Source organism: Physeter macrocephalus, chromosome 11, assembly GCF_002837175.3.
Source record: "Physeter macrocephalus isolate SW-GA chromosome 11, ASM283717v5, whole genome shotgun sequence".
Lineage (NCBI taxonomy): Eukaryota > Metazoa > Chordata > Mammalia > Artiodactyla > Physeteridae > Physeter > Physeter macrocephalus.
This window is the reverse complement of record NC_041224.1, coordinates 79331969-79404057: the sequence shown is the minus strand read 5'-3', so window position 1 is coordinate 79404057 and position 72089 is coordinate 79331969.

Here is a 72089-nt window from a genome sequence, read left to right as displayed (position 1 = left end):
TTTTTTCCATTATGGTTCATCACAGGATATTGAATATAGTTCCCTGTGCTATACCATAGGACCTTGTTGTTTATCCCTTCTATATATAATAGTCTGCATCTGCTAATCCCAAACTCCCAATTCATCCCTCCCCCTTGGCAAGCACAAATCTGTTCTCTATGTCTGTGAGTCTGTTTCTGTTTTGTAGAAAAGATCATTTGTGTCATATTTTAGATTCCACATATAAGTGATAGCATATGGTATTTGTCTTTGTCTGACTTACTTTGCTTAGTATGATAATCTCTAGGTCCATCCATATTGCTACAAATGGCATTATTTCATTCTTTTTATGGCTGAGTAGTATTCCATTGTATATATGTACCACATCTTCATTACCCATTCATCTGTCAATGGACACTTAGATTGTTTCCATGTCTTGGCTATTGTGAATAGTGCTGCTATGAACATAGAGGACCATGTATCTTTTTGAATTATAGTTTTGTCTGGATACATGAAGAGGGCTATCTTTCACTCCTCAAAACGTCCAGATTTTAATGAAAAAGTCTGCAGTCACCTTAACTCAGGGTTTCTCAACCTGCGCACTATTAACATTCTAAGCTGAATAATTCTTTGTTGTGAGGGCTGTCCTATACATTGCAGACGTGGCAATATCTCTGGCCTCTATTCACTAGATGCCAATTGCAATGCCCTCACCCAGTTTGATAACTAAAAATGTCTCCAGACATTGCTAAATGCCCCCGGGGGCAAAAGAACCACTGTTCTAACCCAAGATTACATAAAGGTGAGGAGAGGGTATGGTACAGGAATGAGGATTAAGCCAGGAAAAACTATCTCAAGAAGGTTAGATTTCAACATCCGTAGATAAGGAAACTGAATTGGTTGAAGAAGGGGGACATTCTGCATATAAAAGGAGGAAAATGGAAAAGAGTAGGTTGAGAGTCAGAAGTACAAGAGAAGGCAAAGATTGGGACATTAAACAGGTTAACCAACCTGTTTACCAAGCTACACCTATATCTATGTACCCCTCGACAACGTTTAAAAAATAATAAGTTCAGGCTTCCCTAGTGGAGCAGTGGTTGAGAGTCCGCCTGCCGATGCAGGGGACACGGGTTCGTGCCCCGGTCCGGGAGGATCCCACATGCCGCGGAGCGGCTGGGCCCGTGAGCCATGGCCGCTGAGCCTGCGCGTCCGGAGCCTGTGCTCCGCAACGGGAGAGGCCACAACAGTGAGAGGCCCGCATACCGCAAAAAATAATAATAATAAATAAAAATAATAATAATAAGTTGCTAAAATCTCTTAATTCTTGGGGGTCCACAGTCCTTGACTTAGTGCACCAGAATTAGTCTAGTTGCATTTCTTAGCTTCTTTAATATAAATAGAGGAGCAGAGGGTGATAACCCTCCCCTCCCCCGATTTTTTCGCGAGAGAAGAACAATTGAGAGCATGAAAACAATAATACTAGCAGCTGCTGTTTATTTGTGCCTTCTGTATCCCAGACCTTTTTCAGACATTATCTGATTTAATCCCCTCAAGACCTTGGCAAAGGCAGTGTTCACTTCCCCGGGGCTCAGTTTCCTAAACTACAGAGTGAAGGTGGGTGGCATCACACATAAGTGTCTCGGCCATGACTTGAATCCAGATCCAGTGACACGAAGCCCGTGTGTGTTGACCTTGTCGCACAGCACGGGCTGGCAAGACAGGAAGCAGAGGAAGCCCCAGTTGAGAGGAACTCAGCCCGCTTAAAGACTAGAACAAAATGATCATTCTTTATACAGAAGCTCGAAAAAATGTGAGAGGGTAGTAAGGCTGGCTCTTCTTTACATCACATTAACCTTTAATGATCGCAAGTGTCCTAATTCCTCAAAATGAAGTGATCATCCTCTGGTTTATTTCACTGAGTTGTTAGACAATCATTTTGGATTAGGAGTTTCTAGACTGGCTGATGTTTAATAGAAGTATAACAATATGATTCTGAATCCTGGTTGTGGTGAAATCCCTCAAAATGAAGACTTAAGCTTTAAATTTTTGTTTAAGACTCTCCCAGGTAAGGATATTCAATATCCAGAGGCAGGCTCTCTTCCCAGCTCATTTCATTCTTAGTTCTTCACTTAGTAAATTTAGCTTACACTTGCAGCTGGGAGGAAGTCATCCGGTTGAGGAAAGACAAAGTCCTCACAGCTCCAGTCTTGCAAAAAGAACTTTCATTTAAATGTAGTCACATGTGATTTGGACAAAGGAGAAATTATTAATACCCTCCACAGAGTGAAGTAGGGTGTCAGCTGGGTCAGAAAGTATGCTTTTTGTCTGTCCGAGTTGAACCAGCATGATGTCTTACGATAGCTATCTCAACTTGCTTGAGGTCACATGGTTGGGAAATAACGTGGCCACAGTTCAGACCCAGGTCTACCTGACCACAGAGCCTCTGTTCTTTCCACTAACACAAGTAATTCTAGGAAAATGTAACTATTTAGCTTAAGAAAATGAGGAGATCACATTTCCAGCAGACCCCAGAGAAGACAAGGTGAACCTTGGGTCAAAGGAGAGGTACTGAGATTTTCAGGTTCCCAGGCTGCGGCTCCAGTCAGCACCCTGCCTGCGCCTAAATGCCACACCCTCTGAGAAGAGTAGTCATTGAGCCTTACCTTCTTGTCTCAAGACTTAATGACTCTCTATTTCCAACCCTCAGGATGTCAACCCCATGCTAGACTGTGGCTTTCAATGATCATTTCCAGCATACATGATATTGCAGAATGTTCAATGAGAAGCAGACGAGTTCCCTGGGATCTGAGCACAGGCTTTTTCTCTTGCCCATGTTCCCCTGCGTGCCATCAGCCAGGACCCTCGGGCTGGACACAGTCTTTTTCCTGGATGGGTCACCTGTCCACATGCTCTGCAGCCATGTAGAAGGACCCAGCAGCGTAAGCTATGAGGGAGCAAAGAAGGTGGAGGGTTTCACGGGCTGCCCTCTTGCCCCTCATTCCTCTGTTCGTTCAGTGCTCTGGGAGAGGATTTGCAGTAGGAAGGAAGACCCCCTGGGTCTGTTGCTACAGAAAAATATGAGAGTGAGGGTGGATGGGGAACACATGAAGGAGCTCATAAACTTCCAAATCACTTCAACAAATACTTATCTGCCATCACCTGAGTGACAGATGCCCTTCTAGGAACTGGGGTCGCAGTTGTGAACAAAGCAAAGTGCCCCCGTGCAGCTTATATTCCTGCAGGTCAAAGAGAAGATCCAGGAGCAAATATAGGAGGTCAGAGGATGTTATGGGTCGGGGAGGTGCAATGGTCTATAGTGTCTTCACACAAGACCTTTCCAAGGAGGAGACTTGAGAGCAGAAAACCAAATAAAGCACAGGAATGAGCCACAAGCATATCTGGGGGAAAGAATGTTCCAGAAAGAGGGAACCACTAATATAAATCCCCTGAAGGAAGCCAGTGTGGAGGAGAGAAAGGAGGGTATAACAGGCAGTTGAACTACTGGGAGATCTACATCATCAATTTTAATTCTATACAGTATTCCTTGTAGAAATAAACCATATTTATTAATTCCTCTGTTGACATACATTCAGGTCATTTCCAGTTATTCACAATCACAAGCTATGATGCCCACACTAAGGTTTCTCTTTTGTATATCTAGGGAAGTGGAATTGCTGATCACAATGAACACACACCTTCAGCTTTGTCACATGTTGTCAAATTATTCTCCACCGGGATTGTTCTAATTTACAGCCCCTACAATGGTATATGAAAACTCCCTTTTCCTCACATTTTCTCTAATATTTGGTGATACCAGATTCTTCTTTTTTTTTCATTTTTGCCAATCCAATGAGTTTGAAACAATCTGTCTTTGTCATTTTAATTTGTGCTTCCCTGATTACCAAGCAAAGGCGAGGAGTACTTTTTTTTTCAAATGTTTCTTGTTGATTCAGGTTTCCTCTGTCATGATTGACCTTTCATATCCTTTGTTCATTTTGCTATGGACTATTTCTCTTTGATTAACTTGTAGAACTTTTTACTATTTTCTTGATATGAATTATTTAAATTATTTTATTATTATTATTATTTAAAATAACACTTATTAAAAATGTTATCTTTGAATGTAGGATTTCAAAAATATTTGGGGTATCTGTAAACAAAGAGAAGAGTTATCATAGAAGGGTTTTAATTTAATTTAATCAGATTCATTAACCTTTTTTAAATTTGCACTTTTTGTATTGAAAAAAAATTATTGCCTCTCATAATGTCATAAATATATTCTCTTCCATCTTTGTCTAAGAATTTTAAAGCTCTGCTTCCTGATTTTAGTATCTGAAGTTTTTTATATATGTATATGTATAAGATATCTGTATTTATTTTCTTTCGTATGGAAAGCCCATTCTTTCCCATTGGTGTGTAAGACCACCTCTTATCCACTGCCCATGTCTATGTGGGTTTGTTTCTAGGATTTTTTATTCTACTACCTGTGTATCACCAGAACATGATTTTGAATGTGATAGCTTTAAAATAACTCCATATCTAATGGATATGTGCTGCTTCTTTACTCTTACTCTTCAAGATCACCTGAGCTACTTTGGGCCCTGATTTTTCAAGATGCATGAGCTAGTTCCATATGCATTGAGTAGCTCAGTGGGAAAAGAAAAGACTTTTGAGGTTTTATTAAAAAATTTTGATTAGTTTTGGGAAAATTTATATCTTTAGGAAAATAAATTTTCCCATCTATGAAATATATATCCATCATTTAAGTCTTTGTGTGGGTCCTTTCAATATTATTGTATAATGGTCTCCATTACAGGCCATCTATTTATTTTCTTGAATTTATTCTTAGACACCTGGTGGATATTGGGCATGGAACCCTTTAAAGATTCCATTTTCTGATTGGTCATTGCTAATAGTTAGGGACACAATTACATATGTTGACATTTAAATATTGACCTTGTATCTGTCAACTGTCTACGATCCTGATAATTTTTTCATTCCAATAATTAAAGTTCATATTTCCTTTCCCGGTGGTCTAGGCAAGTCATGTGCTGCCTAGGACCTAGAGTAACAGGGGAGCTCATTGTCTTATTCCTCACGTTGAAGGGAATATTCCTCATATTTTACATCAAACATGATTTTTCCTTTAAATGTTTGTAGGTTTCTTTATCAAAATAAGAAAGTTCCTTTTGTTTCCAAGAAACGCAAGGAATTCTGATACACTTGTGGAAATTTAATTGCCATTCCTGGACTGGAAGTACTCAGGTAATGAATGTGGTCCTTTCTCCACCAATACAATGATGAATACTAACAATATAAACGTCTACGTGTTCATACTATTTATAGAGGATATACTTGCTAATTGCTCTTCTGTGGGCTAATATTTGAGGTTTAGCGGTGGAAGACTGTAGCATTTTCTATAAAAACAGTCTCTTTGGGTTTAAAATAGTCTCTTCTGAGCAGCATCACTACTATTTAGCTTGAGATTCCTAGAGTGATGGGACTCTGTCTCTTGTCTCACAAAAATAATGTTGAGAGCTCAAAACGCAGAAAATTATCTACAGAAAATTACCAGAAAATTCTTACAAAAAGTATGAAACTAGTAGACCCTACTAAACTCAGTTTTCAAATCTTTTATTCTTACCAGCACTTCATAAATAACTTGGGGTTTCAAATGGCCTGTCAAAGTGATATGCACATTTCTAGATTAATTTATTTGAAATGAGTGTATTTTTTGAGAACTTTCTTGATAGGTCCAAAAATACTCTCAAGGCTTTATTTTGTTTCCCGTTTTACTATTGTGTGTGTGTGTGTGTGGTACACGGGCCTCTCATTGTTGTGGCCTCTCTCGTTGCGGAGCACAGGCTCCAGACGCACAGGCTCAGCGGCCATGGCTCACGAGCCCAGCCGCTCTGCGGCACGCGGGATCCTCCCGGACCGGGGCACGAACCCGTGTCCCCTGCATCGGCAGGCAGACTCTCAACCACTGCGCCACCAGGGAATCCCCCACACTTACTTTTTTAATGGTAAGAAATATGCTTTTAACTATATATAACTGAAATTGAAAAATGATATAATAATTTAAAACCTTTCAGAAATGCAATACAAACTATTTGAAGGGGTCGGAGGGGGTGGGTTGAATTATAGGAATATACCAGGATAATCCACAGAGTCTTAGTTATCCAAAGAAATAACTAAGGAAATAACGTACCTTCAAGGGTCTCAAGGATTAGAACCAGACACAGGATGCTATTTTCTCTCTCTCTCTCTCTCATGTCTTCCATTCATCCATCATATCTCTCATCTCCGCTTCTCTCTCTGAGCCTTCCTCCGGTAGTGGAGAACACGGATGCCCTGTATAATATTTGAGAGGTCCGTAACACCACCCTCGAATTCAATAATTTCAATAATTTACTAGTAAGTCTCTGAGAAAAGCCGTTATACTCAGAGTTATGGTTTACCACAGTGAAAGGATACAGAATAGAAACAGCAAAAGGAAAAGGCACATTGGGCAGGGTTCAAGACATGCCAGACATGGAATCATGTGTATGGCACATATTACCCCAATGACCATGTGCATCAACATGCACAGAATACTCCCAACCTGGGAAGCTCACCCAAGCTTTGTTGTCCAGAGTTTTGATTAGGAGTTGGCTATCTGTAGACAGGGTGATCATCCACATAAATAATCTTAGTCTCCAGCCCCTCTAGAACTTGAAGTGGCACCACATGACCCAAGACCATCCACCAAAAATTATACTGTTAGCATAGACTATCTGGCCTGGCTGAAGACTCCTAGGTAAAGAAAGATGCTCGTACCAGGCAGGACATTGCAAGGGTTTAGAGACTACCTCCCTGGAGCTGGGGGCAAAGAGCCAAACTTTTCTTTGGCCAAGGTTAGTCCTTTACTGTACATCCTGAGTCATGGAGAAGAGCTTTAACAAACCAGGAAGGAAAAATTTTATTCCCTGTTAGTTGCAGGGAATAAAAAAAACAAAAACAAGGAAGAATTCTGATAAGCCCAGCTTGGAACACCATTGTTTATAAACTGAGGAATATGACCAGCCCAATTTGTGCCATGTGTTCAGCTTTGAAGTCAGAAAACTGGACCATTTACCAGAAAAATTTCATGTTTGTCAAGGAAAATAACCACAACAATTATTACAACAACAAACCTAGACATTAAAAAGGAAAAGAAAAAGGCAATAATGTATTATCTTGTTCTTCTTATTTTGGATTAAGTTCTGTTTGCTGAATCCAGGGGTCCATTGATCTAAGGCAAGTAGGTCTTCTCTTATGTTAACTAATTGTATGATACCAGAAATATCCAGTCAATTCCTTCATATTTATATTATCAGTGGGAAAAATAGATATAAGTCAAAACAGCTGAGTGAGATTTTAATATTTTTTAATTTTTGCCACTCTGACTAAAACTCAGACTGTTTTCAAAGTTTTTATTTTGCATGCTATGATTCCTATTGGAGATATCATTACTTCTGCTGAGAACCAAAATTCCAGTTTTATTATTATAAACCAAAAATATGATGAGTTTTAAGAAAACAGGAAATTATTAGAAATTTGGATTTAAAAAAATGTTATCACAAATATCCTTTCATAGCAATTACTTAAATTATTACACTAAGATTTAATTCTGTACTTATTCATGCTTTTATAGAGAATAAATCTTAATATGGAAAAAGCTGGATATTGGCAAGTTGTAGCAAACTGAAAAGAAATATGTCCTTAAAAGCATTCTATTAAACCCATTTCCTGTAAACAAAACAACTCCAGATATTCCTTGAAGTGATTACCCAATTAAACTCTGGAAATAGATGTTCCTGAGATTTCTTTTTATTCCTGACTTGGAAAAAATATCTTAGATTCAATAGGGAATCATAGGACATAGATCTGTGACACCTATGATTTTAGCTGAATTCACTGATAAACTAGATGCAAAGTAAATTACAACATAAACAAAACTATCTCCCAGGGCAATGTACTTGGCATACTGCAAACTTAAAAAAATAATAACAATAACTATTATAAATCATCTAGCATCACAACAATGCAATTTTGACATGCTTTTTTTTTACAAATGTAAAAGATGCCTCTCAAAGAGCACCATACACATGACCCAGGGCCATAGGTAAAAGGTGACAATGGAGAAATCTGAATTCAAGGCTCACTCCAGAGTGTATGCCTTAATCAAGTAACCTGAGAAAGACAAGGTCACCTCATGGAATCATCATCAGTCTCAGACTCTCCCTCAATACTGGTTTTATACTATTCACTCTCATGTCAATGCTTTCAGCCATCAAACTGACTTTTCCTATGCTCACCTGTCTCCCATGATTTTCCATGGTTTCCTAACTTCATGCCTTGAAGCATGTGGAAACTGGTGCCATGGGGAAGGTGGAGAGAAAGAAGGAAGGAAAATTTTTGCAGCTGGAGGGGAGAGTATAATCCCATCCAGCCATTCTTTAAGACTGAGGTCAAATTTTAACCTTCTACACAAGGCTATGATTAGGGAGTGCATGCTGTTGACCACATTGCCAAAGACCTGCCACGCTCTGGTTGGCAGACAGCTGGGATCTCACCATCCATGGTTCCCAAGTGTCGCCAATGCTAAGCCTCATCTACTCCAAGACTGGACAGCCCCCTGTCAGGACAGCCATACACCAGAAACAAACATCATCTATGGTCACTGTTTAATTTAGAACTTGTTAGCAGTAAAGACATTTCTGATAACATTTTTTAAACCATCTAGTTATTTGTACATTTTCAAGAAGTTGTATGTTTATTTTTCTTAGCTGCTTAAGTTCAATTGTTGCTATTTATCTTGAAGTAAGACTAAATATTTTAGAGTTGGGAATGACAAGCTGATATGGTCCGAATTCTTTTACCTTGCCAAATTCTCATTTTTTATAAGGATAGTGTTTGCAAATTTATTTTGGAAAGGCCAGTTGCCTCAGAAAGTCATTCTAGAGCTAAGTGGATTTCTAAAGTCTATGTTATTGTTAGGCTGTCTAATCCTTTTTCCAATTCCCTGATGGTCAGGGAATGTATAAAAAAAACAGAAAAAATAAGCAGGTCTAAGACATGCCAAAAATAAAAACTTAAGTTTTCAAGTCTTTATAGATTGTCTCTCTTCTTGATGTTTTGAAAAAGTTTTAATTTGAGAAAGAAAAATAATTCTATCGCCAGTGATATTTTAGGTTCATGAAGGGACTTTTTTATACAGTGCTCAAATGACTTTTCATTTAGTCTCAAGACACTTAAGTAAAAATAAACAGATGACAATAATATATTAGCATGTTTCTCAAATACTCACTATGCCTCAGACACCTGACACGTACCATTTCATTGAATCCCCACTGAAAGGCAATTTTAATCACCTTCTTACAAATAAAGGAACTGAAACACAGAGTGGTGGAGGAATTGGTTAAAGCTGCACGGAGATGGTCAGGATTTGAACCTGGGTTGTGTGTCTCTAACTTTAAACGCTGTACTGTGGTGATTATGCCAAGAGGGCTTATGATCAGGGCAGCTGTGGGAGTGCAGTCTAGAGCGAAGCTCCAGGCTCCCTCTCCACCTGACCTCACACTATCAAAGGTCACCAGACTGTTCTCACCCATCTGGTTCCTGTCCATTCAGGATAGGATTAGAGACGTACTGCTATTTATGTTAATCTTGCTTCAAATACAAGATACACCTGTAATTGCAATAAAACTGTCCTCATTATTTCATTTTAGGTAGTTAGAATCAGAACTTCTTTTTTGAGACATGAATTGAACATGAAACATTGTATCTGCAGGCCATAACTGATTCACTAGTAACAAGGATTACACCGCTCATCTATTTCCAGTTTAACATTTTCTTAATTTGGTCTACATAGGATCACAGAATTTGGAGTTTTGAAAAAGAGCTCTTAGATTCACTCTGTTGATTCCAGTAAAAGTCATCCAAATGGTTAGGAATTTACTAGTCCCTTTAGGAGATATTTTATCACTAGCTATAAGTTGTGTTATTTTTAACATGATCTATATAACCAAGGTTATTCTTAAAGTATACACAGACTTACCATCTGCGATCAGATTTTCCCATATACGTATCCACTCAGTAGTTGTTTATTTCTATCCCAGATAAAAATGGCACCGTGCGTTAGGTATATGGTACACATGTCACAAAGTTTTCCAGGTCTGTGCATTTCTCTGGCTTCTGGCATGAGACAGGCTCAGGTGAAATCTCTCCCCTAAGTGCAATCTTGTAAACAGGTGGGAGAATTATCAGATTCATCTCTAAACACCAGTTTTATAGTTTAGGCTTGCAGACCCCAGCTGTTCCCTCAGTACAAGTCTGTTGAAATTATAGAAAGCACCAGTAAATCTCAAAATCTACTGTTTCCAAAATATCTTTGGAATGTAACGTGTTTTGAGTTTAATAATAATGAAGTAGACTCTTAGATTCAATACTATGTTGGAAGAAATACTTAAGTAATGACAACAGGTATCATAGACCCACAACACAACCCTGCATCCTGATTTGTTTGTCTTTGATGTAGTCATTTTAAAAGCCATTAAATCATTAAGAGCTCTACTAGGCAGAAATGTGAGTTGCTGGATTAATGCTTCCCAAGGAGAAGATCTCATTTCTGGCCCTAGGTTCCCTCCTACACATCTCCAGGATCTCCTTCAGGATTTCCCAGGGCTTTTGCACTGGTCTGTACACATAGGATGGTCTTCAGGTCAGAAACAGGGAGCTAGAAAAGGCCACAAGTTAGATAGATATCAGCCCACCTGTCTCCCAGGGCTCAGATCCAGGAGAGGCAAAACCATGGGTCCAGAAGGAGCCTCGGACTGCAACCGCTCTGTACTTTGCTTTACAGAAGAGGAAATAAAGGCTCTGGGAATAGATCCCTGGCTGTGGCTCCACTAGAGTCCAAATCTCTGGGTTTCTTGTCCAGTACACTCATTTATAACAGTGGCCCCCAAACTGGGGTCCTCATAGCTCTTAAGAATTCTCAAAGGTAGCGATGGAAGCCCTACCATTATTTCCTACATTTTGTAAAGCCCAAGAAACTCCACGTTTATCTTCAATTAAGCCACACAGTGTACTTAATAAATGCAGTGGGATATTTTTCGATTAATGATATTCATGAGGAGTCAGAAGCAGATAATTAAAGGGGTCCTTGATTAAAAAGAAAAGTCAGGAACACTTGCACTACAGCATAAAACATGATCTGAAGAGCTATGGGGGAACATGTGTTTGCACGCACATATTTTACGTGGTCACATGAGTGGATGTACGTGTGTATGTGCCAACTTTGCAGGGTGTCTATAAACATTCAACCTGCGGTTGATATGCCGGCAGCTACTCCCTTTAGGAGCATGCATTTGTTTGACTGAGGTGACAATGACCTCAGCAGAAATAAAAGGAAAGGGATGGGGAGAAAAAGAACAGACAAAGAAAGAAAAACAAAAGAAGGTCTAAGAATTATTCAGGCACATACTTTCTTCTCTTTAGCTTTATGATAAGACCTGACCTAACCTAAGACGTGGAGATTCAGTGGCAGAGTAAGGAGATTTGGGATAGGGCTGGAAGAAATGGTTTCCCTACCTTGCAAATGGAGAAAGAAAATAAACCAGTTGTTCTTTTTCAAAAAGGATATATGCAAACAAGGAAATCTCGGGCATCTCCTACTCAGCCAGATCTATGCATTCAGTTTGCCGATGCCTAGAAGGGAGATGGATTGAGAAAGGGGGCACATGATCTGGATGTTTGCTGATTGTTCTTTATCTACAGTATCAACAAATGTGATCTCTTGTACTCAACATGTGCTGCTTCAGGGACTGCTGCACGGAAGGGACCCCAGTGCCACTGGCTCTCCTGTGAGGCCCGCGTTTGGTTGGCATGGTGCTCCCGAGCAGATGAGCCCAAACCATCCTGCCAGGAAAACAGTATGTGCATTGTGTCAGTAGTTTAGGGGGTGGCTTAGCATCCCAGAATTCCAGCTGAGAAGTTTGGATCCTATAGTTCTATGACTGGAAAATAAATAAATAAATAAATAAAACAAAAACATGGTTACTCCAATCATTTACATCTTTTTATTTTTCTAGGATTTATTCATGAATAGCAAAAAAACACAACTTTTGCAGGAAATTGAGATTTAAAAGAATTAATGCTTAGAATTTTAGTGTTAGAATTTAATTTTTCCAGATAACTTTTCTCAGTACCAAAGAACCCCTTTTTCAAAGGAAACCTTAGTCAGAGCCTCAGTATACGGCAAAAACAAAGAGCCAGGGCGGCTTATGGAGGGATGGTACATCCTCACCATCCCTCTCCCAGCCTTCCGAGGCTCAGAAGAACAGGCTTTAAAAGCAGCTAAAATTGGGATTAACATACATACACTACTATATATAAAATAGATAACTAACAAGGACCTACTGTATAGCACAGGGAACTAACTATGCTCAGTATTTTGTAATAACCTATAAGGGAAAAGAATATGAAAAAAGAATATATGTATGTGTAAAACTGAATCACTGTGCTAACACAACATTTTAAATCAACTCTACTTCCATAAAAAAATAAATACAAATAAAAATAAAAGCTGCTGAAAGACACTGATCCCTGTCAAACAGAAAATATACCCTTTAAAGATACCCATTTATATTTTTATCAAGCATTTACACCTAATGTGAATAAAGGCATAATTAGGGAAGCTTGCGGATATTACATAAATAATTACTTCTGGGTCAGGTGCTCCCATGATGGTTGGAAGTAGGAAGAGGCTGTGTGGTCCCTGTTTCTCTGTGAGGAGTCCCAGCTTACTGTTCAGTTTTAACAGCATTGATTGAGCCCCTAATATTGCAATAAATCCTAGGGATGTGTAGCTGAAGCCCAGAAGAATCTTGTTTAGCTAGCAGTATAGCACTAGCTTCTAGGTCAACCCCGGACCTCATGGGACAAGGAAATAAAAAGCCACATGCCCTGTCATATAACAGTTCCCCCAACTCTAGGCTGTTCTTACCACCCGTGAACAGACTCTAGACATTATTCCCCAGAGGTTGCCCACTAAGCCCAAAGGTTGCCACCAGCCCACAGATGTGCCTTGTTTGGTTTTCACAGTGTATGATATGATATATGAAATAAAATGCACATATAAGATAAAATGTATTTATAAAATAATATGTGTATATATAAAATACTATGTATATATAAAATAATATGCATGTATAATATATGTGATTTTTTTAAATCTAGGGATTTAATATTTTAAAATTGTAAAGTTCCAAGTCAAGGCCCCCATTTTCACATGAAAACAGCAGACTGAAGCACAACTTCTCCTGCAGATGTTCAAACACTGTCATGTTTGCCTCCCCAAGGCAGTTTCACTCATTGCTTTTGTGAGGATTAAACGAAGTAATATACGTAAATGACATTAAAATGTCCCTGGCACATAGTAGGTGTGCAATAAATGGTAACTACAATATTATCATTTATTTATTTGCCTTGCCAGGCAAGGTATTTTGAGTTTTAACCCGTGTTTTTCACCCAGAGTCCTTTAGAAACCACTTGTGAATTTACATTTCCCACATCTTAAACACCATATATTGTCTGGGGTCTGTTTAGTTCAGTCGATTTCCAATACAGGAAAGTAGAACATATGTGACCTTTTAGAGGATAATGAATGACTGCATTGTGTTTCTTTTAATAGTCACTTCCTGAGGTTTTATGAAAGAAAAATATGGATGGTAGAAATGGTGTGGAAGCCACTTACATTCTCTTAGAATTTGTGCTCCTGAGAGAGGTAAGTGCAGGGACTGTCCAACTGCCAGAACTTTCAAGTACTTGGCCCAGGCCTGGGTCGAATGGAGATGCTAAACAAGATGCTGAATTTATTAAGGGCTTGTTCTAATCCTGAAAATGGTGCCAAGGGAGCCATGAGAGGTGTGGCCACAGTAGAAGTGTGCAATCAAGTGGAAAATTCTGGCAGTCCAATGGCCAAATGATTAAGGCCAAAGATATTTCCAACCCATCCAATAATCCAAACAGTAACCAAAAACGTTGCCTCTGCTATGGAGAAAATATAGTAAAACAGTGCAAAGAAGGGTGTATCAGTCTGCTTGAATGTGATCAGCCAACTCAAATACTTTTTGGATTTAAGCAAGGAGAGAACAAAAAAATAAGTCTAAACTTATAACTAGTAAAATTATCTCTGCATGTAGCTATCTTTTTAAAACTTCCCAAGACAAGCTGTAAAATGAACATATAAATTAATGTAGGTGTGTACACCCTGTGTACTCAGATATGAGTATTGTTTCTATATATATATAAATATATCTATACATATAAATATATTCAGTATTTTTTAAATGTATAGGTGTCAGGAATTAAAAACACAAATTATGTGATAATTCTGTAAATCCTCAAAGGCTGTTCCTACAAAAAGTAGATTCAGTAGTGGGGCTGCCTGATTGAGGACCAAATGTAATGTGAATGTTCCTCATATTCTCCCAAAGAGTGGTAAATTCCCCAAACCAATCCTACTGGAAAATGTGAGGGGGAGGGGAGAAATTGGAGCTGGTGGAGGTGACAAAATGGCAAGGAAGTTGGAAGGAGTTGTAAGTTCTCTTAGGAAACGGGGAAGAAAACTCAAGTTGGACTCAACTTGAACTCCTTTCCCACCATCACCTTCCCAGCCCCAGAGGATGGATCTGCTGTAACATCTTTCCTTCTAGCCCTAAGCACATTAGGACTCTGCATGGTCTCTTGATGGTTTCCAAGTTACTTGCCCCACATGTCTTTAGCTGAATGGAGACTCAGCGTGGTGAAACGTAGGGGAAGAGGGTCAGCAAGACCAGGAAATCAATCAACGCATCTGAGTTGTCTCTGCTGAGACATCAGGCAATCAGGTCTAGAGAAGAAAAGGAAAGCAAGCTACTAAGTTGCACTCCCAGCACTCATGTTCCTATTTTTCTTTCCCAAAAGATGGTGAGCCTTAATTATTTATATATCCTCAAATCGAAGTCCATAGTATACTACCCCATAGTATTTGCTCAATTAGATGTTTGAGTGATTGTGCAAACTTAACTTGGGGGCCCTCTGGGGCCTTACTTTAGAAAGCACAATGGCATACCACTCATGCCATTCCTTCTCAGCTCCTTTTGCTGGATCCTCTTCCCCTATTTTATCTCCAATTGTTGGAATCACCCTGACTCTCTTCTCTTCTCTGACTATATTTTTATTCACCCAAAGTTCTATCTCTACATTTTGCTTCTCTACTGAGCTCCAGACTCATGTATACAACTGCCTACAGGACATCTTTGCTTAGATCTTAACATAACAGGGCCAAATCATATCTCACAATTTCCCACACACCAAACTTCTATTCTCATCTTAGTACTCCGTGTACTTACTATATGGCTCTAGCCAAAAACCCACGTGTCCTTGATCCTTCTCCTTCCCACACTGCCTACATTAAATCCATCCAAAAATCCTTCTATATCCATTAGCACACTGCTCTGACTCTATGGCTACAATCCTAGTGTACAGCACTCTCATTTCTTGCCTTCAGTCCTGAAATAGCCTCTTCACTGGTCTCCCTGCTGCTACTTCTGTTATTCTAGAATCCATTCCCCACATGGCAGTCATTGATCTCTAAACAAAATAAATCAGACCATATCACTCCCCAGCTTCAAAATCTCCCTTGACTTCCTAATGCATTTACCATGAAATCCAAACTCTTTAACTTGACTTACCAGGTCCTACAAGGTGCTTTACCTTGCGCTAAACATTCCCCCCACCCCCGTGCTCACTACATGCCAGCTTCCAGAGTTGTTTTTATGTTTTTTAAAGAAGGAAATTTTATTTCCATCTTAGGGTTTTTAACTTCCATCTTAGGTTCCCCCTGAGGGTCCTACCTCTGCTTGGAATTATCTGTCCCAATACTTTCACACCAGCTCTTTTCAGTTTTCAGTTCAAATGCCATATACTCAGAGCTATTTTCCTGATCACCTAAATAATTCTCTGTCTCCTTCTTGCAAAGATATCACTTTCTAGCCTATCATCCAAGGTTTTTCTTTTTAGTTGCCAAACTCCTACCACTGTCTGAGATTACTTTCTCTTCCATTTGTAGGCACGCTTATTTCACATCATTTCCCTTTAGAATATGAGCTTTCTATTCTATGAGAGTCTAGCCCATCTTATTTAACAATGTGCCACCACAGCCCAGCACAATACCTGTCTCAGAAGAGGTGACCTGTTAAATGAATACTCTGCACATCACCACTGCATTGGTCCTAATATGAAGACAATGCCAATGGTAGAGACAACATAAGTTCTTGCCCTGCTCATCACAGCCTTGCTTGACCTTGGGCAAGTTACTTAACTTTTCCAGACTGTGAACTAGGAATTAAGGAAGAAGGCTGAATCCAACACCTTTCATGCAGTTGAAGAGCAAAGTCTTCAAATGGAAGAAATGGCAGAGATAGCAGACAGGGGATTGGGATCTTGGCAAGGAGAAAGGTGGGAAAGACTAGGGTCCAATATCTTGGGAGTAAAACTGTCTGGTATGTAGGTGATGGGAAAGACCTGTGAAGACGAAAGTCACCACTGTTTAAGGAATGGCAGAACCCTGTAGTTATGGTGTGAGAAGGGATTTACCCTCTGATATTTGGAAACATTTTCTGTGTCCTTCCCTCTTTTATTGGGATGGAATGCCCTTTTGCCCATCACATTTATTAAGTGGAACACACTGACCTAACTTAACAAACAAGCACCAAAAACATGTACTATCTGTATCAGTTCTCTTGAAAGTGGGCAAATGGCCCCACTGGGTGGGTGGAGAAAGAATATCAGAATACCTATGACTATTGATGTTGATTGATCTCATTCTTCTTATTACTATTTTTGTCTATATTTAATGTGCATAATATTTTATTACAGTAGTACATGTAAAATGCATATAAATCCATATACAAAAGCAAGACTACATGCAGCTGTAGGTTTTTTTTCCTTCCTAATCAGTCTTTGGTCAGTTTTAGATATGACTGGTTTTGATGACACATGTAACTCCATATTCCACTTTATATTTCAATCATCTTTTTAAACTGTATATATAGGTTAAGTTTCTACAATCAGATTATGCATTTATTAAAGGTAGGGCCTTTGTCTCACACATGGGCATATTCTCCATAGAGACCATCAGAACATCTTAAAGTATGACCTCTAGCACTCCATAAAATCATCATCCTTATCACCATCATAGGTATACGTAAGTGTGTATATATATTGTATATGTATGTGTGACATCATATGTATATATATCCTTTGCACAATGTACACCCCATATGTCATATATATATACATACATATATATAGGGTATCTCCAACATACAATATAGGATATATATGTATATTATACACACACACAAAAGACTGAAAATTTGGTTATCTTTTTAGAGTCACAATGATACATAATTTTCTAAGAAGTCAACATAAAAGGCATATGTGATGTTACTATAGCTTTGGCATTAGAAAAGACTCTATGAAAATTCTTTGATCTACATTCATCTGTGCTCCAGATATTGCTAACTTAATTGCCAGAAATGTAAATATATATTAATGAATAGTTTTTTCAATTGTCATTTTATGGATTGAAGAAATGGTAAGCATTACTTTTGAACATCCATAATTATTTAATGATATCTACATAAAGGCTTTTAATTATATGGGAACAGTGATAATAATTATAAAGGCCCACCCTCAACTGATAAAACATACATTTCTCCAGAAAAAATTATTATGTCTCTTAAAAGTGAATTATTTCTGCCAGTAAATGGCTCACATGACATTTTTCAACAATTAAAGCATAAGCAGCCTGCAGTTTTTACACTTATTGGGGAAAAATTGCTGGTTTGTGGAATCAGAAAGGTTTTTTTTTGTTCTTTTTTTAACACTCCACCCTCTAAGATTTTATGTATTTTTTTATTCTTTTAGTGCCAAGCATATGCCTACCAAATCTAAAAACACTAGTAAAAAGGAAAATCGGAGTTGATTTTGTATGTCAAAACTTAGTTTAAATTTGATATTGTGGCATAATGGAATTAAGTGTTTATATCCTCGTGTTTGTCAATGAACTGTGTGCTTACCAGCAACTAAATAGCATCTGTCTGTGGAAGTGTCTTGTCACATCTTTTCATTTCTTAACTATAATGTCAACATCCAGAGTTCTATAATTTTTATATATATATTCACCAATATTTGTAAAATTAAGATGAAACAAAAATCTAGTATTTGTGTGTGTGATAACTTTTAAAATAGTGTTTCCTTCTGCTATATAACTTACACTAAGATTACCATAAATAATGTGACAGAGAAGATCATTGTCATTTAAAAATTACTGAAAATTGATAATTCAGTGTCCTTAGGTGACGCTGGCAGCTAACTAAACTGAATTAGAGACATTATTGCAATGTCAATAAGTAGTTTTACTACAATTTCTTTTTTCTGAAAACTTAAAAAGGGAGCTTTTATTGTTGCAAAACTGTTTACCTTTTTTTGGCTTCATACCAAAAAATAATGCTGAAATGACCACCTGAAGTTAGAATATTTCTATACTGCATTTCAAGATTTGGGTTCAGGGAGTGGGGGATGGAGAAATTAAGGCTGGTCAATGAGATTAATGTTTTAAAAATAAAAGAGAGAGAGAGAGAGTCCAATTAGAATACCCTGGGGTTATTAGCGATAACGGTGCTCATATCCAATTAAGATGAAAACCATTTTACCAGCTTAATGTGCCACCTCTGGCAGTGTGGGTTTATTAGTTTTATCAGACTTGAGAACTGAAACTTGAAATGATACGTATGCTGGATACCAAAGAGACACTGTTAAGACTTAGAGATAATTGGTATAAAATGAGAAGCCTCAAAAGTTGTTGATTAACAAGCATTGTGGATTTTGGACACAGGAAGAAATTAGTCATTTCAGACAGTGTTTGAAATGAAAAAACTCACTGAGCTCTGCAGTGACATTCTGAAGTCAGGAAGGAACCATGATCTTCCTTAATGTCCAAAAATTCAGTAATATGGCATATTCATATGGGACAAGACAACCTTCAAATCCATGACACACCATCTCTATAAAAACTCAAATGAACAAAAGCGATTGTTTGTGATGAATGTCAGGTTTCTTGTTTTCCTTTCCAGATTAAAGGATATAATAACTAATGATTAGTATTAATAATTAATAAGAAAATCTCATATTATCCTCAAGCTTTTCAAGATAGGCTACATAACCAATAATACTTATTTTCATTAAGTTATATTCCTTTATGCTTTTAGACAGTCATTTGAACTTTTCTAAAAAAATCTTTACATTTCTATACCATCCATCTGGGTATCACAGAATGATTAAAAGCAGACAAATACATACACAATAAAGCTTCCCACTTAGGCAGCAATAAAATCACTGTTGCGTTGCTTCAATAGACATTTCCTTGACTAATAAAATTCTCGTCACTCATTTCTGAAGCTGGCAGGGGAAAGCCTTTATTGTGCTGGTGTAGTGTTCTGGATGCTTGTCTTTGGTAAAATATTCAGTGCACGGCCAGGAATGTGTAATGGATATTGTCAGGGGGGAGATGGCCCTGCGGCAAGCCTGCACTGGTGCCCGGTGGTCTGATACAAGTGGTTCTTCTACGAAGTACTCTGGCACCTCCTCTGCTAAAGTGTTTGAGCCCTCATATGAAAACACCCTTTCATGATACTAAGGAATGAACATGAGAGGTTGAGGAAAGTGTCTATTTGGGGGTTGACAGGACGGCGTGATCGAGTAAAAAAACACAGGCCATCTAGCCAGATCACAGGATAAATGGAATAGTCCCTTTCAGAGAAATATATTAGGCTCTAAGGTGAACCTTGTTTGGATAGATACCTTATGATGAAATTTCAAATCATGTTGGTTTCATGTGAGTCTTTCAGCTTCGTAAAGGAATGAACATATTACTGTGTTGGCAACACGTAGAGTTGTTTCTGCCAAGTAGAAAATCAAGGGCTCTGAATAAACCTTATGCTGGCACAGGTAACACATAATTCTTCTAGACAACAAAGTAAAAATTAAGATTTTTTTTTTAAAGTCATGAAGTTATTTCAGGTGTGTGTGTGTGTGTGTGTATTTCCCAGACTTTTCTGAACAATGCATCTTAGAGCCAAAAGCAGTAATTACCAGTTGGGATTTCTCAAAGGCACTATTTATGTGGTTTGTTGGATAGCATGTGTTTTAAATGCTTTTAAAGGTATATGTATCCCTTGGGTGTCAGCAGCCAACTTGCTTAACTAGTATAGGTCAACTTCTAGACAAACATCATGATCAAGATGGCTTGAGCATTACTGAAAATGGGTCTTAATGAATCAATAGATTAACCATACATATATATTTTTTAATGTATATAAAAGAATCATATATATTTGGGTATTCCATTGTTTAACTGTTAAACTGTTATCCAGAAAAATACCAGGAGCTCCAGATGACAGAAGAATTGACCATAAACATAGGACAGAGAAGGCACAGGAGATAATGCTCATTAATGGTCAAAATCATTTGATGCCATCAGTAAATTTAAACTTTATTTTAATTTAGCTTTAGCTAAAGTGAATCCCTAAGAAGTTTTGTAAGACCTAGGTCTGAGGTGTGAGGGTATGGTATGATATTTCTTTCTTTTCCTCTTCTCAAATGGGATGAAGGGAGGTAAAAAAATACAACTGGAATTATTCACTATGAAAAAAAATATTGGCACCATACTGAGAAGTATTTCACAAAACCATACTTCAAGCAAGGCAATGAGCACAGGCCTGGAAGTTGGTATTGGAATATATTTTAAGGAAACAATTTCAATTCACCTCAAGCTAGGAACATAATAAAAGCCTTGAAACATTTATTCAGGGACATAGTCATTGTAAAAAATATAGAAAATCTGGAGAGTTTATTTTTGCTTATCTGATTTTAGTCCATCCAAGGAAAAAAACAACTTTAATAAATATTCTTCCAGAAATTTTTCTACTGAAAAAAATTAGAACCCAAAGCAAAGGCAACAAAAGCAAAGATAAAAAGTGGGACTACATCAAATTAAAAAGGTTCTGCACATCAAAAAAAAATCAACAAAATAAAAAGACAACCTATGGATGGGAAAAAATAATTGTAAACCATATATCTGGTGAGGGGTTAATATGCAAAATATATAAAGAACTCAGACAACTCAATAGTAAAAAAACTCCAAACAATCTATTTTAAAAATGCACAGAGGGTCTTCCCTGGTGGCACAGTGGTTAAGAATCCGCCTGCCAATGCAGGGGATACAGGTTTGAGCCCTGGTATGGGAAGATCTCACATGCCATGGAGAAACTATAAGCCCGTGTGCCACAACTACTGAGCCGGTGCTCTAGAGCGTGCGAGCCACAACTACAGAGCCTGTGTGCCTAGACTTTGTGCTCCACAACAAGAGAAGCCACCACAATAGGAAACCATGCACCGCAACAAAGAGTAGTCCCCGATCACCGCAACTAGAAGCCCACGCACAGCAACAAAGGCCAAATGCAGCCAAAATTAAATACATAAATAAATAAATTTATTTTGTAAAAATGCACAGAGCAACTGAATAGACATTTTTTCCAAAGGAGACATTCAAATGGCCAACAAGTACATGAAAAGGTGCTGATCGCAAATCGCAATTCATCAGGGAAATGCAAATTAAAACCACGAGATATCACCTCACACCTGTTAGAACGGCAATCATCAAAAAGACAAGAGATGGGACGTCCCTGGTGGTGCAGTGGTTAAGAATCCACCTTCCAATGCAGGGCGCACGGGTTCAAGCCCTGGTCTGGGAAGATCCCACATGCTGCAGAGCAACTAAGCCCATGTGCCACGACTACTGAAGCCCGCGCACCTAGACCCTGTGCTCTGCAACAAGAGAAGTCACCACAGTGAAAAGCCCACACACCACAATGAAGAGTAGCCCCCACTCGCCACAATTAGAGAAAGCCTGTGTGCAGCAACAAAGACCCAACACAGCCAAAAATAAATAAATAAATATTAAAAAAAAAAAAAAGCCAAGAGATAAGTGTTGCTGAGGATGTGGAGAAAATGGAACCCTTGGGCAGTGTTGGTGGGAATGTAAATTGATTCATCCACCATGGAAATCAGTATAGAGTTTCCTCAAAAAATTAAAAATAGAACTGCCATATGATCCAGCAATACCACTTTTGAGTATATATCCAAAGTAAATGAAAACAGGATCTCAAAGAAATGAACCTCCATGTTCATTGCAGCATTATTCACAATAGCCAAGATATGGAAACAACCTAAGTGTCCATCAATGTATGAATGGATAAAGAAGATGTGATACACACACACACACACACACACACACACACACACACACACAAAATGGAATATTATTCAGCCATGAGAAAGAAGGAAATCTTGCCATTTTGACAATATGGATGAATCTTTAGGGTATTATGCTCAATGAAATAAGTCAGACAGAGGAAGACAACTACTATATGATATCACTTACGTATGCAATCAAAAAAAAGCTGAATTCAAAGTAACAGAGACTATAATGATGGTGGTTGCCAGGGGATTGGAGGTGTGGGAAGAGGCAGATATAGGTCAAAGAGTACAAATGTCTAGCTATAAGATGAATGAGTTCTGGGGATCTACTGTACAGCATAATGATTATAGTTAATGATACTATATTACATACTTGAAAGTTGCTAAGAGAGTAGATCTTAAATGGTCTCACCACAAAAAAGGAATATAGTTGGCTCCCTGTATCTGCAGGTTCTGCATCTTCAGATTCAACCAAGTGCAGATCAAATATACTTTTTAAAAAATTCCCGGGGCTTCCCTGGTGACTCAGTGGTTGAGAATCTGCCTGCCAATGCAGGGGACATGGGTTCGAGCCCTGGTCTGGGAAGATCCCACATGCCGCAGAGCAACTAGGCCCGTGAGCCACAACTACTGAGCCTGTGCATCTGGAGCTTGTGCTCCGCAACAAGAGAGGCCGCAACAGTGAGAGGCCCATGCACTGCGATGAAGAGTAGCCCCCACTCGCCGCAACTAGAGAAAGCCCTCGCACAGAAACGAAGACCCAACACAGCCAAAAATAAATAAATAAAAATTTAAAAAAAATTCCAGACATTTCTAAAAAATAAAACTTGAATTTGCTGCACACCCACAAATATTTACATAGCATTCACATTGGATTAGGTATTATAAGTAATCTAGAGACAATTTAAAGTATATGGGAGGATGTGCTAGGTTATATGCAAATAAACACCATTTTATATAAGGGACTTGAGCATCCTCAGATTTTTGTATCTGAGAGAGTTCCTGGAACAAATCCCCTGTGGGTACTGCCAGACACGACTGTATTAATTATGTGATGCAGTGCTGGTGTTAGTTAACATCATGGTGGTAATCAGTTTTGCAATATATAATTGTACCAAATCAACACATTGTATACCTTAAACTTACATATTATTTTATGTCAATTATATCTCAATAAAGCTGGTGAAAATGTTTCTGTAAAAACCCTAGACATATATAGTATGGGATAAGAGGAGTTTTTAACAAGTTTTTTAAATTTTAAAAAAACTTAATAATATACATGAAACATCTTTCCATATCTAAAAACTTATTTTATTTTGTTTAGTGGCTTTTGTATTTTTTGCACAGGGATACCAATATTATCAAATTACTTTTTTAAGGGGGTGATATTCAGGTTGTTACCAGTTTTACAATGATAAACAACATTGCAAAGGATATTCTCTTGTTTTGTTAGATTATTTCCTTAAGATAAATTCTAGAATTACTTTTAAATCAAGAGATATAAATATGCAGTAATGTCCATATAGCATGATGACATTCTGACTCCTCCTCACATACTCAGAGTAAAGACTTGAAAAGAACCTGAAGAACACAAAGGAGGTCACAGACAAAGAAAGAAAACTGGGCTACTCTAGGGGCAGGAAGGGAATAAAGATGCAGATGTAGAAAATTGACTTGAGGACATGGGGAGGGGGAAGGGTAAGCTGGGACGAAGTGAGAGAGTGGCACGGACATATATACACTACCAAATGTAAAATAGATAGCTAGTGGTGAGCAGCCACATAGCAACAGGGAGATCAGCTCGGTGCTTTGTGACCACCTAGAGGGGTGGGATAGGGAGGGTGGGAGGGAGATGCAAGAGGTAGGGGTTATGGGGATATGTGTATACGTAGAGCTGATTCACTTTGTTATACAGCAGAAACTAACACAACACTGTAAAGCAGTTACACTCCAATAAAGATATTAGAAAACAAAAGCCATATGAATGGGCTTACACAGGGTCCTCTCCTCAGAGTTAAAACAGAATAGTGTGCATTTGAGTGTGCATGACGGCATTAGTTATCTATTGCTGCATAAAAAAATTACAACAAATTTAGCAGCTTAAACAACACATATTTATTATCCCACAGTCTGTGGGTTAGTTATCAGGATGCAACTTAGCTGAGTTCTCTGCCTCAGGATCTCTTTCAAAACTGCAGTCAAGATGTTAGCTAGGGTTGGGATCTCCTCTGAAGGTTCACCTGGGGAAGGAGTTACTTCCAGGATCACTTACATGGTTATCAGTTGGAATCATTCATTTTCTTTTGGGTTTTTGGACTGAAAGACTTAGTTCCTATCTGGCTATTGGCCAAAGTCTGCCCTCAGCTCTTTGCCACATAGGTCTCTCCAGTATGGCACCTTGCTTCACCAATGCCAGCAAGGAAGAGAGTTACCTTGCAAAACAAAGGTTACAATCTTATGTAATGTAATTATGTAAGTAATATCTGTCACTTTTGCTGTATTCTTATTGTTTGGAAGTAAGTCATAGATCCAAACTCAAGGAAAGGAGATTATCTAAGAGTGTGTATACCAGGAGGCAACAATCACTGGAGGGTCATCTTACAGTTCGCCTGACATAGTGGGTCTATGGTTGGAGGTGTTAAAATAACTTGAGATATGCTGGTTGGGTGTATGTACATAGGAAAGCTATTTCTGGACATGATAGAAAATATTTTCTCCAGCTGTGCAAAATTGTAGAAAAAACAGTTTATTTTTTAATAACCCTCAGTTTTAATCATTTAATTTTCTTAGTTACAAAAATTAATCTGATTTGGACACTTTATAATTATCAAAAAACATTTAAATTTCTTAGATGTCAAAAATAATCCTCGAACTGCCCCTTGTGGCTTTCATAATTTAACATATAATTGAATTTAAAACATCTTAATTGGTAGACAGCTGGTGTGTACATACTTTAACCACACTATTTCTTTTAGAAAAAAATATAACTATTAAAATATGGCTTTTACTTCATTTCAACTTTGCTTGCCTCACAACATAGATGTGAGCAATAGTAATTATGGGATATAAATGTTCTATTATTGGTATAAATGGCACTTTGAAAAATATTTCTATTAATCTCTTTCATGATTGTATTTAAAATGCATGTGTACAAACATGAAATCACAACAAAGAGGAACAGATGACAAAAGATATATTAGGTGGTAAATTTTCTGATGACTGTCAATATCTCATTTTGCTAATATCCATACAATATTTTTCTTGTTTCACCAATTATTTTGTGTTCCTGAAGCTGAAAGTCCATCTATACAAGGCCATAATCTGTGATTGGATAGCAGATGGAGCCCAGGGTTACCACCTTCCCCGAAACTGGCCTATAATTGCAATAATCAGCAGCTTGAATTATTGGTTCAACCAATGCAAATGTGCTCTGTTTTCTGACAAATAAGAACTTCTTCCCGTTGTACTGTCCCTTTCTTTTTTTTTAGAAGATAGGAAAAAAGGGCCATTAAATTCCATTTTATTCACAAATATTTCAGTTTCTGGGCTAACCAGAAACTGAAATATTTGTGAATAAAATGGAATTTAATGACAAAGCACAGACTGCCCAGCTTCATTCTCATTAAACAGAAAAGTATTTATGTACCTAGTAAATGTTTAAAAATAACTAAGCAGCCAGTAGCCGGACTTAGACCTGGGGTATAATGAATCTGCAAATCATTATTGATTAAGCTGTGAATTCAAGATCACTTCTTAACCTAAGAACATTTCTTCACCCATACTTTCTTTTATTTTGTCAAACGAATTCAATTCAATTAGTAGTTATTGAACACTTTTCCAATACATGGTACCTTAGAAAGGAAAAAAATACTCAGATTCAATCTTTAGCCTGCTTGTCAGGGAACACAGTTTTCCTAACCAATGTCAAGGCACTCTTCCAACCAACCCACATGATCTCCCTAAGGCAGAAGTCTAGGTCATTTACTTATAGAACATTTTGTCCTCTTGCATGTTCACATACAGGATGTTTAGGCCTTTAGCAGAATTCCTTGGCTCCACCAGGAGAATAACCTTCCTCCCGACAGTGAAGTAATAAGGGTACTGTATGCATAGAGTCAGTCAAATAGAACAGCAGTGGAAGCCAGGTGTCTCCATACATAAAGCAGCTAAGGTTAGCAGAGGGTCCAAGACCACAAGCATCTCCTAGCACCTCCTAGATGTCAGGCCTTGGAAGAACCATGTGGAAGAAGACCACAATGCTTTCTCAATGCTTCATGGAGAAGACATCCACGACAGGAACCTTGAGGTTTCAATTCTGGCTCTGCTACTTACTCACCAGCTCTATGGCCTTGGACAGAGGATACATTTTAAATCTGTTTCTCCATCTATTAAAATAAAACTTGGAACTAGTATGTTACATAAATGTCTAGAGCATTACATAAGATAACAATACATAAAAAAGCAAATTGGACCTAAATCCTGCTTCATTGTTCATGATAAATGGCAGCTCAGTAAATATATAATGAGGAGACAGTGAGTTCATATTAATTAATTTTTAAAATCTTTTTAAGAAAATTCAATTGCAGGTATATGGGCTAGGAAAAATACTTTGGCTATAAGAGCAAAATCTTCAGTAATGATGTTATCCCTTGACTCAACCTTATATACATTAAGTTCCTTTGGAAGCAACCTAATTGTCCATCAACAGATGAATGGATAAAGAAGATGTGGTATATATACACAGACACAATGGAATACTACTCAACCATAAAAAAGAATGAAATTTTGTCATTGTAGCAACATGGATGGACTTGGAGAACATTATGCTAAGCGAAATAAGTCAGATAAAGAAAGACAAATACTGTATGATATCACTTATATGTGGAATCTAAAAAATACAACAAACTAGTGACTAAAACAAAAACGATGCAGACTCACAGATATAGAGAACAAGCTAGTGGTTGCCAGTGGGAAGAGGGGAGGGGGGAGTGGAAACATAGGGGTAGGGGGAAAAAAGGTTACTATGGGATTATATGAAATAGTGTGTGTGAAACTTTTGAAAATTGTAAAGCATTACAGAATTTAAAGATTCTTTCATTTGATTAAAAAAAAGAGAGATTAAAAGCCTTGGTGATAAGAGGAAAATGAAGAAGACCAAAAGATTTTCCTAAGTGACAAAATAAAATTTAAAAAAAAAGAAGGAAGCAGATATTTACAAGGAAGAGAGTCTAAGTTTTCTTGTGCATTTTCTATATGTCTGACACTTTGCAACATATGTATATTTTTTGTGTTTTTTTTCTAAACTTAACTGAGGGTTTATTACAGGTCAGGCACTGGGTCATTTACGGGCCATATTATTTTTATTTTCCTGGCAAACCTGTGAACTGGTGTCATTCTCACTTCACAGATAAACAAACTCTGGTTTAGGAAGACGAGGGGTCTTACCCAAACTCAAATAGAAAATACATAACAGCATCTGCCAAATTTCAGGCCTCTGTTCTTTACAGTGTATCTTGATAACATAGCTGTTGATGTGCCATCTCTGAGAATCTTCATAATTAACCTACACTTCAGGTGTAGTTATTGTCAGAGAATATAAATAAGGAAACAGAAGCAAGTCATATCATTGATAAGTGCTAAAATTCTGACCTCAGAGGTTCTTCTCTTTCCATGATGCGTCTCAGGGAAATGAAATATTAATAAAATTCTATTTAAAATACTCGCTCTGGAATATTACTCAGCCATAAAGAATGAAATAATGCCATTTGCAGCAGCAGGGATGGACCAAGAGATTATCATACTAAGTGAAGTAAGTCAGACAAAGACAAATATCATATGATATCACTTACATGTGGAATCTTAAAAAAATGATACAGATGAACTTATGTACAAAACAGAAATAGACCCACAGACATAGAAAACAAACCTATGGTTACCAAAGGGGAAAGGAGGGGAGGGGATAAATTAGGAGTTTGGGATTAACATATACGTACTACTATATATAAAATAGATAACCAATAAGGACCCGAGGACCTACTGTATAGCATAGGGAACTATACTCAATATTTTGTAACAACGTATAGGGAAAAGAACCTGAAAAAGAACATATATATGAAAGTGAATCACTTTGTTGTACACCAGAAACTAACACAACATTGTAAATCAACTATACTTCAATAAAAATAAAATAAAATAAAATGGTAACTTCTGATATTTCTCCATATAATATTAGGTCTTTGACCATGTTTCCAGGGCTTCTATTTATGTATCATATATGCCTTCTCCTCTTCAAATTCTTTGTCTTACCAATGTTTCTTTTCGCCCATCCAAATCCAAATCACAGCAGCCTTTGCCTCTTTCTTTTCTAAAAAGCCATTCTAGTTCCAGTGATTTAATACCACCCCATGACATGCCCAACTGTACCCCCCAGAACTATGCTTGTTCACCTTCAGCTCCTTGAGGATGCAACCACAGCTCAGGGTCTTCAGAGCCCAAATGTCTGGGACCCCATGGGAGCACAAAAGAGATTGTGTCAGGCAAAGCATACAAACACACATTCATGAATGCTGTTGATTCCACTTGAAATATGCTTTAAAAAATATCTTTCCCTGTCTTGTTTCAATTTTGGTAAGATGACGTTCCTTAAAAAGAAATACGCCTTTAAAAAATGTACTTACACTTTTAACGAGAAGAAAAAAAAGAGAATAAAACATTCCCTATATCTTGGAATGGCCAACTTTTGCCATTCTGATTTACCTAAGATATGTGTTTGTATTAAAGAATTTCATAGGAATTTTTTTAATTTTTAAAACTACCTTCGTAAACAATATTTTGAAAGTAATAACAAACAGTAAATTGTATTACCAATACTATAAAATGTACTAAAGTGTAGTAAAAACAAGATTTTAAATCAGGATTTTAGAGTCATTTGTTTATAAACACTAAATACTTTGTCTTCTGACTCACGGAAAATGATTAAGAGCCTTTGAGAAATCAAATATGACTATAAATTTAAAACATAATACCTCACAGGATCAAATTTTGACCAAATAACAACTTTAGCATGCAGCTTTTAATACAAGTTGATAGTGAGTTTTGTGTTTGTTGAACATATTATGGTCGGGGGGGACATAATTTAGTACAATTTAATCAAAAATTCACTTTTGCATGAAATCAAAAGTGCTTCCAAACTGTGTAACCGTTGAGTTGTAGAGTTATTCCTCTCGGACAGTACAATCATTTTTTTTTAATTCAGAAAGATTATTCTCCCAAAAAATCTATCCAATGAGGAATTTCGTTAATGTGGTAAATTTTTTCCGCTTCCTTCCATCTGAATATTTAACATAAAAGTCCTGCTCTATTTTTCAGCTGGAGTCACAGCAGTTTCTGTTTCTAACCTGGGAAGAATGTGGTTGGGCCTGAAAAGCCCCCTGTCCTATTGTTAGACTCCCCGGCACTGATCCTTGCTTTTAACATCATAATGAAGGATGCTCTTTAGTGGATTATCTTGAGAAGGGATTAACTCCTTCAAGTCTTCTAGGGGGCAAGGTGTTTTGAGCCCTAAATACACACCAATTGCCTGCTTAACTTTTCATCTTATTTTGAAAACTGCCCAGCTGGAATTCAAATTCTTTTCCATAGAGCTGAATTTTATTAGTAGCAAAGTTGGAGTTGGGGGCAGCAGATGCTAAATATAAGCACTGTTCTTTTAATCTCATGAGGCCAAATGCTTCAGATATATCACTGAGACAGGCACGTCAGGATAAGACTCAATCTAAACTTTGCTGTAAACTCTGCAAGTGCCTAAATCCTTGCCCCATCTCACAGGCCCATGACTTAAGCCTTCCAGAAGACCCTACTTTTACTAGGACTCTACCTTTAAACTCCATTTGTCTACATGGCCCTCGTACCATAGCTTTTAACATTATCATCGACATTTTTTTTGAAGTCACTCTCAAAATAGAATTCAAATGCCTAGTAAACACACATACACATGCTTGAAAAGAGGGATAATTGCTATATAATTTATAATCAAGTGGTTTCTTTAGCCTTTGCATCTTTATCTTAATAACCACTTATTTCTCTCTGCCTATTACATTAATACCGAAATCATGCATTTGTTTCATATTCATCTTACCCCTTCTCTAACCTCATTTCTGTTAGTAACTATCCTATTGTATTATCATAGGATTTGCTAGATAGTTCTAAACTTGTTCTTTCTCCTACTTTTCTGTTAATTCAAACTTTTTTTCCATAATAGCTTACAAGTTTTCTTTTGTTCAACCCAAAGAATATTTTTACCACCGAACACACATTTTAATGGTGCTTGTTAGATGTAGAAAATTCCTTTTAGACACATCCACAATAAAACTTTTTTTGGAACTTTCTTTCAGGCTGATTTATTTTTTTTAATCAAATAGCAATCCACATCACCTTCACTTAAAAAAAAGGTATCTATGAATTAGAAAATGCTTTATTGATTGTGTAAAAGTTTTAAACATAAATATCACCAAAACAACCATAAAAAGATCTTGAGAAAATGAAGTTTCATAATTCATTTCAAACACCAGGTGCATTTTCTTGTGAACCAAATGAAATGAACTCTTATTCATTGTTTTAGATATATAATAACTGTATTCTAGAGGCTATGCTTTAATTGTAAATAATCCTCCACATTCTTTCACTGTAAACTCTTTAAAGAGTCATGAATTTTATTTATACTCTCTCTCTCTTTGAGAGTCTTTTGTTTATTTGCTGTTTCGTTCTTTGTGAAATAACACTCCCAGAGGAAAATCCCCCTCTCTGCTTAAGGAATTAGGCCAGAGACAAAAGCAGGGAATTCTTTAAGCCTTGTTTTGTGCTAAGAGAAATGTTTGACATTTCTGTGGAGAGGTGTTTAGTTTGGATTCATTAGGTCTTAGGAACTCTTTTCTCTTTTCTGGCCTTTCAGATTCTGTCACTGTTTTTTTCTGTGTTTGGTAGACTGAAGAGAATTTACCAGGGTGTAATTAGGTTTCCTACATTCAAATAGTAAAAATCCAGTTTTAAATAGATAGACCAAGTATTCCCCTCGTTCAGCAGGCCCAAACCTGAATCCCACTTTCTGATACCCATCTGGGTAGAAGAACAGGCAGCAGCGGAAGCAAGGAAGAAAATGGTTTTCACAGAATTTTATGCCCTGATTGAAATAAATACCTCTCGTAAGCATCTCTAAACAAAGTTGCTTGACCATCACTCCCACAGTTCTACCCAGGAAAGTCAAGACATTTGGTTTTCCTGTGCTTCATCTAGAAACATTAAATAAATTCAGCTTTAACATAATTTTTTTAATACAAAAGGAGATTAAAAAAATTTTTTTTTTATTTTACAACACCTTGACTGGCCTCCATTCCTTCCCAAGATCATTTTAAAAATGTGTATTGCCTGGCATTGGAAATGGCACATTCTTGAGAGGGCATCACAGCCAGATCATTTGCCTTCACAAACAACAGAGATACTTTGCTAGATTATTAGTTTCATTAGTAGAATCAGTAGAAGCTCAAATACTTTGCAATTCCCCAAATCCTCTAGCTGGAACTAGAGCTTTGTCATAGGTATCCTTTTCTTCTTGCATGTGATTTATTGACCAAACCCAGGATGATTTGCTTTCAACTTTTTACTGCAGGAGTGGAGGCAGGCAAACTTGAAGGTGCCACTCAAGAACAATTCAGAGATTAGCAAACACAAACCACACAGACAGTACAGTCTCCTTTCCAGCTAAATCCCAACTGATGTTCCAGAGCTTTCTAGTCTCAGCTCAAAGGCTTTAGACTTTCAGTTTAAGAAACATACCCTTTGGCCACGGCTGGGCCATATGTTCCCCATGCACAGAACACCTAGAGAGTGATGAAGTTAACAGGGCAGCAGAGGAGCCATGGCCAAGCCCCCACCAGTGACATCCTTATTGGAACACAAGCTTTCTTTGGCTAGCTGACAATAACCCTTTGGCATATCTGGCTGGGAAAGCATTAACCAAAAACAAAAGACAGAAACACTGAAGGAAGGCCTAGTGCCCATGATGAAATAGGGAAAGACCAGATAATAACATCTTTAGTGGATTGCACCATTGTCAAGTGCACCTCCCCAACACTCCCAACCCCCAAAAGAGTACCAACTTGTCTTTATCAAAACTGTGGAGAACCTGTGAGCCGTGTCAATCCAGCCCCACCAACAAAGATGTATATAAAGCACTAACCCCCTTCAGCCTACAGTCTCCAGGAGAGTTTTCACCATGTACCCCAATGGATATTTTTGTCATTGGATGTTAAACTCTACCATGTTTGTTAAAATTAATTCTGATCTTAATATTATTTAATAGAGTGAAAAACTCAGAATGTTTTTCCCCTTCTCTCTGAAACCCTAAATTGTACATTGTAGTTCAAGTTCTGTGAGGACCTAGAGGTTCACATCAAAAACCATTTTGCAGTTCCACATAATTTAGAAGCCTTTGAGAAGAAATGTAAAGTTAAGAAAAAGTAATGGTTGAAATCATTGATTCTTTAAGAATGTGAAAGATAAAACCATCAGACTTTGTTCACTGAAGAATAAGTAGAAAGGCATAACAAAATAAGCACTTATATCAATAAATAGTAATTATTTAGGACATTAGAAGAAAGATTTAATAATCCAAATGTGAACCATGGGTTGAAATGCAAAAGCTACCTATCCTAAAAGAAAGAATGTAATGGTCTCGGGCAAAAAAAAAAAATGGGATCAGAAGTAAAAGAAGAAACATGAAAAGTATAGTGCATTTAAGTATATGCACTACAGTCCACCAAATGTCTTCCTTTGAATTGAGTACTAAAAATCCTAGGGATCAGACAGGGGTTTTGCAAAAATGGAAAATGTCCCCAAACCCTGATATAAGGATGGCATGTTACTGATCAGTCCCCTTGGGTAAAATCTGTCATGCTCGACAATTATTCCATGCTTTAGAGAAGTGTTTCCATCTTCATGCCCTGCACTGGTCCTAGAGTAACAGGACGGGCAGGAAAGGAATCCAGCTAAGGAGTTTCAATTCTTCTATTTCAGAGAGCAGAGGGAAGAAAACAAATATCACAGTCCTTAAAGTAACACTATTTGGGGTGATAAGAGATGGATAAACTTGTGAGATGGATAAACTTATTTCATCATATAGAATAAGTTTGAGTTGGCCAGATATATTTTAATAATTGTATTTATCATTTTCTCTCCTGTTAAAAATTCAAAGTCAGAGGGAAGTTAAGTTCTTCTTAAGTACCAAAAGAAAAACAAAATTTGCTTGAAATATGTCTTGGCATATTAATTATTCAATGGCAAGTAGGTTGGGCAGGAGGCCATTAAACAAAAGGCCAATGATAAGGACATAATGATGGAATTTGCTCTGCAAGTAGGCATCTATTCACACCATATAAAATCAATTACTATAATTCCCACAGGACTTTTTTCCCCCTTAATCTACCAAATATAATGTGTTCTAACATGCTAAGAAAGCTATAGAGAACAGTCTCCAACTTAACCTGGAGCTCTTGACCCTCAGCACCTCAATGTGAAAATTCAGGGTCTTCATTAATTGTAATTAATTAGAACAAAATGTTCCTCTATGTTTTAAATTTTTGTCTAAACATACTTCTTATATTCCAGACAAAAAATAGCTACTACCGTTGAATAACATTCCTGTTATTTGTTCATTACTGTTCAGATAATAACTTTAAATAAACATGATCCTTAAACTTCTTAATAAAGACAAATTGCCTTCTTTAGCCATTATAAAATGTGGCATATTTCATAATCAGATGTGGGTTTAGAGTTTTGAGACTCTATACAAATTAGCCTTTCTTTTCAACAGTAGCTTTATTTTTCTTACAATGATCAAACCATGTTCCATCCTCCCTCACCTACTGCCAGATAAGGCAGAATGATTTGAGGCATTAAAGATGTGATTACGTCCCATATATTCAGTTGGTTCCTAACTCTTCTTCTCTCTGTGTGACATCTAAGATGCACAGGACCATATTGCAAGAAAATATGATTTATTTCCAAAGGGAATGGTTGAAGCCAAAAGAGATACATATTTAGAAATGGTGTTTTGTTGAACCATTTCTAGAAATGAGGAAACATCCTCAGAAAATTAATATAAGTAATACTGGCTCTTTACAGAACGGACTTCATTTAGACTCAGATTATTTTGTGTCATATCATTTAACAGGATAGCATGAAAGTTAATTGTACCTTTCTAACAACTGCAAACATTGCTCCTATTTCTCACATTACAAGCACAGTACTCTTCAAAATTTGAAAAGATTTCTAGAGAAATTTTTTTCTCCCACATTTGAATTAAATATAAAAATCAAATATTTTGCTTACAGGCACTAATGGGAAGTTTTGGTACAGCATTAAACAAATTCCCAATGTAACGAGGCAATTTTCTGTATTTGATGTGGATAGTAAGGGTTCTTTGGTAGATATTATTTTAAATGTGATTATCTCACGTCCTTTTTTTTATGGTTACAAAATAAAGACTTTTTTCCCTTTGGTTGCCTGTCACTTTTGAAATGGGAAACATGATGAATTATGGCACATTTGCCTTGCTATGCTTTATCAAGCTCATTAGAGAAGATGCATGATCTGAACTTTACAGAGAAAAAAATACATGGACACCCTCTTTTTATCTTCTCTGTTTACCTCTGAAATCATGCTGTTTTACTTGTTGCACCAACTGACCACCTCTTAAGAAAAAAATAGTCTTGTCTGTAAAACTCATGGCTTTCCTTTACAATAGCCCTCAACTTAAGCTGTTAATTCTCAAAGAGTGATATCTCTAAATTTCTAGCTCAGAATGCTTCATTTTATTTTTCCATTGTCATGCTATGCTAACAAACAACTTCATATGTGTGTATAGATTTGATGGAAAAGGTTATTTTTAACTCAGTTTACCAATGTGATACACTTATAATAAAAACCTTCAATGAAAAAGCTTCAGTTTAATAAAATCAACTTTAATCCATAAATTTAAACAAATCTTTTTCTTCTTTAGAATTACATGGCATGCTAAAAATTCATTTTTAAAGAAAATTTTAAGACTGAGCTTTAAACTGATTTATGCCAAAGAGGTTTTAAATAAGTCTTGAAAACCCAAAAATTATTACAGAGATAAAAAGCCATATCTTCTTACTTCTCTCTACTGTACTTTGAAAATTTTATTTGCACTAAAACCTAGACAGACTCACTATGATGAAGGTCATCAGATAAAAATAATGTTTCTCCAAGTTTAATTCAGTACGTATCAGCTAGAACAATTCCTCTCTAATCCTTCAGAGGTTAACAGCTAGTGAGATGTAAAATGCAATGAATATTATTTTTAAATGTTACATACAGAGTTGGAAAAAGCACTTAGGCTTCAAAATAAGAAAGGTGACTTCTTTCATAGCAAATAAACATATTATCTGAATTTCATTTTCATTAATATATCTTTTATTTCTGGCACTTGTGTTGATGAGTTTCCTTGGTAATAGAAAGAACATCAAGGCACTTACATTAAACATGATAACCAAATTCCAAAATCATGGAGAAATGCCCTGTAATTCCTTAACATATTGCCTGGGAGAGTCTTCTATGTGGCCCATGGGTCAATCTCTACTTGCAAGTATGTTTTCAAAAATTAATATCTATACTTTTGTATCTGTAATTAATCAGTTCACACACAGAAAGTTCATGTTTTATGTGTAATTGGCATTTTACAGTTTCAAACTGGTAATCACCGACATCAGCTCATTTTCTTCCTTCATTTACCTTAGAAATATTCTGTGTCAGGTGCTTTGCTGGTACTTTGCTGTGTCCCTGCCCTGATGGGGATGATGGTCTGGTAGAAAGATCAATCTTAATCTAATATCACTCAATTAGATAAAGAATTAAGGTAATTATAACTGAGATGAGTCCTGTGAAGGAGGATGCGTGGGGTTCTGCAAGCACATGTCAGGGGCCCCTGATCTCGTGTGGAATGTCAGGGGGAACCCAACCTAGTGCAAGATGTCAGGGGGCCCCTCCCTAGCGCAGGATGTCAGGGGGACTGGACCTAGCCTGAGGATAGGGATCTAGCTCGGGGATGTTAAAGTGAATTCAAGGTTCTAAAAGAAAGCCAGTGAGGCTAAAAGGAAGTAATACTCAAGGGATGAGGCTGGCAAGGGTAACAGGGCCAGATCATGAAAAGCCCTGAGGTCATTGTAAGGATACGATTTTTGTTCAAAGACCTATGGAAAGCCATAAAGAGATACAGAGAAAGCTTCAATATAAGGAGAGTGACACAACCTGACTCGTATTTTTTATAGATGATTGACATAGACACCCTATGAGGTAGACAAAGTGTGATAAACCCCATTGAACAAATGTAGAAACTAAGACCTTAAGATTGAGTTCCTTGCTAAAAGAGGGATGTGCAGTGAGTGGTTGGTATGTGCATTTGCTCACACAAGAAGTGTATCTGTGTGTGTATAATTCTCTTCTTTTAATTTCCATCAGAGGATTCTGTCTACTACTGCACACATTCAAAATCAAGGCCATGCTTCTCATTATTTTTTGGTGATATTTCTTTTTAATGCCAAATGGGAAGATATAAGTTAGGTAGTTTGTGAACCAAAAAAGTCTAAGAGAAAGTTATCTTTAATAATGGATTTTTCTTTAATGTGTGCCTATTGGTTATCTAAGGAATTTACCAGATACATTATTTTTTGCATAATTTTAGAAGCATTTTAGCTTAAAGACTAGAATGGCATTTGAGTAGTAGCAACAGTATTCACTCTAAAAAGCAGATTAAATTGAATATTATAAACACATCATAAGCTCCACATACAATAATTCCTTTATTACATACTAAATAATAATTATAAGTAGGTTTTCCAGCATTTAAGTATTCTAAACATGAGATCTGAGTAAAATATGGTATATTATATTCTACTTAGTTCTGACAAGTGGGCAAACACCACTTGAAGGTAGAACGCCCGTCATGGTTTATACTAAAGTAGAGGAACACTTCCCCCTGTCGCTTTTTTCTTTCTTAGCTCTCTCTGTTCTCGGGCCACATGCTAGGTAAGAGACTAGCTCTGGGCAATCTTTCCCCGATACTTGGTATATAGAGTTTGTCCACTTCTAGGAACCAGAAGAAAATATTTGGACCTAGTACTTCTCCTTTCAAGGAAGGAAGAATGAAGATGTCACAGCAGGAATATCTCATTTTTTCAAGGTTGAATTATTGAAAAGAGCAGCAGAGTATCATAACCTCTGCAATGGTTGTGGAACTACCAGCAACTTCCACTTTGTATTGTAAACTTAATCAAAAGTGCCTGCAAATTAATTGGCTAATGATTCCAATGCAGAGAGAAGCTGGAATTTATAGCCACATCTGCAGACTGATGGTGTCTTGGTCAGTTTATGCTGTTATAACAAGATACTATAGACTAAGTGGCTTAAACAACAAACAATTTCTCATAATTCTAGATGCTTGGAAGTCCAAGATCAGGGTGCCAGCATGGTTGGGTTCTGCTGAGGACCTTTTTCCTGGCTTGCTGAAGGCTTCGTTCTTGTAGTTTCCTCAAATGGCAGAGAGAGATCTCCTGTCTCTCTTTTTATAAAGGCATTATTCCCATTATGAGGGCTCCATTTGCATGATCTAACCTAACCCTGATTTTCTCCTAAATGCCTTATCTCCAACTATCACTGGGATTAGGGTTTCAACATATAAATTTGAGGGGAACACACTCAGTCCATGACAGACTGATTTGCTTACACCAAAGCTCAATTACCCCCAAGAAGTATGGTAAGCCCTATCTCACAGCACAGAGTGAAAGAATAAAAGCTTCCATCAGCTTTGGTCCCTCTTGACATCTTGGGTTTTCAGGTGGCATTGTTTGGTAGGCAGCTGTATTAAAAAATGTAGAAGTCAAGGGATTTGGAAGCCAGCAAAGAGTATAAAAGAGGAGCCAAGAGCCAAAGGCAAGGCCCTGGGGAACATTAATTCCTGTCACATTGATTGAGCCCTTCTGTTTTGCATAATTTAGCATCAAACTATACATCATCTCATATGTTTCTAATTCCTCTTATAGACAACTCTTATCTTGATGGCTCAACTGTTAGATCCTTGAGGTCAGGACAGTATAACATAATGCTCTTATATCCAATTATTCACCAAAAATAGAAATGAGGAATTGAGAGAACTATCTGAATTCTACCACCAAAACCCAACCAACAAAACAGCAGTGATTTAAATGTTCCATTACACAAATCATTTGCTCTGTTTTGTTTTGTTGGCTGAACTGCCTGAATCATTGTCCACTTCTTAAAGTAGGTGAGGTGAGTGATTCCTCATGAGGTAGTGTGAGGTGAAGGAGGGATACCAGGTGACAAGAGAGTTTCTCTTGAACATTCTGGAATTCAGGTTCCCAAATGCAATGAGCTAATTGGGTGAAATTGTCTTTTCTCAGACACCATGAATCATCATATGTTTGAAAGACCCTTTGGAAGTGTGAATTCCCACAGGATTGGAGTATCTTCTCTCCAATACCTCATAGAACAATGCAGCATTCTGTGATTGATGCTGAAATGTACTTTCAGTTGTGCTTCAGTATACAAAAAAAAAAAATTGTATTTACAAGGTCAGTTTCAAGTTCTGGTTATGTTTGTTCTTCCCACCATTCTCTTTGAATCTAAAGAATTGTCTTAATTTGTGCTATAGACTGTGTTCCTACCCCCCAAAAATCCATATGTTCAAGTTCTAACCCCCAAGTGTGGTATATGGAAAACAGGACATTTGGGAAGTTATTGGTTTAGATGAGGTCATGAGGGTGAGGCCCCCATGATGGGATTAGTGCCCTTATAAGAAGAGACACCAGAGAACTTGCACTCTTTCTCCTCCATGTGAGAACACAGTGAGAAGGCAGCTGTGTGCAAGCCAGAAAGAGAGTCCTTACCAAGGAATCAAATTGCCTGACACCTCGATCTTAGAATTCCCAGCCTCCAGAACTGTGATAAATGAATTTCTGTTGTTCAAACCACCCAGTCTATGGTATTTTTTTTTATGGCGGCCCAAGCAGGCTAATACAATGTATATGCCCAAGAGGACATCAAAAAACTTGGCAAAACTAAGGAAGTTTACTTTAAGGTATAATGAGAGAAGTTGTTGAGAATGCCTAACATGGGACTTTTAAAATATTTGACCATTTGGAGTGATTTAGAGGACTTTATGGTGATACAATTAAAGAATATATTCCATTTAATGTAGTCAATTTCATTTTGTAGAAATTTTGGTTTACTTGGTAATGCAACCTACTTTTTAACATAATATCCCACAACTTATTTGAAGAAATTTTGCATCTAATATAAACATATAGATTTCTCTGATTAAACCAAATGCGATGAGAGAGTTAAATTTTGTGCCAAGAATATCATATGGTATTATACCTTCTCTATTAAAAAAAATAAATGTTTCCGATTTAGAAGAACTCTTTATAAATTCTTGAAATTTGAAAGTTGATTTCACATCCAGATTCTCAGTGGGGCACCTGGTACATTTCCCTGAAGCCTGTCTATGTTGGTGTATTGGTATGATCATTTCTTTCATAAATTTGCTTTTAAACACAGAAGAAACATGCTGTTTAAAAGCTGGTGAAAGGTGATTGCTAGCTTTGAAATAAAAGAGCCTAGTTTCATTTTAAAAAACAAGACCCTTCTCAGTTTGACTGAAATGCATTAAACAGGATAGAGCGACTATCTCTTATAATTGTCAGCAGATTGGCAATCTGACATATAATTCTGGCAAACCTGTACTTAATTGCTAAAATATGACTTCCTAGCAACTACAAGTATGTTCTGGCAATGTCAAGTTATCCCAAACCACATGACTTGACTTCTGCTTTAGAATTAAAATTGTAGATTTATCCCAGGTTGAAGCTATGCCTCATGCATTCTGCAAGAACTCTATAGACTGCAGACAGGAAAACGGGATTTCGTTAAAGCATTGCAGTGCCCCAGGGGTCAATGTCAGATACAATCTAATTTAACATCTTTATTAAGGATCTCGAAGAGGGAGTAAGCCACATATTAATGAAATGTGCAAATGATATTAAACTGGGAGCTGGTGTAACCACCAATAAGGACAAAGAAATAATAGAAGTGCACCAAAAGAGGTTAAAAGTATGAGCAGAAAATTATTACATGAAAATCACCTTCTTGGGATTGATAGTTTTGGAGATGAGCGCTGGGAGTCAGAAATCTCAAAGTTTGGGAATTAAAAGGAAGAAAAAGAGGGCAACCTTTAGCCAGTATCTAATTAAGACACCAACGTAAACACTTTACATTATGTAAATTTATCCAGTCTTAAATCAGAAAGATGACCAACTCTAAAATTTAGATACAAGCCAACTCAAATGTTGTAGCTTAACCAAATACAACATAGATGGCTATTAAAAATGACTAGTATGCCTGAACAATATAGACAATCAGAACACATGAAATAACATGGAGAGGAAAAAAGGCAGAACATAAGATACATGCATGATGATAAAATATAACATAACACATCATAAAATATGGTATGCTTATTAAACAAGCTCCAGAAGTCTTGCACCCAGAAACCATGTTTCCAATACATACTAATTTGGAAAAACAGATAAAAGTGTCTTTTTTTTAAACGGTGAAACAATTTAGAAGCCCTGACCTTTTAGCCCCTATGTCTCCATGCTTTCCCATTTCCCACAAACAGTTGAAACCACTTTAAATATGACACTGCCAAAGCTGTTACTAAAATAGGATGCCCTTGGGGTAGCATCTGATAAGCCGTCTGTCTCCAGGTAGGCATCTCCTGACTGCCTATAACTTCTTGAAATCACTCTCTCTGCCTTTTCCACCTCAACTTCTTCTTCTATGACAACAACCTTAGTCACTCTTAGATATCCAGTTATTTTGACAGGAAATTTTAAACAAACACCCTGAAACAATGGTTTGCATTTTAGGGCTATTACCCTTTCCCCCATCCCTTAGAATTCCTCGTGGGACAGCCCTGAGTTGAACTACACACGATGGAATGTGCACAGCATGGAGCTGGAAAGGGAGATCTTACATAACCATGGCGTCCCTGGAATATTTGATTTCACCATTCTACCTTTGGTGCCTACTCAATAAAAGGTAGCTTCTACTTGTTTTCAAATTCCTGCCATGATCCCTTACCTGCCTTCAGGATCCAGGAAGGGAAGTAAAGTAGGAAAATTCTCTGGTGCCCCAGATATACCAAAAGGGAACCAATTGACCTAGCACTGAACCCACAACAGTGGCTCCTTCTAAACAGCAAGTAATCAGTACCAAATCATCTAAAATGCCAATGTAGGTGGATTCAAAGTATTGAAGATGCTGAGGTTCTAGTGTAGTGGAAAAAAAAATTTTATTTGTGCTGAAAAAGACCTAAGCCCTATCACATAACTGTGGGGTTTATTACTTCTGTATCAAAATAATTCAGAGATATCAGTGGATGACCAGAGTCATGGGAATGGGGTAATGGGCATGTGAGGGAAGATAATAAACCCAAATAAAGATTTCAGCTAATAGGGTAGAAAGGCTGAAAACCTTCAAGGCTATTCTTGCCAATGAAGAAGAGGAATTATTTTAAATATACTGGAAGGAATTACTAGAATAATGGGAATAAAATCAAGGAGAAAACAAGTAGGTTAAACCTCAAGAATTTTATTATAGTTTAGCCTTTTCATGGACTTAAGATACCTAAATGTAAACTTAACAAACATGGAAAACATATATTGAGAGGCAGTTTTATTAATGATTCCTAAATTATAATGAATTAGAATAAGCTTCTCTACAAGAAGTGTAAGATTTCCTTTAATTCACTAACTGAGTTCATTTACAAAGTAGAATATCCATGTAACCTCCTCACTATATCAAGCACCAATGAACACGACACTGCTTCAATAGAAATGGAAAAATGTTTTCAGAAAGTAATTTCATTTTCTTGGATATTTTAGCTTTTTTATGTATAAGTAGAAAACACATCAGAAGTTCAATTATAGAAATTTGTTTAATACTTCCTACTATGATAAAATAGAAATTTTTTTCTCCTTAGAGAAAAATAAATTCTACTTACCTGTCTCTGCCTTCTTCCAGGTGTATACGAAATACAAATTGTTCATGTCATGGTGTATGGGAAGATGTTTAGTGCCTGATCTGTGCCAGTCAATCTTCTAGATTGTGGGGATGCAGAAAAAATCACACTTAGTCCCTACACTTAAAAATTTCACCGTCAGGTGAAAGATATTAACCAACAAATAGTTTTATATTAGAGACTACATTGAAGCAATTGAATTAATAATACCAGTAAGGTTCCAGGAATAACACAAATAATAAATTACTTGGTTTTCAAGTATTAAGATTCAAGTTCATTAAATGGAAGTATGGGATTTTTTTTCTAAGAACAAAATATTAACTTTCAAAATTCATCAGAAAAGCCTGTGGCAAATGTTGTATTGTTCATTGATATTTAGTTCTCCTCTTCTGAGAACATGGAAGGATTGTAATTCCCTGCCCCCTTGAAATCAGGCATGACCATGTGACTTGCTTTGCCCAATGACATATGAGGGGAGGTGAAGAGTGGAACTTCTCAGTGGAAGTGTTTAATTGCCAACCCTGGAATTCTCTCTTGCTTTTCTCTGATAATCACTGAAGGGCATGTTGCTAGGAAGGTAGAATTCAGAGTTATCGCCTGGAAGAGCATCTGGAGAGTCACTTAGATCTGCAAAGAACTTTGCATGAGCCAGAGTTAAACCTTTGTTTTTAAGGTCACTGATACTTAGGGGTGTTTATTATTGCAGCATATATTTGCCTATTCTAACTATATACACATTAAACTTAAGGACAAATATGATGTCTTCATTATGAAATGTGTTGCTCAAAAAAATATATTAATTCTAAATGAGCTAATTGCAAGCTACTCAAGAAGCATTCATTGCATGTCCACAAGGTACAGAATAGTTTAACCAACAATGTGTCAGTATTTTAATTTCATAGAATAATTTGAATTTTGACTTTTCCCAGCTCGCTACTATCCATGAGTAGGGAAAATAAAACAATCTGGTAGAGGGTAGCTGTGTTATCAAATGGACCTTCCCCTTCCATCCCACAGGTGGCCTGTGGGTCTGCATCTATACATACCTGAAAAACATTCAAGATCCTCTAAAGAAAAGCAAAGTGGTTTTACTGTTTTTATTGTTAGACACTTAAAAGAGATTTTGACAGGAAAAAAATACAAGTGATCAGGAAACTGTTCTTAAAATTGACTATATAGTTATAATGATGGGTAAAAATAAAAATAAATATGTCTAATCACAGAATAGTTTATCATGTGAAACAAAAATGAACACTCTTTTGCATTGAGGATCATTCTCTTGTATCTAATTTAGAGAGGTACTTAACAAATAGTATATCAAAGCCTTTCTTTCTATTATAATAAGTAATTGATGTAGACTTAACCATTTTGCCTGATGGATTTCAGAGCCGAAGAGTGACAGTTGTTCACTGTACCATCATCGAAAAGCTGCATTCTAGATGATTTGGGTTTTTTTAAAGACATTTGTCTGCTTCTTGAAACAAGAATACATTCTAGCCATGAAAGAGCATTGTTATAGCTCTTTTCTTGAATTACCATGTGCAGAATTTCAAAAGAACTTTGAAGCTCTAGCTTATAAAAACGTTGAGAATGACTTAGTAATTGGTCTGGACTTTGAGTCAGAGACCTATTTTCCTGGTCTCTGGACTTAGACCCCTTTCCCATCCAAACCTTCTAATAGTCAGCCATCAGAGTTAATTTTCTAAATATAAACCTGACCTCTTTCCTTCTACTTGAACAACCTCCAAATCTTCTCAGTTGCCTCATGCATAAAGTTCAACTTTCTTAGTCCACTCCTCTTTCCAAAATACCCTTTGCTCCCATCTTGCCAAGTGGGTCTCAATCCCCAGATTTTTTTTTTTTTTTTTTGCGGTACGCGGACCTCTCACTGTTGTGGCCTCTCCCGTTGCGGAGCACAGGCTCCGGACGCGCAGGCTCAGCGGCCATGGCTCACGGGCCCAGCCGCTCCGCGGCATGTGGGATCCTCCCGGACCGGGGCACGAACCCGCGTCCCCTGCATCGGCAGGCGGACTCTCAACCACTGCACCACCAGGGAAGACCCCATCCCCAGATTTATTATGCTCTTTCATTCACTTATCTAAGTCGTATTTCCTCAACTTCATTTTCTCCACTGGTAAACTCATCACTCAAAACTTACTCATATGACATCTCTTTGGTAAAGCCAAAATCACTTATTTCTTTTGTGGTGCTTACTCTGGATGCATGTTTGTTTATATTACTGCATCATATGATATGTTTCCTATATGTTATTATAATTATTTAGCTACTTGTCCAAGTGGACCAACCCAATCTTTTCAATTGGCAAAGAATATATTTTTATGGAACTTTGCATCATGCCATCCTCTATCAAATAATTCAATGTCCGGCATATAATTTTGGGTAAATATTTGATGAATGAGCAAATGAGTGAATGAATGAATGAATGAATCAGACCTGAACTCAGCTGATGATTTTACCAATAACCTGCTGTGTGACCTTGGCCAGACCCATTTATTTCTCTGTGCCCCAGATTCCTGATATGAGAAAGGGGGATGTTAATTGCTACTTGCCATAGAGGGATACTGTGAGGATTAATGAAATAATTTTTGTAAGGCAGTTTGAGCTCCCTGGAAGAAAGGCACTATGTCAGAACAAAGTGTTATTATAATTATTATGTAGCACCTTTCATCTGAGAATCTCAAAGCACTTCAGAAAACATTAACTCATTAATCTTCCCAATGCTCCTGTGAGAAATTTCCATTATCTCCACTTTAGAAAAGGGGAAACTGCAGATGGGGAAAGGTTAAATGCCTAGCCCATGATGCCATCCTGTTGAATGCCAAATTTCAGGACTCCCAGCTCAGAGACAGCCCTTTGAACCTCCAGACACTGTAACATCCTCCATTTCCTTGTACAGAGAAAGCCATCGAGGAGGCTCAATGGCAAAGATCCAGCTGGAATGAGAGCCCAGGTTAATACCTTCCATAGAAGAAGGGGTGGGATGGGGCAGCAAGGTGATGACCACAGTCCTTCCCTCAACTGTAACAGTGAGAAGAAAATGTAAGCAATGCCTGCAATCAATCGCTCACCTCCTGCAAAGGCTTTGGCTCAAATCTTTTCATCAGCCCTCTTTTAACTTGACACCTTTCTGGGATGTCTGCCTCTCAGCCAGAAAATGTCTCATCACCTTTGAATACAAAGGTAGCAGTTTAGCAACCAAAGAAATAATCCTAAAATACTGCATTCAAAGGAGCTTTCCTCTCCTAATACTGTTTTTCCTGCTGAATCCCATGAATGTTAGCTGAGACAGGTGGTACTAATCCTCCTTCTAAAAGGAAAAGGAAGAATGTTAGCTATTCTGCATATACTTGGGGCAGGAGGGAAAACTATAGTTTAGATAAAGATGCTTTACATCAGGAACATCTAGCAAAGTGGAGTCATTTCTATTCATAGCTAACCAGAGAGGCGACATTTGTGCTTTTCTCACAAATGTTCAGTTCATACTTCCTGGAGGTTGTGGTCAAGATTACTGGCCCAATCATGTGGGCAAATATGCCACAAAGATACACGGCATGTGTGTCTTGACGTCCTGGAAATAACAAGATCCTGTCTAGAGTCCAGGTGAATTCGGCAATCATCATTCCAATACGGATTCTTTCATAACACCCATTTCTAAAGGAAACATGACATTTTGCCTTGGTTTTAAATCTGGAAGAACAGAATTAATTCATTTTGATGAGTTTCATGCTGACAACTCCTCTGAAACCTGGAATGGAACATCCCTCAGCTTCCTTCACACTTGTGACCTTTCTCTCCATCCCATTCATGAGCAAGTCCACCCCTCTTGAGGTTAATCACTCATGCACTGTACCCCTGGAAAGATCTGAAACTCCTGGCCTTCCTGAACTTCCTGAACATCGTCTTACTCATCTCTCTAACTTCCTCATGCCTCCTTGGAAGCCATCTGTCATGGAAAGAGAATGAGCTTTGGAATCAAACTAATCTGACAGTTAACCTTAGTGCCTGCCTATGCACTTCCTAGCTGTGCGAGCTTCGGCAAATGTCTGAATCTCTCTGAGCCTACTTTTGTGGCCTGCAAAATAAGAATTATAAGCCTACATTGAAAGCTGTTTGAGAGATAACAGGCACACACAGTAGTTTCCTGAAAAGACTGGTGCACTGAACCAATAGGACCTCCAAACATCGAGCAGAAGATTGAGTCTAAATTCATACAACAAGCACCAGAAGACGAGATGTACCCACAATGCTAGGAAAGACATCCCAAAGAAAGTCCCAGAAACAGATATCAGACCTAGGCAAGGCATTAACAATGGGAATCCAACAGATGAAACCAAGCAGGGTTCAGTGGGGGTCAGGGGAAAGGTAGAACAGGCCAAGGTCAAAGCCTAAACTGACGGATAGTAAATGCCAGGAAGACATGAAAATTAAGGTTCAAAAAATCACCACCAGGACCAGAGTTTCATGATCTTCCTCCCTGTAGGAAACTCAGACTTGGAGGAGTCAAGGAATTAGGGGATTGGATTAAGAGTTAGGCCAGGACTTAAGTAAGAATCTCCAAGTCAAGTGACTCCAGGCAATCAGCCAGAGAAAGCATATAAAGGACCACCTTGACAGAGCTCATAGGGAAGAACATCATACATGTGTAGGTCAGAATGGAAATAAATTACCAGAATCCCAGGATACCACCCCACCAAGAACTAGACAATGCAGAAAACACTAGCATAGGTCATCACTCCCACTGCTCTTGATGAGGATGGGATGCCAGACTTGGGGTGGGGGGGTGGTGAACCTACAGGTGGGAGACAAGTCCCTCCATTGTGGAGCCTGGCAGATCATACCCCAAACGCTCCACACTCTGACACTCCACTGATGATCTTTCCTGGTCTCCTGGTTTCGGGTACCACCACTGAGCAGAGTACTGCCAAATGCTCATCACTCACCTTTAGCTTTTCCCTGGAGTTTCAGGCCCACATTTCAAAAGGATGTCAGGCATTTTCACCGAAATACCCAATGGACACCTCAAATCCATTAGTGTCTCTCTCCACTTTTATTAGTGGCATCAAACATCTCCTATATACCAGACTCAAAATGGTTCTGGACCTTCCAAGTGGGGATTGAATAGACACACACCCAGCCCTCAGGGCCAGTGAGAATGGAGTATGACTATGCATTAGCTGTGTTGGAAAAGCCTTCTTTGTCTCAACCAGAGACACATCTACAACATGTGGGATAAGGGCAGAGGTCTTCACTCAACGATGAAGTGGAACAAGGCTTCAGTGGTATCTGTGAGAACTAGAGTTCCTTCCCAGGAATGTAGACAATGGCCCCTGGGGCTCCTCTGTACACAGACTGAGTGAATTAGAGGTGACTGAACAGAGCAGAAGTGACACAGTTAGTTTTAGGACATTGAATTTGTTCCAAAATTTCACCATCATACTACCTTCTAGCTACTGAGAAGAAATGAGGGCTTCTAAATTGAGTTCATTTGTAGAGAAGGAAATAAAAAGTATTAGTAGTGACTATAACTTTTAAATCCACTATCCATATATCTCCCACAGGGTCCAGCACGTGTTATGTAACTAAATATTTACTGAACAAAAAAAGTACATCTTTGATTTTTACATCCAGCCTTTTTTTCTCTATTTTGTTACCTGTGAGATCTTACTTTCTAGGTAGGTTTTGTTTTCCCCTCCACTGTTTAGAATTCTACGTAGCACTTGACTTTCCAAGTGGAAAGTACAGTTCACACAGTGACCAAGTACTATGAACCAGTCAACATTGTGCAAGCACTTACTTAAAGCTTGGATCTATATGGGGCACCTCATTTCCCAACATAGAGATTAGAATAAACCCAGGTGAATCAGGGCAAATGTATCCTAGACCAGTTTGCCAATAGAGAGCAGTAACAATAATCACCTCCTTTTATCCGCCCTTTATGATGGGCCAGGCATTGTGCTAGATCATTCACAGATTCTGATCTTCACACAACAAGCAAGAAGACCATATAATGCCCCCTTTTCAGTGAAGACGTTAATCACACAATGAATAAGTAGCCAAGTAGGGCTCTAACACAGATCCGTTCGCTCCCCAAGTGGGGCTCTTCCCATAATTCAACTCACCCCCCAGCGGAGTATTTGCAATGCTGTCAGGCCCCTTTGGTGTGTACCTTGGGATGATCCTTGCCAATGTCCCCAGAGTTCTCAGAAATTTCATTTCCATCTTAGACTTAGCAGAAGACACATTTCTTCCATTATAGTTTACAAACACTGAAACTAGAAATTAAAAGTCTGTATGCCAGAAAGAGCAATGAAAGAAAGAGTCCTCCTTGCTCAGACAGAAAAAAACCAATGAAAACAAACACATAGTTTTTAACTTTGAATTGGTTTCTTAAACATTAAATTTACTCAACCAGAATGAACATGTCAAAATAGAGAATTCTCCATAGCACAGATTTGGAGATTCAACATGTCACTGAAAATGAAGATGTTTTTGAATGAAATAACTCTTCTGGTAAGTTATGTCTGAACATGACCACTGGAATTTCAGAATTGAGTATAGGGAGATAAAAAATGTAAATGAGCTCTGCCTAGAGGATCCCAGGCTGCAGGGTTTTCTGGAGAAAGTGATAGGAAGTTGAATAGCTATGGTTTCATCCCAAGTAAATTAACCTTTCATTAAGGGCCAAACTTCTTATTAATGCCAAAAGGCACCCCCAGATGTTTCTATAATTCGGCCATTTCCAAAGAGCGGGATTTTACTTAGGAAAAAAATGCTCTATGACATTTTCCCTTTGCCAAACATACCTAGATTTTTTAGCATCTTCTTCTACACTGCTCTTTTTAGACTGACAAGTTTCCTTCCAAAATTGAGGAAAAGAACAATGATGAAAATCCACACCTTACAGTGCTTCTGTGCTCAACAACTTTTATTGGCCTTTGAAATTCTGACCTCCATTTAGGGACAGGTTTAATTGGACCCTAGATCTCTCTCACACTTCCCGATCCAGAAGATTCAAGGGAGGCTGCAAATCCATCTAGTTTACTTCAGCAGGATGACTGGTGGGTTTCTGAAAGGGAAGGCTTGCTGCTGCTTCCTTGGCTTTCCAAGTTTAGAGTTACAGCTTTAATTTACAGACAGGTCTAGACAGCTGCTATAGTTACCCACTGATGCTGGTGTCACTACATAGGACTGAAATTATGCCAGGAGGCAAGTAAGGCCCACACCCAAGGCCAAGTAAGGTCAGGGAGAGAGCTAGGTAGAGCAGGAAGCAGGAAAGGCAGTGAATTCTTAGCTAACACTGGGGCTTGAAGAGAAAAATTCAGATTGCAATATCAGCTAGAGCTGAGGGCTCTGTGATTCTGTATAAGACAGAGTGGAGAGGTCATAAGAGCTTTTCCTATTGGATCTCATACCGTTACATATGTAGCAATCACTTGCTTGTCTGTATTCCCTACTAAAACCTTTTAAGGGCAGAGAATGGATCAGTTCCCTTCATCAACACATCCCCAGTACATAGTATAGTACCCACCAAAGGGTGGGCACACAAAATAATTTTTGAATATCAGATGTCAACCAGTGACCTGGTTCTGTCTTCTGGATAATATTCATTCATTCAACAAATATGAAGTTGCCTTCTGCATGCCAGGCCCAGCATCAGTGGGATGAGGTAAAATGACACATGAATTCTAATGAAGCAGGTCAGGCTGTTTCCAACCTCTCACTGCAAAGCAAGAGCAAGTGGTCCAGGCTTTAAGTTACTAAGCTCAATTCTAAGACACAAAGATGCAGAGGAAGGAGTAATTAGATCCTAGGCAAGAAAAGTAGTAACATGACAAAGAAGGAGGAAAGAAGGGACATACATGCAGGTGGTCCTAGGACCAGCTTTACCTGAGATGCTCTGGTTTTCTGCCTGGATCTGAGTGTGGAAAGACAGTGGCCAACAGGTGTTCTGGCTCCCGGGTGAGGTGGGGCTCCACAGGTGTTCAAAGTTCTTGATTGCAGGGCCAACAGAGAACAGTGCCCTTGGGGAGCTCTCATATCCCTAACAGCTGATTCCCTCTCATTACTCCCCAGGTCAGTGTTGAGCAGACAGCTGCTCCTGGCATGTAACCCTTTGTTCGCCTTGGCAACAAGGGTGAAGGCCCCATTCAGTGAAGACCTGAGACTGCAAAGCCTTGGTTCAATGCCATACCATCATTTATTAGTTCACTGGCCTTAGAAAAAGCCCTTCTCTGAGCCTCATTCCTTCATCTAGACAATTTCTGCTCTTCTTTGCCACCTAAGTTTCTTGAGGATAAAAAGACCCATAGATCTTAGAGAAAAGTGAAGTGTAACACGATGGCAAAGGGAGAAGAGTAAATGAAGAAAATGGTTTTCCTCCTAATTTTCTTCTCACTATGGAGATGGTGATGAAAAAGAGAGTGATGGTGGTAAATAGCTAAATATATGAATTCAAAAGGATATAATTAATTTGTGTATTCATTCAGCAAATTATGAAGTACTTGTTATGTACCTGTCCTATAATATCTTTTTTAAATTGAAGTATAGTTGATTTGTAATATTGTGTTAGTTTCAGGTGTACAGCAAAACGATTCAGTTATATATACATATACATCTATTTTTTCAGATTCTTTTTTCCCGTATAGGTTATTTTTTCCCTTATAGGTTATTACAAAATATTGAGTATAGTTCTCTGTGCTATACAGTAGGCCCTTGTTGGTTATCTGTTTTATATATAGTAGTGTGTATATGTAATCCCAAACTTCTAATTTAACCCTCCCCCCAGTTTCCCGTTTGGTAACCATAAGCTTGTTTTCTGTGTCTGTGGGTCCATACTGTTCTCCAAAGTGGCTGTCCCATAATATCTTCTTTCTTTTTTGTCTGTGCTGTGTGACATGCGGGATCTTAGTTCCAAAAACCAGGGATTGAACCCATGGTCCCTGAAATGGAAGTGTGGAGTCCTAACCACTGGACTGCCAGGGAATTCCCTGTCTCATAGTATTTAAACAGAACCTCTCCCTGGTGTTTGATAATGATTTCTCATCACATATAACGTCCTCCGAAGTGAGGAATTCAAGCCAATGCCTGGATATCAGTAAAATCACTTATCAGGAGTGATACACATCAGGAATTTGTAACTTTAGTAAGAAAGTGGGTACCTTAGTGGGCAGTAATCATTTCCTTCTGCTGTATCAGCTTTCTCTTAAAACTAGGAAGTTGATGCATATGTATTTGAATGAAATAAAGCATGTAAGAGGAAATACAAAACTGAATCTTTTCAAAGCAATAGTTCTTAAAGTGTGGTCCCTGGACTGGCAGCTTCAGTATCACTGGAGATATGATCAGAAATATAGATTCTCAGCCCACCCCAAGGCTACTGAATTGGGAATTCTAGGGGTGGGCTCAGCAACCTGTGTTTTAACAAGCCCTCCATGTGGTTCTGATATACCTGCTGTAAAGCTGTCAGATGCTGCTAAGATGTTTTAAACAAAGAAGCTGAATCAGGGTGCAAAACTCAAACATAGTAGGAAGCGAAATACCCAAGGATGGATGAAAGAAAAAAAAAGGCTCAATTCCTCATCCTGTAACAGGAAAATTTTTCATAATTATTTGGAAGAATTTCACACACCATCTCAAAAAAGTCACTTTAATTATCAAAGACTATTGTAACTATAATACTTTACATGTCTTTAATGTGGTACCAAAAACTCTGATAGGGCTTGAATGAGGGTGGGGAAAGTAACTATCTGAAAAGGTAATTTCTTTTCTGTATCTCTCCTTAATACCTAATTCAGAGATTGTACAAAACATTTTGATCTAAGTGTCATATTAACATTATTAATAAGGAGACAGAAATTGAGGGAAATGATTTAGCAAAGATATAAGCTTTATTATTTCCACATTCTTTATTCAATAGTTACCTATATCTAACAGTATTCTCATTTTTATTGTTTTGTAAACATTGTAAATAATCATCTCAATTCATAAACTTGTTGGCTATGGAAACACAAGTGATAAATAGAATTTTCCCTAAATTCTTAAATACAAATTTCAATAGCTAACAACCTCCCACAAACTCCAATCAAAAGCCAAAAAGAGCAGGCTAACTTCTCTGGAGTTGTTGTACTTTAAAAGCAAGAGCATGATAACAGCCCTTTTGAATGAAATGCCTTCTCTTTACATTAGTCCATGTAGCCGTGAAGTCACACCCAGAACTAATGCTCGGGGTCAGCCGCAGTGGTTACAGAGTCAGAAGGTGGCCAGCAACAGCTGCTTGGGTAAATGAGAACTTCTGAAAGCATCCATCCTAAAGTTGTCCTGAGGTCCTCTGAGGCACCCCTTCCCCCAGATTGTTTCATTTATTTATTAAAAACCTTTAATGAGGACAACTTTCCATGATTTTTAAAATATATCATGATCTATTAATATGGCTCTTTACCCTACCATGTTCACATCTAAGAACACTTCACTAAATAGATGCCCAGGCAAAATCAACTGGTGTTAATACCTCTAATTCAACAGGTGCTAATGTGAAAATAATGGTGGCCACAAATTAAACAGCTGGTGCTGCGCCTACGTTTTTATTTTTTCTTAATGTGCCTATAAACAGATCTGTGCTATGTATAGATTCACATCTAATCAGATGAGGTCTATGTAAAACTGTTCTTTGGAGCATCTGTAAACATTCACTCACAATCTTGGGTTATAAAATTTTCACTTCACTTTTCCTAATTCCGGGTCACCATTTTTTATCAAATAAATCTATCTTGAAAAATAATTGCATAGATGGCTAAAGAGTGAAAAATTCAGTATGTTTGGATGTTAATTTCACTGAATTAACAGTGACCAGTAGTTCTGCTTTGCAGTGTCATTAGTTTGCTCTTGCTGCGAAATGAGTCCATAATGACCATGAAATACAATTTTGTCTTCAATTCCATCCACCAAATTCTTATTGCTCTTCTACTATAGGCAATATTATATTGCTTTATATCTTTACTAACATTGCATCTAACAGTTCATCACTGGGGATGTTAGAAGGGCAACGAGTTTAGCCCCTAACAGGACTTAACTTGAGAAACTATCAGAGAACTATAGACTTAATTGAGAAAATTAATACACGGAAATTTTTCTCATATGGCATTGAGAAATGAAAGCCTGCTGCTGACCTATGTCTTCTGGCAGTTAGCACCTTCTGTCTCACATAAGGCAGGATGAGATTGTAAACTATCCTAAGAATTTGATGTGTCTTCCCATTTAAGGGGGGAAAAAGATAACATCATGTCTTGGATTGACCAGTTGTTTCTTCCCATTGACTGAAATAATCAGGTGTTCAGCATCTTACCATCTGAATTGTCCAGGCAACTTGATCAAACCAAGACTTAGAAAACTAACCTCACTTGCTCAAAATAATTTCATAATAATAATAATCATCATCATCATCATCATCATCATTAATACATGTGGATTTTTTAAATTGAAATATATTTGACATGTAACATTGGGTAAATTTAAGGTGCACAATACATTAATTTGACATATTTGTATATTGTAATATGATTTCCATTGTAGCAATAATTAGAACCTCTAATTATATATAACAATTATATATATACCTCACATTATATAATTATCACTTCTTTTTAGCGGTTGGAATAATTTCTAGTCTCTTAGCAAGTTTGACATTTATATAGTTGTCTATATTCACCAGAATGTGTGTTAGATCTCTAGGACTTATTCATTGTAAGTTTTTACCCTTAAATATCATCTTTCCTATCCCCCCACCCTCCATCCCTTGGTAACTACCATTTTAGTCTCTTTTTTTTATGAGTTTGACTTTTTTAGATTCCACATATAAGTGATATTCTGCAGTATTTGTCTTTGTCTGGCTTATCTCAGCATAATATGCTCAAGGTCTATCCATGTCGTCACAAATGTTGGGATTTCCTTCTTCCTCATTGCTGAATACTATTTGTGTGTGTGTGTGTGTGTGTGTGTGTGTGTGTGTGTGTGTGTACCACAACTTCTTTATCCATTCATACACTGAGGGACACCGAGGTTGTTTCCATATCTTGACTGTTGTGAATAACACTGCAGCAAACATGGGAGTACATATATCTCTTAGATATTGTATTCAAAACAATTTAAATATCTGATAAATTTCTCATCCAAAGGGAATAAATATGCTTTAGTACAACAACTGAATTATAAGAAGATAAAGTTGTGAAAATTTAACAGTAACCTAAATTCCAAATGGAGGATTAGTTAAAAAAAATAGTCTGCCATAAAATAAAATAGTGAACATATTTAATTTAATTATTATAACATATATGACATGGAAAGATATTCATGCTATATCTAAATTTAAAAAGCAGATTATACTACCATATTTCAATATGATTCAATATTTCTTCAAAATACATGTGTGTATTTATACATGTTCTCTAAAGTGCTAGGAGAGGTCATTGTGGATGTTAGAATTACATTTGTTTAGTTCATATTTTCTTTTTATTTACTTTTGTAATATTTCTTCACTGATGATGTATTGCTTTGTGACAAGAATAAAGCAGTACATATTAGTTTTATATTTTTAATACATTTCTTAGGACATGATTGTAGAAAAACCTAAAATTTTGACAAAGCCAAAGAAAAGATCATCAAGAGTGGTTTCTAATATCTCTCAGGAAGCCAGTTTCATACATGAGAAACTCCCCATACACCAAGCAGAGTTCACTGTGTATTGTCCTCTCAATGTTTGTAGCTTCTCTCTCAGCATTAAAAAGATTACTGTTGTTCCCAGGATGTTTTCTTCCTTCTTCTAGCTCGTTTTTAGTTGGATGTCAGAATGTCTCCTGTGGAATTACATCACTACACAGGTAAAAGGTAAATCTAAATTTGTGAAAGAATTAAGTCCTAAATGTTTGTTACTGAGTTGGTGGGTTTAATCTCAGACTGCATATTTCCATAAAAACCATGACCCACTCTTGTTCTGTTCCAAGAGCCATAACCCATATGTACTTGGAGACCATCATGGTTCTAATGGGTGAGCAATCGATTGAAGCTTAGACAGCGTATGTAATGTGTGATGAGGGTTCAGATAATTGGCATGGGGATCCAGAAATGAGGGACTTCTCTCCCACATTTTCCTCCCCCATTTTTCTCTCCCTGTTTCTAATAAGCACTTGAGAGAGTGGTCTCCTGGTCCCTGGCAGGAACCTCACCAAGCAGTGCAGGGCAGGGGCTGGAGAGGGCACAGTGAAAAGAAAGGGGCTTGATGGAAGAGTGGCATCTGAGATGAGCCCCTAGGCCATGGGTGGGGTTCTGAAGGTAAGAGAGAAGCTCTAAGAGCTGGCTTCCAGGAGATGTCGTGATCCTGAAACAAAAGTTAAGAAGGATTCTGATTGCTAACTGGGCCCCTTCAGTGACCTGAAGCCTTAACTTCTTGAGGCTCACCAGAAAGTGAACAGGAGCCATCATCTGGGTACCTTCCTCTTGCTCTCCCAACCTGAACCCAGCACACAGCCCTCTTTCAATTGTCTTAGGACTTTACTGCTCACAAAACAGGTATGACAGGGACAACAATGACAATAATAATGCCTACTTACACTTACCTATAGGTTTATGAATTACAAAGCATCTTATAAACTCATTTGTCCTAGAAACTCACAGAAGTTATGTAAGTTTCCTGATTGTCCTTATTACTTTTAGGAAAGACAAAGTCACAGGTATGTGAAACATAAATCTTGTTTCAGTCCTTTGTGTCTTCAGTGACTCATTTCCATGACAAACCATCTTCAGACTTTCCTTGGCATTTCATCCAAGGCTGTGTGGCTCTGCAGAGCAGGCTGGAGAAGGGAAGAGAAAAAGACAAAAAGGAGACCTCAATGATGCCTCTGGGGCTAGAAGTGAGAAGAAAGGTGGAGAAGGAGGACAGAGAGCAGTCCTAGAAGTAATCCTCTCCTTCCCCTTTGGACACACTTCCCAAATCAAAGATCTAATGGAAAGACCATAGGAAGAAGGAAGGTAGAAGAGAAGGTCACTTGACCACCTGGCTGATGGACCCTGTCCCTGTCCTGGCCTTTTAGTATATAAAAGAATATGGAACTTTTGTATAGAATGGAGTGCCTTTGTGGTGCTAAGTCATTATAGGACAGCTTGCACTCCAGTTTGCAAACATCTCCTTGGAGCTGGCCAGAAATATTTCCTCAACACATAGAATGCTGCCACTGCTGAATGATTGACTCTATGCTCTGTTGTGTGTTCAGGTTGCTAGGCTCTTTTTATTTTTTAAATTTAATTATTATTTTTATTATTGAAGTATAGTTGCTGTACAATATTATATAAGTTACAACCGTACAATATGGTGATTCACAATTTTTTAAAGTTATACTCCATTTATAGGCATTATAAAATATTGGTTATATTCTCTTTTTAATGACGTAGGACATATGCTGGCTGCAATCACAAATTTGCTCTTGCCATTTAGTGATACTCCTTATTACAATAATTCTCCCAGCACTTAAAAGATAAATATCTGCTTTAAGAAATGAAACTCCAAAAAATCTATGTGCACATTGGTATTCGGATGCATGTGGAAGTCAGAAGTCCTTCAGAAAGCTCAGTAAAGACAATTGGAGTGTTTGTTTACAATGTACAATGAAGATGGAAAACAAAGTCAAAAATATATAGAGATTGGCATTGCCTCAAATTTCTACTATTTTGTGCTTGTTAGAGTAAACATAGAGTGTTAAAAAGATGTGTACCACTTCAGTTACATCTGAAATATGTGAAGGCGAAAACCCAAACTTCATCTGAATTATCTCAGATCACTTTTACAAGGTATAATCAGAAAAACTGCCTGTAGTGCTTATAAATAATACCTTGGCTCCACCTCAAACTTTCTGAGTCAGAATCTCTGAGAGTGTTTTCCCAAATCTGTATTCTTAACAAACACCCTGAGTAAATTTAAGGTGCACCAAAATTTGAAAAGTACCGATCCTGACCAGCATTATCAAGAATTTAAGCAGAGACACCCAACCCCCTACTATTCATTTTACAGATTTTTCTTGTTTATATCTTGAAATTTTAGCTGACTATTTCAGGCATTCCAATAGATACTTCTGTGCTTTTTCTTTCTTCTTGAAATGTGGAAAGACATGTTCTTTGGAAACCTATAACATAACTCCCTTATTCTTTACATTTTTAATATTAAATCATTGCAAACATGTAGAAATCTATTGATAAGAATATGTTAAACATTTCTATACCAACCTAGGTAAATTTCTACCTATTAAATTATATTTTGTCACTAAGTGAAATTAAAAAATAAAATCCTAAAATAAATAAATAAATTAATTAATTAATTAAATAAAATCCTTGTGTGCATTGACACCCTCAATAATATGCAGTGGGACTTAAAATTTAACAAGAGCCAATGTAAAGTGTGTATATGACATGTAATATATAACATGAATACAGAACCATCTTATTAAGAATTATCTAGTGACAATTTTGAATCTTTTAACTTTCCTTCTAAAGAGACCACCCAGTTAGACACATAGGTGAAAATATAGCTGAGTATAAGTGTACCCACTTATAGTTGATAGTATTATATATTTTCTAACTTTATGGATAATGAAAAAGAGATAATTGGGAAGGAAGGGTAGAAGAGAAGAAATAAATAAAAGTATAGTGGGAAGGTGTCCAGCTTGGAATTTTTGATGACTAAGTAGTAATCAAAGCACCAAAAGCACAAACTACCCACAGTTTTCTTTCTTTGAACTTCCCGCTGGGCCCATGCAAACCTGGTACTGGTCACCTCCATGCATTTGCAAACTTGGTACCTCATACCATCCCAACTGTCTTCTCCTGTTTTCCTGAACACATGCACCCAAAACAAATGGCATTATTTTATTCTTTTTCATGGCCGAGTAGTATTCCATTGTCTATTTATGGTACATATCATGTCTTCTTTATCCATTCACCTGTTGATGGACACTTAGGTTGCTTCCATGTGTTGGCTATTGTAAACAGTGAACATTGGGGTGCATGTATCTTTTCGAATTAGAGATTATCATACAAAGTGAAGAAAGTCAGAGAAAAACAAATGATATCATTTATATGTGGAATTTAAAATATAATACAAATGAACTTATTTACAAAACAGAAACAGACTTATGGACATAGAAAACAAACAAACATATGGTTACCAAAGGGGAAAGAGGGGTGGGAGGGATAAATTAGGTGTTTGGGATTAGCAGATACAAACTATTATGCATAAAATAGATAAACAACAAGGACCTACTGTAAGGCACAGGAAACTATATTCAGTATCTTGTAATAAGCTGTAATGTAAAAGAATATGAAAAAGAACATATATATATATAATATATATATGTATATATATTAAGTCCTCTACACATGAACGAGTTCTGTTCCAAGAGCACATTCCTAAGTCCAATTTGTTCGCAAGTGCAGCAAAGTTAGCCTCGGTACCCAACTAACACAATCGGCTATATAGTACTGTATGGAATAGGTTTAGAATACTTTTCACACAAATAATACATAAAAAACAAACACAAAAAATAAAGATAACATTTTTAACCTTACAGTACAGTACCTTGGAAAGTACAGTAGTACAGTATAACAGCTGGCATGCAGGGGCTGGCATCGAGTGAACAGGCAAGAAGAGTTACTGACTGGAGGAGGGGGAGGAGGTGGGAGATGGTAGAGCTGAAGGATCATCAGCAATAGGAGACGGAGGGCCAGCTGCAATGTAACTCATGCCTGACGTTGATGGCACAGGTTCTGGTTCCTTGCTGGAACCAGAGGCATGTTTGCACCTGTGAAAGCCTGCAACTTGAAGGTTCGTATGTAGGGGACGTACTGTGTGTATATATATATATATATATATATATATATATATATATATATATATATATATGTGTGAGTATGTATATATATATGTATATATTTATTTATTTATTTATTTATATTTATATTTATGAAACTGAATCACTTTGCTGTACACCAGAAACTAACACAACATTGTAAATTAACTATACTTCAATTTAAAAAAAAATTACCCCCCCAAAAGAACAAATAAATAAAAAATAAAACCGACATGATAACGTCGGGTTTTAGGCTGACCTGGAGTTTAACAGCTTCCTGTGTCATAGCGAGCACAGCTCAGGGCAGTGTCTCCTATCTTCATAGTCACTTAGTCATCATTTCCATGGGGCTCCCTTGGGTCCTCAACAGTTACAAAGGTGGAGTCATCCTGATTACCTGCTAGTTATCAGTTTGGGCAGAGAAGGTATAGCAGTGCCCAGTGAGACATTTTGAAGGGTAGATCCATTAGCATGATAGAATGCTAAAGCCAGATGGTGGCTAAAAACAAATGACTTAACCAACATCTGACACCCAAAATAATATGTATTGATATGTTTATAGAGCACTTGCTACATACTAGGCCCTGTAATGTTCATTCTATTCATTATTAGAAATTCTCATCGTAATCTGGTTAGTCACATATATCACCCCAAAATTAAGGACCAGAAAATGAGGGCTCTGATGAGCTGGAGAATGTGACCACATTTACAAAACTGATGAATGGAGAATCTGGGATTCAAATCTGGATCTGCTTGTCACAAAAGGTTTTAAACTCTCAATATATTTTTTATAGAAAACATTTAGCACTTATAGGCACACCAGTTGCCATTTTCCTTAACAATCAGCCTAAAATCTTTGCTCAAACTAGGCCATCCCTCTTCTAATTGCTTGGCTAGTCTGCTATGGCATATCCATAGCACCATCTTCTTTTCGACTATGCTCTATTAATTATTTCATCAAATTTTTATCAAGCCCCTATCATATGCCACACACTGTCCTGAGTGTAGTCTTTTGTCCACCTAATTTATGAATATAAATTTTCATGAAAGCTCCATATCCAGCTGCTATATTCATCAAAAATATAGACTGACTCTAACTACTGTATCACTCATATGCAAATTGTGGGTCACAGCCTCCTATTAGAGATACAATATTGTGGTTTGCAACTAGCATTTATTTTTAAAGTGAAATGGAATACAATACAAAACATGTGCACATTGCAGGTAGCAAAGTAAACATTACATTGGCAACTTTTGCACTTGATTTGCAATGTAAAATCTATTTCTTACTGTGGCTCTCAGCAAAAATAGTTTGAAAAACACTTCCCTGGTCTAAAGGCTATTGAGAACAGTTATGTCTTGTTTTTCTGTCTCCAACTGAGCACATCGTGGCCGCTCTGTTGGGTGGGTTAATACCTCTAATTTGGAGAGAAAGTTCATATCTTGTTGATTCTGAATACCGACTTTGAGAGTTGCAAATGATGTTCTAATGTTCTTAATGTGATTGTCTATTCCTCCATTTTTCAATGCATTATTGGACAATGGGTTGTCTGAATAGCATAATACAGTGAATTTTTGTGAAGGAAAAAAAAATTTCATTAGTAATGCACTCATTTATTCCTTTCCAAAACACTTTTCATCATGTGGACGTGGTCTTAGCACCTTGAATGTTAATTATCCACTTTAGATGATACTGGATATTCCTGTGGGGAAAATATATTTGAGGAGTAAGTCTAGGGGAAAAAAATGTTCAGAAACTTATCTTTTCAGTGTGATTTATGCAAGGCCAATTATAGAAGGTCACATGAGATAGGAAACTACAGGTCAAACCTCAGATTTGTTGCTCTATCTCATGATTTTTACAAATTTTCTTGAGTCTATACTTTTAGTTGGCCATGTTATTTGTTGAAATGAATCTGTAGAATGGTGGTTGCCAGGGGCTGGGGGGCAGGAGAAACGGGGAGATGCTGGTCAAAAGTTACAAATTTCCAGCTATAAACACATAATTTCTGGGGATCTAATGCAGAGCATGGTGATTATAATGAACAATACTGTATTATATACTTGAAAGTTGTTAAGAGAGTAAATCTTAAAAGTTATTACTCCAAAAAAAAGGTAATTATGTGAGAGAATGGAGGTCTTAACTAACCTTATTGTGGTAATCATTTTGCAATATACGCATGTATTAAATCTTCACATTGTACACCTTTAACTTACATATGTTATATGTCAATAATATCTCAATAAAGCTAGGGAAAACTTGTAAAATCAACTCCTAAAGGATAAGCAAAAATAAGTAAATCTCTGAACCATGTCAAATCATAATTTGGTGACGCAGAAACAAGAATATGATGTTAAACTTGAAAACTCCCGTCTTCCACAAGGTCTATCCAAGGGATTTTATTGTCAAGTTCATGTGTATGTCAAATGGAGACTGGCTTTGAAGTCAGAACTCTGAATAAAGCTAGGGAAAACTTGTAAAATCAACTCCTAAAGGATAAGCAAAAATAAGTAAATCTCTGAACCATGTCAAATCATAATTTGGTGATGCAGAAACAAGAATATGATGTTAAACTTGAAAACTCCCGTCTTCCACAAGGTCTATCCAAGGGATTTTATTGTCAAGTTCATGTGTATGTCAAATGGAGACTGGCTTTGAAGTCAGAAAAACTCTGGATTGACTGGAGTTGGGGGAGGGAAGGGGAGGGATGGGGAGGCTTTTATAAATAATAAAGGAAACCACAGTTTCAAGAGGAAATCAGTGCTAGAAATTGAGCCATCACCATCACCCAGTGTTAAGGCAGAATGTTAAAGGTTAGATTAGGGATAAAATTCACATCTCCTCTAGGTAATGAGACAACCCCACAGTGCTGGATAGATTAAAAGTCAACTTTGTTTTTGTCTGTTCTTAGTTGCAAATTGTCTTGGCCCAGAATGAAATCAAACAGTGTAGGTGAAAAAATGCCAAATATTCCTTTGGAACGACTTACCTCCCTCCTATAGAGAGAGCCTGGGCTTGTTTGGGTTGTAAATGTTTTCTTTTGCCTTACCACTCATTTTTCTTGAGAAATCTCTGCAAGGCTCAACCCAGAATTATCCATGGATTACAAATTGTGGGATTTCAATCTGTGATTGGAAAGAAAAACCTGTCTTTGGAGTTGCATGGACTGAGTCCTTTCTGGCAGAATGCTTACTTGCAACACTAAATTTGGAATTAATAGTATGATTAGATTAATTTCAGAAATACTATGGAAAGTACAATGATTTGCTCTGAAATCTTGTAAGATTACATACCTGAAGTGTCCTCCATAAATGCAGAATTTTTGGTCTTAAATAGACAGCTATTTCCAAAAGCCCTAAACATGCCCTGGCTGATACTTCCCCATCTTCTCTCAAACATTGATTGAAACACAAGGAAAGACCAGAGGAGAGCAGAGGAAAATCTCCCACATTCAAGAGGCACCCCTCCCTTTGTTTACCCATACTCTTTCATCCAAGGTATTGAAATATTTGTTTCACATGCCATCTCATCTTCAGTTGCATAAAAGAGACCTGGAAGAGAATAAAGATTTATCAGTACCAATTAAAATTTTCCATTACCCAGGCATTTCTGTTCATGAGTTTATGACTCACTGAATAAGCCATCTTCCACATGGTGACTATGGCAGGAACTCTTGTTATAATTTATGTCCTTTTGCCCAGCCACCTGGTCCCACAATCATTGAATCCCAAATACTGTCACAGAGAAAATCTGGTTACTTCAATCTCCAAGACATTATAAAGCAGACATTAGACACACACACACACACACGTATATATGTATATATGGACATACATATATACCTACATACAAATAAGAGGATAAACTGAAATGCAAATTCTAACACTAAAATTCACTTTGCTGTAGGAAATATGTTCTTTCCTAATCGAAGTCCTACTGATAACTTTCTACCCTAGAGTATAGACATTGTCAAATGGAATTGGAAAAACATATAACCATTCACTAAAAACTGTGCTCTGTGACTCCTTGCTAAAAAAAGGTCCCATTCCCAATGCCAACTCTCCAAAATCAATCTCGGATACCTGGATTATTCCCACCAAAATTTGGTCTCACAGTTACAACACACCAGATGCACAACCCCTGACCTTTCGAGGGCCTTCCTGCAGGTTCACTTTGTCCTCTGATGAGTTAATATGTGCAGCAGGACTGTGCATGTTTGGGTAATTTACTTATTAAAAGCTTCTGGCTCTTTGACATCCAAAGAAAAAGCAAAGCCATCAAGTGACTCCTGACCCTAGCTTATCAGATGATGGGTGTCACGCTGTCAAGGCCTCATCACTAACCATATGAGGAGGCCACATTTTATAGGTGTTTACAACAGTTTAAGGTTCATGCTGCCAATCTGTGTCAACACCAGGCCATGCAGGGCAACCAGCTGGGTTAGTGAAGCCAAGCACAGGAAGAGAAGCACTGGACAGAAATCCTTATTAATTAAAGATCATATCTTTTTTTAATATTTTTTTTAATCAAAAGGAACAAACAAAGCAGAGGAAAGCAGTCTTCTTTGTAGCTTTCCTTACACGATAATCGGTAGTTTGATGGCAATGGCTTCAAATAGTTAAGTACTACAGAGATGTCAGCTAGTCAGCCTGAACTCCATGAGTACCTGGAAAACGTGGTCCCAACTTTTTGCTAAATCAACAAACTATTTTTTTAGCCGCTGTGTTCTAGGTGAGAATACTGTCACCTTGTTCCAGTGAAAAACCTAAGCAAGTTGTCTGAATAGTTTTGTGCGTGAATTAGTATAGTGCTCATAGCATTAGTACTTCCTGGGTTTTGCGTGTGCGTGTGTGTGCGCATGCGTGCATGCCACGTGCACCCTGGTTTTATCTAATTTGCGGGCAATAGCCATTCAATATCCCCCATATAATTGCACGCTGTCCAGAGTCAGTGATTCTGGGTTTAACACTGAAAGGAGAAAACAAGTTCTTTTAGTCACTTCAGAAATCAGCAGAACTGAACTGCATTTGAATGCTCTGATTGATGAGAAGGGGTGCTTGTGTAACTGAAATGTCTAATGTCCCATGCCTGTGTTTTTATTCGGTACTTCAGAAGAGGTTCTGAGAGCACCTGCATGAATTTCACATGCCTGAATAACTGGAAAGCACCTGAATCTGTGGGAGGCTAATTCTCTTGACCATTCACCTTCATCCTCCCTAGTTTCAATTTTAAAAGAGCTATCACTTGCTAACAAGATCTTTCGTATGAATGGTCTCTCCCTAAGGTCAAGTCTTCAGACTGATAAACAGCTAAATTCCACATTTAGACTGAAATATAAAATCTCAAATAACTTGAATTTGAACTTTCACTCATTTTGCAGCCTTATGAGAGTGAACCCCAAAGTGAATGATTTGGTATTACAAGTTTCGTTTTATACCCATACACACAATAGCAAAGTCACTCAGGCTATTTCTTGGATGCTTAATGAAAAATTGCCTTCTTTATTTGCCATAAATCCTCTAATCCTCCTCAAGAGCCTTTCTCTCCCTCCCACACTCTCCTTCCACACACACCCACAACTTGATGGCATAGGAAGAGGAAAAAAGTCACCTTGCCAAGTTTCAGAGTGAGTGTCATTGCCAGCTGAAGTCATCGCTTTCTGGTAACTAAGCTTCTTGGAGGTGGGGGCGGGGGCTCAGATTCACACAGGGACTCTGTATACATTTGGAGTCTGATGAGTATTGGTAGCTCTGGCCCCATGCTGAGACAAGCGGTCCTTTTTCACCTATTCATCTGTCACGCCTCTGGCCTCAAAGGGTCCATGCACAATTGCATCTTTATCCTAACTCTGGACCTCTGCTAGCTCACAGCCCAACCCAATACATCCACATCTCCTCATGGAGGATTGTGGGAAATTCTGAGACTCACAGACCTCATGCTGAACATGGAAGTAGTGCCGGCTCAGGTACATCTTTCAAACTCAGATGCCACCCTGTGGCTCCAGCACCAGTAGGGCCTTTCTAAGAGGAGTGAGACCATGCCAGGGAAGTGGACAAGGCCCCCAGCCCTTGACTCCCCTAAACATCTCTGGTCATTTCTGACACAGCTCCAGATCTTTTCATGCCACTCTTTTCCCCCACTATTGGTTGAGCAGAATTTTAGCTCTGCACATGACTTTCCCGAATAAAAATTACATTTTCCACTTTCCTTTGCATCCAGGTTGTCAAATGACCAAGTTCTGGCTAATGAAATGGTCAAACTGGGGGGAAGCATCCTTAAAGTTACAGAGTGTGGTCTTCTTCATCCCTTTTTGTCTTTACTGGCTGAGATGTAGATGAGGTGGATAGAGCTAGAGCATCCTTCTTGGACAATGAGGCAGCCTTGGAAGGGGGATCACGGTAGAGTAAAAAGAAAGCTGGAGCTTGAGCCCCATACATTGTGGAGTGCCATCCCATCCTTGAACTGCCCTTCTCCAGGCAACTATACAAGAGAAAAATACATTTCTATCTTATTTCAACCACTGTTTAGATTTCCTATCCCTCAGAATCGAGCCTAATCCTTACACATCTCCTCCTTCCTCACTCCCACACTCTACCTGAGCTAAAGGGGGAATTTCCTCTTCTTGTCTGACTTGCAAAGGCATCCCTTCTTAAGGAATGCTAAGCCTCATGGCTCAGCCTTTTTGATGGAAGTGGAGGTATTCCTCTGGAAGAAATAAGTGATCTCATCTTCCAAGCTTGACTCCAAATAGATTAACGAGAATTTAAAGGAATTTAGCAGTTTTTCTCCAACAAAGGCCAGCTGGTTGCAAATGCAACAAAATCCAGTGTCTGATGTTAAAAGCTGAATCTTGTGTCCATCCCTCTTTCTTCTTTCAGTCCCATTAGAATAATCTTAATTCTCCTTGAGGCAACTGAGTACTTTGGACAAGATAGGTGGTGATGGTTGTGGGAAGGTAACTAGGAAATAATGCACTAAGGAAGAGGGCAAAGGAAGGACGTGGGTAAATTTAAGAAATATCATCACATGCACACATACTCATACACATGTGGAGATAAATATATATCCTACATAATGAAGTAATTCCTGCCCCACCAACCTGTAGACACAAATGAAGTAATATTAACTTCAAGTTCAAAACCCTGCCTAGTTGATATAGAGCCTCAGGAATTTCTCACCCCAAGCCCCCCACAGCAAATACTCCTCTCCCCAGGTTATTCCTGGGCAGGGCCTTGCTGGCCAAAAAAGAACGTGTCCAAGAGACAGCACCTCTGGGCAGTCCTTTGTCATGGTGCAGCCTTGGGTACTGACAGGGGGGGCTGGATTGAGTTCCTTTGTCAAGTACACACACTTCACAGCCGTGCATGGCAGTCTGCTGCCTAAAAGCCACTCCTCACCCCACCTTGCAGTCAATACCCTGCTTATAGAGAGTGGGGCTCCTCCCTCTCAGGGGTCCCCCTCTTGGGGTTCCCAAACCTGTCAATTGCTTGAGATGGGACACTCCTTTAGTCATGACTATGTGACTCTCAGTCGCTCTGTAGACTGCCCCAAATGGGGAGAGTCTTCTTATCTTGCCTCCAGGTCACTCAAGCATCAGCCCAGTACTGCTCACACCCCAAATTTCATAATCTCCACTGTGAAAGCACTCAGTGAACGTCTGTTTCTCCATGGCGATGAGACCTCATCCAACCATTCATCCTACTGCCACACCCATTCCTCAACCAAGGACTCAAGCCCACAATCTCAGCCCCTGGGTGCTGCCCTCTTGTACTCCCACTCCCATCCCATCCAGTAGGAGGCTACCCTGAGCTCCTGGGCTCCAGCCTGGCCTTCCTTCAACAGTTTAAACGCACCATGTTTCCTCCAACTATGAAGCTCAGAATGAGCTGTACCCTGTGCCCCACCTGGTACCCCACCTCATCCCCGACTCTTTAAGTGAGTGGCTCCTGGTCACCCTTCAGATCTCAGTGTAAACATCACTTGCTCAGGGCAGCCTCCCCTGTCCCCTAGCAGGATCACCCATTATCCTCTTTGTTACTCCCGTTTTCCTTTTTAATGCTTCACACATATCATGTTCTGATATTTTTGTGTGCTACATCTGTGTGTACACAGATCCTGAGAGTGGCTTGATGATATCGTGTTCCAGACTTCATCCCTCTCAAATAGGCATTGTATCACCTCATCCTTTTACTGCAGTTAGAATAATAAGACATCAGGGCAAATAAATATAGAATGAACTCCTCCAAAATAGAGGAAACCTAAGAATTTGAACTTCTAGGCTAAATCTCCTAACATACAATAAGATCAGATCAAGCGAGACAGTGATCTTAAAATTTTAGAGAAGAAAGAGAAAAGAAGAATATATCTTCAATAGTCACAGTTTTTAAGTGTTTTCTCTGACATATCCATGTTGACACTATGGAATTGTATAAACACTTCATTAATTCATTTTTTTTTTTTACCTAGTGTAACAATGAATATGGGCTGGATTATTGAGGGTTAAGCAGACATGCATGGTTGATCCAAATTGCCTATTTGAATTTTGTACCTCACCTTTGCATAGACAAGCCATGGAGCTTTTCTCTACATGCCAGTTCTCTAGACTGTCCTGTTAGTGGCCTCTTTCTAATCTTTTCTAGGTTGTAAGCAGAGCTGTGCAGGAGCTGGCTTGAACAGGTTTTCAAGAGCCCATTTGCACCCCTCTTCTTAACTCTGCATTCCGTGGAGTCCCATTGGGAGCTCAAAATTGGCTATAGTTGGCTTTTTATGGAAATCATTCAACACCACAAAAAGGGCTTTATTTCCAAAGAACCAGTTGTTAAACATTTACCAGCACACCACTGGAAGTAAGGAAATTCATAACCAAATTAGGAATCCTGTCTTTAAATGAGTTAATTTAAGATCACCAAGCCCTGATCCTATTACCTCTATTTCTTTGAAAAGGTCGTGTATATTTATTTTGCATGTTATTTTTAAACCTTGCATGTGTTTCTTGGGGGAGACTCTTAAACCACAGTAAGATAAAATGACAAAATAAGATTAAATATAGCCTCCGATGTAGAAGTGTCTCATTAAAATTAGACTTGCTTATCTACTCTGGCCTCATTGACATTGATTACAGAACTTCTATGCACCTTTTTCTCATCTGATTAAAAAAAGTGAATGGCTGCACCACTTTAAGATGATGGTCAGACAAATATCATATGATATCGCTTATATGTGGAATCTAAAAAAATGGTACAAGTGAACTTATTTACACAATAGAAATAGACTCACAGAGGTAGAAAACAAATTTATGGTTACCAGGGGGAAAAGGGGGAGGGATACAGTGGGGGATTTGGACTGACATATACACACTACAATATATAAAATAAATAACTAGTAAGGACCTCCTGTATAGCACAGGGAACTCAGTCAATACTCTGTAATGGACTATATGGGGAAAGAATCTAAAAAAGAGTGGATATATGTATATGTATAACTGATTCACTTCGCTGTACAACTGAAACTAACATAACATTGTAAATCAACTGTACTCCAATAAAAACTTAAAAAATGATGGTCAGAAACAATAAAGGAAAAGGGATGGGTGGGTAGAGAAGGAGGAGGGAGGGGGGGGGAGGGAGAAGGGGGAGGGGGTACCCCTGAGATGCACAGGACCCCTGACACCTGTGCTCTATGGACCCCCCCCACACACACACCCTGTGTCTTCTTAGCAAGGACTCTGGTTCCCATGACAGTTTTTATCTCCACCCACTCCAACTCTTTTCCTTCTCATCCTATTGAAAAGCTGTTGTCTCATAATAAAGACTTTTAAAAATAAATAATAAAAGAGAAGTTAAGGGGAGAAGTCAGAAACCTGGTTGAGATGAATGACAAATTCTGAGAATAATCTAATAGTTACCTACACTTAAGTTTTGGAAATAGAGAAGACGCCTTACATTTATTTAATAAGCCGAGGCCAACATTTTTCCTCCCTCTTCTTTTAAGCTTTGGAGTAAAACAACTCTAAATTTAAACTTACACCGAATCACATAAATTCTCCATCTGGAGCCCGATTCTGATAATATGTCCTTTGGGATCGATCTCCCTGTCTTTACTTTATGTGAATTTATAAATTCATAATGCAGTCTTCTGGCTCTTTTAATAGAGAGGATTTCCCTGAGAGAGCAGAAGTCACTGGTGTCTTTAAATACTCACACCTGCACTCCTGAACAGATATGAGCATTTTGTTCTGTAGGAAACAGTAGGACAAAAGGTAATGTGACCTCGAGACAGAGGGAAAGGAGGCTGACGTTGAAGACTTGAAATCAACAGGGTCAGAGCTAACGCTTACATGATATGTATCATGTGTTAAACATTGTTCCAAGTACTTTACATGTAGGAACACATTAAATCCTCTCAAGATCCGAAGATGTAGTAATTGTTACTATCCCAACTTAATGGCAAAAAGGAGGTTAGGTAATGTATCTGGGAGGACATACAAGTAAGGAATGGAGCTACAATTCGAACCCAGCATTCCGGCTCTGCAATGTACGTAGCTGCACGATATCACCAAACATATATACGTAGAAGGCAGAATCACTCAACTGCAGCACAGCCAAATAGATGTACTTAATTTGCTTAATTATCTTTTTGAACTAACACAACCAGCATTTCTATGGGGTCCAGGGACCACCCACAGAGTGCAGATTCCAGGACCCTGCACAAAACAAGCACACTCTTCCGTGTCTCATGGCATGTGACACTGATGCTTGAGAACAGAGCCCAGGATACATGCAGCCCAATCAGATCCTGAAGAACACGGTTTCTTTGAGCCACATTTTCCTTGTTTGCCATACACCAATATCTTAATTAACAAATCATTGTACCAGTGATGCTGTTGAAAAGGAACAGAATGGATGTCTGGCCCTAGGGCTGCCTGCACCAGGATAAAGATGCCAAGAACAGTAAAATGATCCAAAAGTCAGCAAGAAGGGAAAGGTGAAGTTGTTGGCCTAGAAATGGACATACTGAAAAATGGCTTTTCTATATTAAAGAGTTTTTTGTGTTTTTTTTTTTTCTACTGTGAAACTTGAATTTTGTATAGACATTCCATGTAAGTTCAGCCAAATGGTCAGGAACAAAACATTTGATGCTGCCAACTTGCCACTTCTTGGAAATGCAAATATAGATACCATTGTAAACATACCCTTGAGAAGGCTCCCTTGTAATCAAGGGAAGCACAACATTGATGCTCCAAATTGAGTCCACTTTGCTGTAGGGTAAGCCTCAAATGTGTTCAAAATACTTGGCATTGAATATACCTCAATGCCCAGATATGATGATAATAAAATAATTAACATTTAAAATTTCATTTATTCATTCAGCAAATATTTATTAAGCTCATATTATGAGTGCAAAGCCTTATGCTACAGGTTAGAAGATGTGAAAGATAATTGGGTTTTGCCACCAGCAAGGAGGTTAAGTGGATTCAAAGAGGGCTTCTACTATTTTAAATTTCTATTTTCTCTTTGTTAAAATCTGAGAACTTTATTTGATTTCTTTGATAGAGCGTAGGTATAGGAAAAATATCACTCTAAGAAAGGCCAATTTTCAATCATTCTGGCCTCTCAAATCAGGGCTTCCATGAATTCAATAGTGTCACAACATTTTAAAATTTTCCAAAATGCAGATATCTTCTTATCAAATCTTGCTGTCACAAGTTCCCTACAGTCTCCTCTCTACAGCCATCCTCCCCTATTCCTTGCCCACAAAACCCCAATTTTCTTCAGATATGCGGTACCTATATCCTTCAGGGGAGTCTGGATCCCACAGTTAGGGGGGTGGATCCACCATAGGAACTCTACTCCCTTGGCAGGGCTTCGTTGTGGAATGGGCAGTGATGAAATTCTAATCAAAGTGATGTGAAAGCAAGGAAAGTCAAGGCCCTCCGGGAAAAGTCTTTGCTCTCTGTCCCTTGTCCTGCAGTGAAGGGCTAACACTTGTAGCTGCAGCAGTTCTGTAGTGACATGAGGGGACATGGTGAGCAGAGAAATCGAAAGTCTTCAATTCTTGAGGATGCCATTGAACTGCTGGATAAGTCAAACCCAGAGCTATCACCTTACCTCTAGACTTTTCATTATATTAGATAATAAACATCCTGATCCTAAGGAATTTGAATTAGTATTTCTGTCGGAAGCGAAGTACATCCCAATCAACATCTCACATACAGTTAGACATGTGTTTCTGTCAAAGGCACTTTCACTTCTGCTTGGTTATCGTCCTGATTTGATTGTGTCTTCCTATGGGAATCTCACCTCCCATCAGTACAGTGACTGTTACATAAATGCCGTCAATGTGTTTTTCTCTGAATTTTTCATAATATATTTCTAGGAAAACTAAAAGTTATATATTAGATTGTTTAGTATGAGACAGTAACAGGACAGTACACCAACTCTAACTATGCCTCTCTGATGGAGGAAGCAAAAAATAAATCATCCAATCGTCCAATAAGTTCTCTATTAGACGACTCTGGGAAAAAGATAGGTGAGATGGTTAGGCTCCATTTCCATTTTCATGCATATTCTTGCCTTTTTCTGCAACATGCTGCTTATAGATCCTGATACTATCTTATAGGTTTGATGGAAGACATTAT